The following is a 72,089-nucleotide window of genomic DNA, read 5'->3' as shown; positions in this document are numbered from 1 at the left end:
TTTTAACTGGTGTCAGTAAAGGAAATAGTGTTATAATACCTCGGATACCAACTGACCTTCCATTCAAATTTAAAAGTGTTCAGTTTCCCATCAAGCTTAGCTTTGCTGTTACTATTTACATATAAACAAAGCACAAGGACAAACATTACAGGTAGCAGGAGTGCATGCTTCTCTCATGGTTAACTTTATGTAGCTTGTTCCCGTGTATCTAATGTCCAGAATTTACACATATTTGCACCCGACGGGAAAATTTATAACATTGTCTACAAAAATATCCTACATCAATACTTTGTATTTTATTTTTTTAAATTGTTAGAATTCAGAATTATTTATTTTTGTTAAGGTGAAATATATTTTAACATTTGTTGTTGCATTTCAATACGCATATTTTAAGGTGTTGAAACTTCATTGTCTGTGGTAATTTTTAAAAATTGTTGATCTCAGCAAAACAATAAATTTTAGTTATCATTTTGACTCATTTCTATTATTATACCCCTACCCTTTATCTCTCATACTTATTTAATGGCTCCACTGCGGGCGAAGCCGCAGGTAAAAAGCTAGTATTTTAATAAAATTATATTATTTGCATTTATTTTTAATGCCATAGATTTTCGTTTCTTTTATCAATATTTGATTACATATATTTTAAATATACAGCTTGATTCAACCGTTTCACGAGCTTTACAATAATATTGCTGTAAATTTCTTTTTCAGTTAAAGGTATTTTAATAATATATAATAATGTTGTTGTATTGGTTAAAATATTTATATCGTCATATTCTAATGCCGCTTCCATGGTTACAAATGGCATACTTTCTTCTTGAAGCTTTTCCATAGCGATTTTAATTTCATTCTTATTTAATAACATAGATTTTAATATTTTAGTTTTGCCCATTGAATGGCATATTTAATGTTGATTAATTTTTCCTTTACAATTCTTATTCTATTTCTGATACTTAATGCTAATTCGTTTTCAATATGACCATAATTTTTAATATAATTAGATATTTCATTTTGTTTATTAAATGCTTCGTTTATGAACACTTACTAATTGTTATTGCTGTTTAATTCGTTTATATTTTTACTTATAATTTCAAAATCTTCATGATCCGGATTACCGGCAATATATTTCCATGCCGTTCCGATCAAGTTAATGACCCTTTTACTCCGGAAATATTGTGATGGTTTAATATCTTAAAGGATGTCTATAGCTTCAATTAATACATGGGTTAAATTGGATAAAAAATGTTGGTTTTCGGTATATTTCTGTCCACGTAGCTTCGTATAGCGTATAGAAAAGTGTCGTATTGGCGGATGTCTATTAAGTCAGCTTGGGAACGGAATTGATTATATGAAATTTTAGAGTTTAGGGTGTACAAGTATAACAGGTGGCGCAAAAAATTACTTTTCGATGTTTTTTGGAAAATGAAAAACTTTTGGAAAAACTTTGATTCTGCTTGTGGAATATTTAATTAGAGAATATGAATTGTATATAATTGCATATATGAAAATATGTTTTGCATATGCCCACAGAGCACAACGGTACTTACAAGTCCCCAAGAGAAAACTGATTGCTACTGCCAGACAAACAAGAGATAGATATTTCTAATTTTAATACTCTTTTAGTAAGGCACGGAACTAATATCTTCTTTCTAATTCGAAGTTGAAAATGTTGAAAACTTTTGGAAATAATTTCAAGAAAATGATACTCTTAATTCGCGACTGCACTATAGCAAACGTTAACTTGCAATGAGCACGCGGTGCGAAAATATAATTCATGTGCCAAAAGGTGAAGTGATATACATATATACATATATGATTTTGACAATTAGACTTGAGATCGTATAATTCATAGGCCACATTTGTACAAAGTTTTATAGCGATATAATAATTGGTATTTGATTTGTGTACTGGATGTGTAAGAATCATATGGAATTTAAAATTGTGCTGTATAGAAAGTAGAAGTAGTAGATACAGTCCGATTGGACCCATTTTCACAATGTATATTACGTATAGAATTTGAATGAAATTCATCAAGTCGTTCCGGAGATATGTGATTTCACCTAAATATGTTTCCACGCCCATTGTCCAATTTTGGTATTGGCTGTAATAAGGCCCTCTAGTACCATCTTGGATTAAAGTTTTGAAGCACTTTTAGTAGCTTATGACAATATTTTTATATAAGGAGTGGGCGTTGTTATCATCCGATTTCACCTATTTTCACGTTGTCGCAAGGGCTGTCGGAACGATTAGGTCATATTGAATAGTTTGGGAGATACGTACAGTGCCTCACAAAAGTATTTGGAACACTAATTTCAAGAAAGAAATTGCACGCATTTTAACAAAAGTTTTACTAAACTGTTTAATTACTGTAACGTTTATTTTAACTGGGAAGTTCAATTTTAATTTTAAATGAACTTAGGTAAAATAACCTACAACCTACACCGCACTGGTGGAATTCATATCACAAAAGTATTCATAAAAAATTGTATATATAAACTAAAATTATGTTTACTTTTAATGCAGTGTATCCATTAATTTTTGTAATTTCTTTTAATCTATATGGCATTCAAATACTAATTTGTTTAAAAATTTCTTCTTGCATGCCAGTTTTGGATGTTATGTAGTGTTTGCGGATAGCAACAAGTACTCAATCGCATTAAGACCCGCGGACTGAGGGGACATTTCTAAAACTTTTAGGGTGCTGTACAATATCCACAGCTTTGTGTTGTGATCTGTATGTTTCGACCAGAAACATTCCTGATCGCTGCCCCAACTTCAGCGGATTCTTTTGAAAATACTGTGAACTGTTGAAACGTGTCTATTAGTAAACTTTGATATCTCCTGCAATCTTTTTTCCTCTTTTCGAAGACTAAATATTATTTTTCTTTTTTCGAATGTGGTTTCTTTTGATTTATTTTCTTTTCATATTTTACACAATTTAATTTATTTTTCACAAACAAAGACAAAATAAACCTATTCTACAATAAAAATGGAACTTTTGCAAAGTCTGCTAGAAGCTATATTTCCGAATAACTTTTTAATGCTGGTTTGGTCAAGTTTATTCAGGATTTCCAATAAGAGTGATAAAAACACTATTTTTTAAGGAAATTCAAATGCTTTTTATTTAATGTGAAGTACAATGATACAATTATGCTCTGAATATAACACCAATCAAATGGCCTTCACGACGTCTTTTGTAGGAACGAGTTCGATAAACCCAACTTTCGGGTACTTTTCCTACTAAATCAATTTTCATGTCATGAATACAGATTTGTACAATATAGATTTCAAAAGCTTGAAGGGAGTCTGGTTTATTGCTAAATACCAATGACTTCTAATATGCATGCATGAAGAAGTCTAATGGTGTTATATCACAACTTCTTGGAGGCCATTCAATGTCACAATTTCTTGAAATAATCGTATCTCCAAACTTGTATCACAATAATCTCGGTGTTGCACGTTCTTCCAATTGCGGCCATAAAAAGGTGGTTGCCATCGAGCTGTACCTCTCTTCATTGAAAGTAATGGTGTCCCCAGCTTAATTTCGAAAGAAGTACGGACCGATGATTTCACCAAACCAAAAAACACACCAAACTGCCAATTTGGGTGAGTGGAATGGTTTTTAATGAATATTTAACTTGTGGATTTTCTTCACACCAAAATCGACAGTTTGCTTTATTTATTGCATCACTCAGATGAAAGTGAACATTATCGGAGAAGAAGATTTCCTTCAAAAATTTTTTATCGGTTTCAAGTTGTTCAATAGCTTCAGTTCTTGAGTGAGGACTTCTTTTTGAAAACGTCTGATAATCGACAAATAGTGAGCAAAGGTGGACGATAAAATGGCAAAAGCGCATGAAAAGTTGAAATTGGAGAACGATTAAGAACGATTATTTTGATAATACAATTGAATAATTTGTAAATGTTGGTCTTGCTTATATCTTTCTATGGTGAAATTAAATATAATGAAAAAATACCGATCATTAATGATACCAAACTTCTTATGGTCCTATGGAACATGTGTACCAAGTTTTATTAAAATATTTTTGATTTAATACGATTTTACGAACAGATTGAAAAAATTTCTGGCGAAAATTTTCAGCGAGATATCTGGATGCCGTTTGTCGCTTGAGGTTGTCGTTTTTCTCTTCTATTTAGCATCCTTGGCATCAAATTGACCATTTCCTAATAATCTATCTTTCTTTAAACACTCCCATAATCATACTTTTTTTTAATTTTCGGGTTGCAATTAATTTTAGCGCGCTGGTTCCTGCTCGGACGCCAAATAACAACTTTTGTTGCTTTAGATAATAAGAAACATTTTTTGGAAAGCAATGCTCCTTTATTCAAGTTAATTTAGAGCTGACTATTACAACTGTAATTACTTAACTGTAAACGTTCTACCCTGCCAGCCAAAAGTGGTTAAAAACTAGAGAAACAGTAGGTTTCCAAACCCTCAAAACTAGTGAAAAAAGTGGATTTGCCATAAGCCGCGTGAAGATTCTAACCACTTTCCCCTCACACGTACGTATACGTGTGATCATACATCTCTGTTGCGCTCATTCAGCGGTGTCATATAAAAAAGTATATCTGTCCTGCTCTAATATCCCCAATCCACAGCTGTAGCAGGCTTGCATTTTCTCTTTCCTAATTTAAAATATTTTTAAAGTTCTAAACATTTTAATTTTTTTTTATTTTTCTTTATTAATAAACATTTTATGCAGAATTACAATTATGTACATGTTCAATAAAAAAATTATTAATATCTGAAAATAATAATTATATAAAATGATAATAATATTTGAAAGAAAAGATGAATATTATCTGAAAAAACAACAAAATATATTAAATACAAATAAAATTGACTCTGAAAGAAAGATTATTTATATAATATAATAATATCTGAAAGAAAAGAATAAGATCTGATTATAAAACAAAATTTGTTTTCACATATTATATTGGATTGTGCAGGCCGCCTTAACGCATAAAATACATACTTATGTGCACATGTAATTATTTTTGCGTATTATATTGGACTGCGCAATCCGATTTCAAACAACACACACTCATTTTCACATACTTACATAACAATTTATATTTGCTGCTTCTGATGATTTGCTGCTGCTGCTATTTCTAATTCAATTCCGATTTTTCAATGCTATAAAAATAAATGAAGTAATTATTTGCAAAATATTGTTAAAAAATCAAATATAATTCATTCCCTTACCTTTTTCTTGAACAAGCACGAATGACATGCGACTTTCAATCGTTTTTTTATTACCCTTTTGGGGATTTCCTTTTGGCATTATTGACAATTATGTTTTCTCCTTCGCACTCCTTCAAATAAATGAAGAAATGAAATAAACTTTAAATAAAATAAAATTTAAAATCTGTAGTTGTATTGAAATATTTGAGAAAAGTGGTTAGCTGTAGCAGAGAACGTACAATATAGAGAAGGTTCAACTACGGACAAGCGTGTGAACTGTCAAGAGCCATGAATTTTCTATTAGTGGATTTCACCACTTTTGGCTCGGCAGGAGAAATTTTAACAGAAATGAGTGAACAGAGCTGAGCATTGAATGAAAATTATGCTCAGAAATATACATTGCTTTTACAGACGCATGTTGGCCTTTTGGCTTATATTTTTATATGTTTACATGTATCATATCAATTGATATGAATATGATTTTGCGAATTTTTGTAAATTCAAGCAAAATTGATAACATTTAACAATAACGTTATCAACGCTATGCTATTTTCAAGGTAATATTTAAAGTTAATGTCCAAATAAAAGCTACTTTTCAAATATTTCTTATCTTTGATAATATTATATAATTTCGTATGCATGTACATAAATATGCTATATACTTATGTATATGAAATACTATCGTAATATCCTAAAAACATAATATATTACAATAATAATATATGCATGTATGTAAATCACACCTCTTATCATTTAAAACTTTCATACGCATCTATCCTGCAGACATGAATGTTATTACAAATCAAATTCAAATCAAGATATCATTTATCAGTAATATAAAAAGCGCGCGCTTCTCTATATTTACGTGCACACATATGTTTGTATGTGCGTATGACATTCTCACACAAAAAATGTATTCGTACGCATGTAAATCAAAAAAATACAAACATTCTTCTGGAAAAACAACAATAGTTTCAAAAATCATCATACACACATACTTACAATATGAGTACACACGTAAATATGTGCGTATGACATTCCCACAATGCATACACAATATACATACTCACATGCGTTCACATATGAATATGTCCCCCGCAAAAATTACAAATATTGTTCTACAAAAACAAAATCGTTTGAAAAATCATCAGAAACCAATATGGCCGACGTCAAAATTTATAGTAAATTATACAACAACAAAATTTTCATTCATGAACGCAAACGTACTTTCAAAAATCATATTCGATTCATTCATAAAAGCAGATGCCATTACATCTCCCCGAACATGCCTTGCCTACAAGCGTCTTTTCGCGACGATTTCAAAAGCTAAAATTCATAAATTGAATATATTTCTGAAATTTTATGGAAAAAAGTGACAACCCCGCAAATATATATCTAGAATAAAATTGCCACCATAGTTTATTTGCCGACTTTTCAAGTCAAGAAATACATATTTCAAAGAAAATATTCAATATTCATCTGATTTATGTGTACAGTCAATCCCGGCTAAGTAGTACTCCGCTTAAATGAAAATCAAATCCCCCCCTCATCACTTTTAACAGCCTATATTATATTTTGCTGCATCTCACGGGCTTGTTTTTTTAAATACATAGAAATTATTGTTTTAAGTACCACTCGCTTAAGTATCCACACTCGCTTATGTGCCATATTATATTTTTATTTTTACAAACCACAAATATCTGCATCTTTGATTGTGGCACATAACCGGGATTGACTGTATTTGTCAAGGAATGTAAAAAATATTTTGTAATTCTGAAATATTTTTACGCAGCTGCGTCGATATGTATGGAAGCTCACGCACAAACATACATACATATTTATGCTGGTTTGTAGGCGGAGCTGTACAGCGGCAAGGAAAGCGGTGACAATCGGCGGCCATTCGTTTATTTTTTTCGGCATAGCTTGGACACACAATGTTTGACTTTTTTACAAAACGTGAAGTTCGGCAATTTGTTGTCCGTGGCAACGGAGTTTTTGTATGAAACAATGGGTGTGTATATTTACACACAAATTGGTGTGTAGACAAATTTACAAACATTATGCGAAAGATTCTTTCAAATTTGTTTACATGAACACACAATTACATACATACATATGTGAATATGTGAACTTTATGCGTACGGTTTTTGAAATCTGTTTGCATGTACACATAATTACATATATGTACATATGCATATGACTTTTAAGATTTTATCAAAAAAAAATTATCATTACGGGTATGGTTTTTAAAAATCTGTTTATATGTACATATGTACACATAATTACATCCATATGCGAATATGTGCGTCGGCTTGGTCTTCAAAATGTTATCAAAACCTCTAATGCTCAATATATACTCGTACATATGAATGTATATTTGTTTAGGTAATAATGGAAATATGACTTTATTATAAATTCCAACAGATTTAATGGAATTTATCATTAAATAGGTCAAATCGCACATACATACATACATAGCTTTGGTGAAATCCACTAATAGAAAACTCAACCCCTCCAAAAAGAGGAACATTTTGACAATCAGCACACCCTGAACCTTCTCTATATTGTACGTTCTCTGCCATGTGTGTCACCAACGTAGTAACAGAGAACGTACAATATAGAGAAGGTTCAGGGTGTGCCGATTGTCAAAATGTTCCTCTTTTTGGAGGGGTTGGATTTTCTATTAGTGGATTTCACCACAAAATGAGGGGTTGAGTTTTCTATTAGTGGATTTCACCAATATTCAACAGGAGCGTCGAAAATAGCAGAATTGAGCATTTTCAGTTTTAAATGAGAAAAATAATGCTAATTTTAATGTTTAGAAATGTACGCTTACAGATTTTCATATCTGCAAACGACTATGGATATAATTTATGGATATTCTCCATATATTTGATAACAAAGCTATGTATGTATGTATGTGCGATTTGACCTATTTAATGATAAATTCCATTAAATCTGTTGGAATTTATAATAAAGCCATATTTCCATTATTACCTAAACAAATATACATTCATATGTACGAGTATATATTGAGCATTAGAGGTTTTGATAACATTTTGAAGACCAAGCCGACGCACATATTCGCATATGGATGTAATTATGTGTACATATGTACATATAAACAGATTTTTAAAAACCATACCCGTAATGATAATTTTTTTTTGATAAAATCTTAAAAGTCATATGCATATGTACATATATGTAATTATGTGTACATGCAAACAGATTTCAAAAACCGTACGCATAAAGTTCACATATTCACATATGTATGTATGTAATTGTGTGTTCATGTAAACAAATTTGAAAGAATCTTTCGCATAATGTTTGTAAATTTGTCTACACACCAATTTGTGTGTAAATATACACACCCATTGTTTCATACAAAAACTCCGTTGCCACGGACAACAAATTGCCGAACTTCACGTTTTGTAAAAAAGTCAAACATTGTGTGTCCAAGCTATGCCGAAAAAAATAAACGAATGGCCGCCGATTGTCACCGCTTTCCTTGCCGCTGTACAGCTCCGCCTACAAACCAGCATAAATATGTATGTATGTTTGTGCGTGAGCTTCCATACATATCGACGCAGCTGCGTAAAAATATTTCAGAATTACAAAATATTTTTTACATTCCTTGACAAATACAGTCAATCCCGGTTATGTGCCACAATCAAAGATGCAGATATTTGTGGTTTGTAAAAATAAAAATATAATATGGCACATAAGAGATTGTGTGGATACTTAAGCGAGTGGTACTTAAAACAATAATTTCTATGTATTTAAAAAAAAAAGCCCGTGAGATGCAGCAAAATATAATATAGGCTGTTAAAAGTGATGAGGGGGGGATTTGATTTTCATTTAAGCGGAGTACTACTTAGCCGGGATTGACTGTACACATAAATCAGATGAATATTGAATATTTTCTTTGAAATATGTATTTCTTGACTTGAAAAGTCGGCAAATAAACTATGGTGGCAATTTTATTCTAGATATATATTTGCGGGGTTGTCACTTTTTTCCATAAAATTTCAGAAATATATTCAATTTATGAATTTTAGCTTTTGAAATCGTCGCGAAAAGACGCTTGTAGGCAAGGCATGCTCGGGGAGATGTAATGGCATCTGCTTTTATGAATGAATCGAATATGATTTTTGAAAGTACGTTTGCGTTCATGAATGAAAATTTTGTTGTTGTATAATTTACTATAAATTTTGACGTCGGCCATATTGGTTTCTGATGATTTTTCAAACGATTTTGTTTTTGTAGAACAATATTTGTAATTTTTGCGGGGGACATATTCATATGTGAACGCATGTGAGTATGTATATTGTGTATGCATTGTGGGAATGTCATACGCACATATTTACGTGTGTACTCATATTGTAAGTATGTGTGTATGATGATTTTTGAAACTATTGTTGTTTTTCCAGAAGAATGTTTGTATTTTTTTGATTTACATGCGTACGAATACATTTTTTGTGTGAGAATGTCATACGCACATACAAACATATGTGTGTACGTAAATATAGAGAAGCGCGCGCTTTTTATATTACTGATAAATGATATCTTGATTTGAAATTGATTTGTAATTACATTCATATCTGCAGGATAGATGCGTATGAAAGTTTTAAATGATAAGAGGTGTGATTTACATACATACATAAATTATTATTGTAATATATTATGTTTTAGGATATTACGATAGTATTTCATATACATAAGTATATAGCATATTTATGTACATGCATACGAAATTATAATATATTATCAAAGATAAGAAATATTAAAAGTGTAGCATTTATTTGGATATTAACTACAAATATTACCTTGAAAATAGCATAGCGTTGATAACGTTATTATTAAATGTAATCAATTTTGCTTGAATTTACAAAAATTCGCAAAAAGATATTCATATCAATTGATGTGATAGCATATAAACGTATAAAAATATAAGCCAAAAGGCCAACATGCGTCTGTAAAAGCAATGTATATTTCAGAGCATAATTTTCATTGAATTCTCAGCTCTGTTCACTCATTTCTGTTAAAATTTCTCCTGACGAGCCAAAAGTGGTGAAATCCACTAATAGAAAATTCATGGCTCTTGACAGTTCACACGCTTGTCCGTAGTTGAACCTTCTCTATATTGTACGTTCTCTGCAAATACCACAATGAAACATCATAGTATTATACCAGCAAAATACTAGATTGCTCATATGGTATTTTGCTAGTATTTGGTGACACACATATCGTATTTGTACCATTTATGGTATTGTTACTACATGTCTGTCTCAGGTATTAGCTATGTTGAATGAAACATCATAGTATTGTTACCAGCAAAATACAACATTGCTCAAATGGTATTTTGCTAGTATTTGGTGACACACATATGGTATTTGTATCATATATGGTATTGTTACTACATGTCTGTCTCGGGTATTACAGTCACGAATTGAGTTTTTTACTTCAACGTGAATTACTTGAATAAAAGCGGTGAGCGACGCGTTTTTAACCCCCCAGCATCGTCGTCGTCGAATTAGTTTATTAACATTATTTTCATACATTTGTAGAAGCATTAATCATCGCGCGTCAAGAAATTTTAAGAAAAAATTCAAATTTCTTTTTTTTCTGCAGCCTTTGCTTCATGATGCCCTGTCAAAATCGAATTTTTCCCTGCCAGCCACGGCTAACCACTTTTCTTAAATATTTCAATACAACTTACACATTTTTTTCTCTATGCACTAACACGAACGCACATGTTCGGGTTATTTTTTTTGTTTTTGTTTTTGTAGATGCGATGAAAAAAGTTTCTTTAATTTTTTGTTTTATTTGAATGAGTGCGAATGAGAAAACAAAATTGTCAATAGTGCCAAAAGAAAATCTCAAAAAGGGTAATAAAAAAACGATTGAAAGACACATGTCATTCGTGCTCGTACAACAAGAACGTAAGTGAATGAATTTTATGTGATTATTTTTTTAAATAATTGCAAATAATTACTTCATTTGTTTTTAAAGAATTGGAAATCAGAATGAATTGGAAATAGCAGCAGCAGCAATATCATCAGAAGCAGCAAATATAAATATTTAAGTAAATATGTGAAAATAAGTGTGTGTTGTTTGAAATTGGACTGCGCAGTCCAATATAAGAGGGTACTCTCCTGTGAACGCATACATTTTACCACTTTTTAGGAATTTTTTTTTATGCGACAACAAAATTCAACCATTTTAATTTTTTAATATATTTTTATTTGTATTTGGAAATGTACAAATTTTTTTTTTCGTTTTTTACATTTTTAATAATGTTTTTTTTTTTATCAATGTAGTCTCCAACAAAAAAAAGTAGTTCACTGGTCATGGTGATAGCGACTGTTCATGTTGTCTGAAATAAAAAAATCTAATGGATTATTATTCAGTAGTTCTGCGACTATCGTCCCAAATATAATCAATTTCATTTAAAAAAAATGTCCAACTTCAAAAAAAAGTCACGAAAATCTCTTTTTTCGTTAAAAAATCGTTTAAAAACATATGAAAATAGTTTCGAAAATAAACGATTCTGGTAGGGACGATAACTATAGATGAGTAGAAGAACATATGTAAATCGGTTGAATACTTTTTTTTAGGACCATGACAGTTTCAGAAAATGATGATTCGAGAAAAATGCGTTTAGAAACGTAGCAGCTGCAGACTTGTCATGGCGCCTGGTAGACAGTCGCTTACGACACATCGGCGACTATGAGCTGTAACTTATCAAATACTATGAATTTCGGTCTTTTCACATTTAGATATAGAATTAGAATTTTTCACAGCATGTTTTCAATAGGTCTTACTGTCAAAATATCTAAAAAAAAATAATTTTTCGAAGTGATTACATGAGAATACCCCCATAATAATACGCAAAAATATATGCATACATAAGTATGCATTTTATGCGTTTAATGCGGCCTGCACAATCCAATATAATATGTGAAAACAAATGTTTGTTTTCTATTTTAAATAATCAGATAATATTATTATTTTCTTTCAGATATTATTATGATTTTTATATAAATAATCTTTCATTCAGAGTCAATTCTATTTGTATTTAATATATTTTCTTGTTTTTTCAGATAATATTAATCTTTTCTTTCATATATTACTATCATCACCCCTATCACGCATTTCGACTTGGATTGAAATTTTCTCCGTTTGGCGACTTTGGTATCATGCGTTCCGTTCCCGTTCAGTTCTACTTCGAAATTTACAATTCTGCCTATCATGCATTTCGTTCGTAGCTCCGTTTTGCTAAGTTGCAATTTTGTTGGCGGAGAACTTTTTGTGTTTTTATTTTGCTGAGAAAATTTTATTATTTGCGTGATTTTTTTTTAATTTTCTAAAAATGTAAGTAAAACTTGTATTTAAGAGTTGTAAAACACACGATATTTCCAGTTTTAGTGATGTTTTTTGATATGCTTTCAGGTCAAAAACAACAACACCAGAGCAATATGGAAAATTGGCAGATATGATGGAGAGTAAGCTAGATATAGCCAACGGTTTCCACCAGCGTCCTAAGGAAGATGTGCAGGCTTTTTGGAAAGAGGTAGCATCAAATTTACTTGCCGTCGTTTCTTCCGCAAACGTATCTAGGACATTCGTCCTTATTCAGACGAAAGTTTTTCTGAATCTAAATAAGTAAAGAAATTGTAAGAAAAATGTCTACTTTCACGTGCAATTACTTACAGCCCATCATTCATCTGGAAGGGATCGCACATATCTCGTAATCTTCTCCTTTCAATTCTCACCCCAGCATTCTGAGATGCGCTGCTCTCCTCCTCAACCAGTAATATCGCCGCGGATAAAGATTCCATAGTTACGTTTAATAAAAATAATAACAATATAAAAATTTTACTTTTATCTATTTTCTTTGAACAGCAGTAATTTGTGTATTTTTGCTTTGTTATGTTCCAGTTTCACATATTTCAAAGCAAACAGCTGATTTCGAAAGAGTTATAGCTCTTCCTCTTCTTCTTTCAATCCAATCGTAACGCATGATACCTAATTTCGACTCCGGCGGAGCGTAGAGCGGGAACGTAATCGAAATGCATGATAGGGGTGCATATTTATATAATTAATCTATTTATCGGCTGTCGATTGGGGATATTAGAGCAGGTCAGATATACTTTTTTATATGACACTTCAAAATGATCGCAACAGAGATGTATGATCACACGTATAAGTACGTGTGAGGGGAAAAGTAGTGAGAATCTTCACGCGGCCTATGGCAAAATCTCTAGTTTTGATGGTTTGGAAACCTACTGTTTCTCGGTATGCGTAATAAAAAATCTGGAGGTAATTTGCCGTGCCATGTGCATTTGGCATTAAGGTCTAGTGCATTTTTGTGATATTATATCATACTAGAGGACCTGTCCAAGCTTCACTGTGGCTGATACATAGATAATACTACTACTACCATCTATGTGGTTTCTATAGTAGGATTATAACTATTAGTTAATGAGATATAGCATTTTTGAGAAACAAGTTGTGTTAGTTTGCAAAAAAATGGATCATAAAGCATTTCGTGTGTTAATAAAGCATTACTTTTTGGGGGAAAACACTGTTGAATTTGGGCTGAAGGAAATCCACCGTTGAAAAGATATTAGCTAAGCTGAAAATAGGCGAAATGAGCACCGAGGACAATGGTGCTTTAAAGAGGCCGAAGCTCCGTTCAAAGTGGGTGCCTCGCAATTTCATAATCCAACAAAAACAACTAGTAATAATTAGTTTACCAGACAGACAAAACAGCAGTGCCATTATTGCATTGATATTACAAAAACTTGCTTACTTTTATAGCGGGATTCTGTAACCAGTCTCTAGTCTCTATTTGAGACATTTTGAGGTAAAGTCTCAATTTGTGACTAGTTACTATTCACTAAACTGTTTCTAGCGCTAGTCTCTAAATATTGCCTCAAATTTGAGACCTGATAGTTAGCAGGTCACAAAACTAAAAAAAAACTCTTTTCTGCCATTATGAATATACTGAATAGAGATCATCATAGATATTAATGGGTTGCCGTTTTTTATATTTTGTAAGCAACTCAAACATGAAAAGGGTTAAAAATAAATCAATTTCGTAAATATTATTAAACAAAGTCAACATATATTTTTATTTTTATTGATAATTACGTTTTTTGATTATGTTATAGATAATTTAATATTTGTTATCGACATATTTATTTTCATTCAAGTGTAAAAACATCTCTGAATAATGAAATGTAATAGATTTTGTGACTGTCACTTACAGAATAGCAAAATCGTCGCAAGTCTCAAAAATTGTCTCTAACTTAAAATCTCAAATTTAGAGACTTGAGACTATATCACAGTACAGAATCGCACGGTTAGTTAGTATTTTGTTGCTTAACTCTTTTACTATAATACTGCTTCACATCTGTTCCAAATAGAATTTTCATTAAAAAAAACTTTTGTGTCAACTTAGACGCATGCTTTGAATTGTTATCTTCCTTATAACATGCAAATTTTCCTCAGACCATGGCAACTTAAAATTTTTTAGGATGTGGACGTATTTCTCCTTGTTTAAAAGTCCATATTCGATCAAACGCTGGGCAATTGTTCTCTTGGATGTTTGGACATTTTATTCGTCTTGAATTTCACGTAGAATGTCAGTGGAACTTTTTTTTTGGGTCACCTCGATAGACAGCGGTAGTTCTGCGGTATATTTCTGTTGAAGTTTTTCAAGTTTTTTCTTTGCGTGCAATATTAAGAAAACATTTTTGAAATTCTGAATATGCTTATGGACATTCAAAACAATTTTTTTTTTTGATATTTTGATTTTATTCAAAATTTCTTTGCACATCTCTCCAGACCGACGAAGGTTAAAAATGCAGCTGCGAAGGCTAGGTGTACAGCGGCAGCTTTTCCAGCTTTTTTTTCCTCATTAAAAAACCACAACTTTGAAATACATCTTTACCAGAAATCAATAATACTCGTATTGCTAATAAAAATTAGCACCAGAAGGAATTCTAATATTTTAAAAAACTGTTTCTCATTAGCTGTCGCACTTAATTCACCTTCTATATCGTAACGCATTTACTATTTAGTTAAAAATTAAAAGAACTTTAACTTCACAACTACAAAACAGAGTGAATTTAGTAACAAATATATTAACACGAACAATGCAAGACTTTGACGAATATATGTAAATAACCTACAAAAAAGGGAGCGTTTCTAATTAGCTGTCAACGGCTGTATGTATCTGTGTTTAATTCGAAAAAAAACAGTCCGAAAGGTATGCTGTTAAGTAATCTTAAAATGGTTTTGGTAAAAAAATGTCAATTTTGTTTGGCAGTGCGCCATGGCAAACTTTATCAAAAGCTTTAGGAACGTCGAGGAACGTAGTCCCGCAAACTTTTTTCTTCAAAAGCGTTTTCATTAACTGGAGTAGCTTTATGCTCTTAGTCTTAGTGAGAAGGAGCGAAGCTAAACTGATACTCTGGTAATAGCTTTTTTTTAATTTTGCTGTTTAGACGTATAGCAAGCTCAAGCACAAGCTTTGAAAGTATAGGCTGGAGAGATATGGGCCGATACGAAGTTATATATCCATGTTTCCAGTAAATATATAAATCCAAATTAATGGTATAGTTCATTAAAGCATAATTTAACATACATATAATGTTAAGAATGGAAATGTTCATTATAATCAGTACATTTTAAACACCAATAAAGTGAAAATATCCTGAGAAATGCTTCTTTTATCATATCGTTTCCATTTAAACATTTTTAATCACAAAGCATTAAAACAAGAGTGTCATCATCTTCCATATCTGATACAAAGGATTTATACTCTAATTTTCTTACATATTTATCTTTTGCTACATCATTAGATATCGACGTCTCGTCAATACAATGCACAATTGATATGTTTGAAATTCTCTAAAAATATTGGAAATTTAAAAAACCTTCTTTCCGTAACACATCTTTTATATCGTTTACCGTTTTTTCGTGATGTTTGGTGATATCTACATAATTTAATAGATTTATATATTCATGACCGTAAGTGCACATTAAATTATTGTGATTAGTTAAACAGTTTCAGAAAATTAAATTCAGTACAACTCTTATTACACAAGTAAAATCGGAATTATTTGCTTTTTAAATAATTTTAGCGATTTGACAGTTTTTGAGTTTTTCTAACTGTTATATTTGCATTATTAATTTACTCAAGGGCAAAAAAGAAAGAAAAAAGAAAGAAACCATGATCTGCTACCGATCCAATACCAGATACAAAAGAGGCAGCAGTGCATGGTTCCTTCGGAAATCATTAGGCTGAAATTATGTCGACCTGATCAGTGACATAAAAATGATATAAAATGTTTCTAATTTATTTAAATAAATTTATAATAGGGAAGCTTACATATTCGGAAGAGCGAGAAGAACGCTTTCATCAATATATAATAGAATTTGAGATACGTTCCCAAGGGCAGTATATTTGAAAATTAATGAGAGCATTAGTAGACCATGACATGAAAATTTAAACTGTTCACTTTTAAACATTTGAGGTATAATTCAAAATTTTTTTTGTAAGAATGAATCCCAAATATCTTTTAATATAATAAATTATTTAAATGTAAAATTGTTTAGTATTTTGATTGAGTTAAATTTTTTAATTTTATATAGCAAATCCAGAACTATTTTTTATTCTAATTCGATTTTGAAGTATAAATACAACAAAAATAAGGTATATTTAAGCCGTGCTCAAAAATACTGTAGACCGGTATTATAGACAACATGAAACGAAGCTCTTTTTAAATAAACTGCCACGCCCACAAAATAACATTAAACGAAACCCTATAAAGTTTCATAACTAAAGGCTAAATTAAGATACCGATGTGTCGTTTGGTACAGAGGATCCCGGCAACAAGGGACACTTTGACTGAAACCAATTATGTAAAGTCAGTCGGATGTTCGAAAATTTTGATATTAGTTATATAGGGACTATGCCAATTTTATCTATTTTAGGCACAAAGATACACTGTTATGAGCAAACCACGCTCGATATATGCGATTCAAAGTAACTCGGAGTTTCGAAAATCTTTACATTGAGTATATGGGGACTAAGGGAAGTATTGGTCCGATTCAACCCATTTTGGACATACAGACAAACCATAAAAAGAGAAGGAATCTCCCTTAATTTTAGTTATGTAAATCACACATTGGCCGACATTTTCGATCAAAAGTCAACTATAGGTACCGGGGTCTAAATATTCAGCACCTAGGGGCTTGAACAGTTTTATTGAATTTAAACAATTTTTGGTCACAAGGTGGCACATCCTACAGACATTATTCGTACAAAGTTTTATCCCGTTATTATAATTGCTTCTTGATTTGTGTACCTGAACTAGAATTTAAAATTGTGCTATATGGAAATTAGACGTGGAGTTGGTCCGATTTCGTCCATTTTCAGAATGTGACATAAGACTGTAAGAGGTATGCCACGTAATAAATTTTCACCAAAAGGTAGGCGTAAATATTCAGTTAAATTTAGATGTAATATCTATGTTCTGTGTATTGTTAAATATTTTTTACGGGCGACTTTAAAAATTGTTTTCTGTTATATCCTGTTTTTCTTTAATATCCATGGTTTCAATTATGAACTGCCGCTGTAGTAATGCCTTACATTAAAAATAATTATTTCCTTGTGTTAACTCAACCCAAATTTCGGTAAATTTATTTCAGATCCATGAAACATCATTGCTTAACTAAATGTAACTGTTTTTGTGCCGAAATCATCGCTACGCTACAAGATATAAATTTAGAAATACCAAACGGTATAAATTTAGAGATATTAAAAACAAGTAAGGAAGGGATAAAATCGTAAGTAAACGAACATTTTATACTCTTGCAACTTGCTAGAATCAAATCCAGGCGTATTCTTATGGTAGTGGTAAAACATTTGCAACTGTCTGTCTTGCACACTAAAACTAATCCGAACTTAACTTAAACTAAAATTTTCCATTTGGGTATGTAAATTTTCTTCACTCAAATGTTAGTTATTACCACTGTATTTATACTTTTCATTATTTGCTCTGACTATTCTGCTGTTCTTCTGTTACGAAGATCGGTGTCTTCTATTGGTTGAATAAGTGGTTTAAGTTAGGTATTGCACCAGTCGTCTGTTAAGGTTTCGGCTTGCCACAACGTACCTGTGGCTAGCTTTCGGTTTAAATCGCAATTCATTCGGACTTTTTAGTAGAGAAGTGTTTTCTGTTTATTTTTTTTATACAAAATATAGAGGTGAATACTCATGTATAAGTTTTCTTATACCCGTTTATTTGTACAAATGTATATACGCACATACATAAGTACACATGTTGACGAATTATAAAAAGTTTAATAGCTTTCGCGTGTGAGTAAAGTGTTTCTGTTGTTTAAATATAATATCTATTTTATTTGGATCCATTTGGCCTAAAAAGCTCTCAAAGTGATAATTACCCTGTTTTTGTGATCGGTTTATTAAAACATATGGGTGGAAATATATGCTATTCATGCTCTCATACACGAATACATAAGTATATACTTCGGAATTTAAAATAAATATTTACGAAGAGCACACACTCGGATTACTGCAGCGCTTCATCTACAGTACATATCGGTACATTAATCAATAAAACTTGAAACCAATTTACAGAATAAAAATTTTCATTAAACAAATTTCAATACACTTTTTGTTTTTAAATGTAAGACATTTATTCCGAAACCTGTTCTAAGCACCAACAATGCTTTCATTCATGTTTGTATGTTTATTTGACTCTCAATATTATGTGCCGGCCAAAGCTGTTGTTCGACTAGTATCTACAATAGACTGGTATTATTGAGCTTCTGGCCAAGCGCAGCAGAAGAAAAGTTTGTACGCAGTATATACATACATATGTATGTACATATACGAAATGATCGCTGTGCGCTGTGATAGTGTGGAATGTACAGCATTCCGCTGGGGTTTGGTGCTAACGCAACACATACCCATAAACTAAAGTAATAACGCTGTGCCCATTACGGACAATGCAACACGCGAGATTTTAAAGTTATTTTAATCATACTTACAAGTATGCCAACAATATTCTTATACCGTTAAGTATAATGCAAATACTATGGCTATTTTCTGATTAATAATTCTGTGTGCGCGGGTTTTAACTCCGCAAGCTAAATAAATTCAATAATATTATTCGCCAACAAATAAGGCGTTGGCGTAACCATTTACCAAATATATTTACAAGTCTGCTATTTAATGAAATAAGTGACGGAACTTGGATATTGGAAATTTTTTTCTTGCCAAAAAGACTATATCAAACATAATGAAGGCTTTTTAGCTTACTTGCAGGAAAGGCTTGTCCGTAAAGTAATTTTTATAGTATGTTTTTATTTTTGGTAATTTAATATATTTGAAGATTTGTTAAATATTAATATACCATAAATTACAGTATGATCATTTAGTTAAGCCTATTAGAAAAAGGTAGTTTCATAACCAAAAAAAATTTAAATGTCTAATAAATACTACACAGGTTTCTCAATATTAACAAAATAGGTAAGAGCTCACGAACGAGAGTGCTCTTATGCTAGTACAGTCTCAGTCACGGAGCATAGCAAGAAGAGGCGTCTTTTGACGTTGTCTTTTGTGGATTTTTCTGCCGAAAATAATAATATTAGGGCATCTCAATAGGCAATATATGTATATCTAAATAACTTTATTGGTAAATTTTCATTTACTCCACTTAACCTCACTTATGTAAATTTAAAACAAAATAAATACAACAGCAAACAAAAAATAGTACTTAAATTCGTGAATACATGTTTGAATTCGTAACGCTCTTTACTAAACAAATTGTCATTCGGACCATTTTGACATTTCATTAAATTGCTGTTTTTAGATATTTTATTCTTTTCCGTTTTGGAATACTCAGCTTATACAGTTGTATACCGCAATCTACTAGTGACGAAAGATGTTAGTTGATCACAATCATAGGAGAGAAGAAATCTATGCATGACTCTAAGTTTAACCACATTTTTCAAATGAATTTTATTGAGGTTACAATTACAATAACATCAAAAGAATAGCAATAACATTACTTGCAAGAAACCAAATGTGCATAGTTGTATTGCATGTAGATATGTATATGCGGTATACAAGTATTTATATGTATGTGTTTTACAAATGTACATACTACGTAGGTTGTCTTTTATATTTCGGGATTTGGCAACACAAGTGTTGCAACTTGAAACCCATAATTTTATAGTAGAGTTTGACATTTTTGATGGTGATAAAATATTCTTCTTGACGAAAAAAATGAATTAAATCATTTCCATTTTCGAGCAATTATTTTTTACAGCATTCGACGAGGATGAAGTCATCAAGCGTGCATAGATGAACTTAATTAAATTTTTTGACGATGAAGCTCCATCAAGGACCAGTGATCATCGACGGTCTTGTGAATTTAATCAAGTGATATTACAAGATCGTTATTTAACCTATCGTGATATTGAGACAACTAAGGGCATTAGGGAGACTAGCATACATTCAATATTGAATGAACATTTTATTGTAAAAAATTTGTTCTCGTTGGATCCCACACAATTTGTCGAGCACTCAAAAAAAGGCTCGTGTCCAATGGTGGGAGAAGCGGTGCTTCTATGACTGAAACATTTGCGTTTTTGAGCACTCAAAAGATCGATTTGATGAGTAAAGTACCGTAAAGTCCTGACTTGGAATCGAATGACTTCATTTTATTCCCGCTCGTTAAAAATAAACTAAGAGGTTAACGTTTTTCGACACCTAAACACGCGAAAGTGCTCCGACAACTTACTGAAATGCATAGTGTTAAAGTATTTAGATTTTAATGGAGAATATTTTGAAAAACAACAAAGCGATTTTCGATAATTAAAATTTGTTTTTGCTCTCGAATTTCGATATATAAAAGGCAACCTACCTAATGGTCAAAATTTACCCATTCCATAAAACTTAGCTCGATCCAAAAACAATCTGCGCAACCAATTGACTTTCTCCACTGTTGTTGTACTAAAAGCTGTCTTTAATATTTATTAATACTTTTACTATATATGTATGTATGTCTGTTCAAATTACAAGTGCTATTAGGTAGGTGCAGGCGTAGAAATCTAATATATGCATACAAGTAGCACATGTAAGTATGTATGTTTTCGAACACTTCAAATACATGTATGTATATATGATATAAGGTACAATTGCAGTTTGTTATACTACTTTTTAGCATTTAGTACACTTACATAAATGCATGGGGCGGTTTTATTTCCATTAGATGATTTCAATGAATTGTTAATTCAACCCACTTTAACAGTTTTGTGTGTGCTCCTTGAAATTTGAAGTAGGTAATCGATATGAGCATGCGCCAAAGAATGTGTGGTAGAGTGTGCGACTTGCTAATAGTCTGGTTTTCAATAGCAATAATTGCTTTATTTGAAAAGCTGAATTAAAAACCCCTAAGTTTATACCTCTTTTTAATTGTGTGATACAAATATGGAAATCAGAATTAAATTGCTTCAGAAAGTAAGTTGTCCACCATAATGTAGCACCTCTAGTATTAGTTTTCTTATCCCCGTATCTCGTCCAAAATAACTTTCTGAAATTAAAAATAAGCGCAATTAATGTCGACACCAGACCTAGTCAAAAATTATTTTTATTTCATTTGAAATCCTTTAATATATAGTATTTTCTTTACTACTGCGATTCTAGTGATTTTCCAGCTTTTCGATGCAATTTTTGTACATCAACAAATAGTCGACAATTTATTAGAATATTTTGTTTGTAGTTTTACAGGATTTTTTGCTAAGTTGATATGAATAGTTTTTATCTTTAAAAAGTTAATTCTTTTAACTCAGTTACTATTATGTATATTAAAGCAATAATTTTTTTTTCATTCGTGCTTTCTTCCACATTTTTGGAAATAATTGAGGTTAACCCAAAATATGTAGAATAAAAAAATAGTATAAAATATATGACACAAAATTATTTTTGGAAGTAAAATTAGCCTTTAGATCAACTAAATAGAAAGAGTATCTAAAAATAATGTCTTTTTTCCACTTTTGGTGTGTTTAGGTCAAAACGGTCAAATTTTAATAAAAATGATCTCTAGTGAGTTCGATCGATGATATTACAATATATATAAATTTTTTTAAAATTAGGCTGCCTTTACCATAAATAACTGAAAGATTTATTTAATCTGTTTTACAAGTATATAGTAATACTTGGCTTGCTTAGTATGTGCGGTGGAAATAATTGACCCGCTATAATCGGTTAAAAGGAACTTGTTTGCGGTGCATTGTAAATTGCAAAAGACATGTTGGAAGAATTAATTTGGGTCAGTTGGCTTCTAACATATTCCGGCTCGGCAAGAATGTCACAACAAGAACCGTTGCTGTGGTATTTTTTATCTCGTATAGAGATATTTTACATTTGTGTGTTATAAATTGCTTGCAAACTACTGTAGTAAAAACAATTTGCAAAAGTTGCGCATTTCACTCATTTTCAAACATTTCGCAAATAATTTTACAAAGAGACAACAATTACTCTGTGGCTTATGATACTGTGGTAACGCTTCCTATTATAAATAGCTTATATTCTTTGTGTGGTTTAGGAGTGCGTGCATTCAATACAATAAACAGCCCAAGGTATATTAAGTGTTCCCAAAAATTATACTTTGTTATTACCACTTCAAAGAATTTTCATTTCATTTCACTCCCGATACAATGTCCGCTCTAACAGATAGGAAACATTAATTTTAGAAGCTAGACGGCCAATAATAGATCCTAATATAAATACATCACAATGGATTTTAAAAATATTCTTTAAAACCTCAATAAAACCAAACATTTTAATACTTACACTTCTTCTTCTTTACTGGTGTAGAAATCGCTTACGTTTCTTCTTTTCGCAAAGTGGCGCCAATTGGAGATTCCAAGCGAAGCCAGGTTCTTTTTCACCTGGTCCTTTCAACGAAGTGGAGGTCTTCCTCTGCCTCTGTTTCCCCCGGCGAGTACTGCGTCGAATACTTTTAGAGCTTTAATGTTTTCGTCCACTCAGACGTAGCCACTGTCTTTTAATTCGCTGAACTATGTCAAAGTAGTCGTATATCTCATGCAGCTCATCGTTCTATCGAATGCGATATTCGCCGTGGCCAACGCTCAAAGGACCATAAATCTTTCGCAGAACTTTTCTCTCGAAAACTCGCAACGTCGACGCATTAGATGTTGTTATCGTCAATGCATCTGCACCATATAGCAGAACGGGAATAATGAGTGACTTATAGAGTTTTGTTTTTGTTCGTCGAGAGAGGACTTTACTTCTCAATTGTCTACTTAGTCCGAAGTAGCACCGGTTGGCAAGACATATCCTTCGTTGGATTTCGAGGCTAACGTTGTTATTGATGCTAGTTCCAAGATAGACGAAATTATCTACAACTTCGAAGTTATGACTGTCAACAGTGGCGTGGGTGCCTAGTTGCGAGTGCGACGACTGTTTGTTTGATGACAGGAGATATTTCGTCTTGCCCTCGTTCACTAGACCCATTTGTTTCACTTACAAGTTTTAGATTTAATAAATAAATTTGTTGGCAATTTAATCGAAAGTCAAATATTAAATATCATTTTCGGAGAATTCTATAGTTTTTAAATTATTCTCATTATCAGATATTAGAATTAAAATCTCGCTTATAACTACTTCAAAAAGTATATCGTTTCATAGCCCTATAGGAATGTAATGCTGTTCAAAAAGTTCAATAACAACAAATTCCTTATCCTAACTTTTTAAATTGTAAACGGTTAACGTTTTATTATTTTTGGGGGTTTTTTTTTCTTATGAATTTTATAACTCAGAAAAATTATAATAAAATGAAAAGCTTAAAGTTTTGTAAGAAATTTACTCGTGAATGCTCAATGCTCATGAACTCATGCTGTCAACTTAAAACGAGATTATGAGCTCTCACAACAAGCAAAGAGAAGAGTTTCGGATCATTCCTCTTAATGCCGCATTTAGTTATTGCTGTTTCAATGTAAAAGACAACTCAACAGGACTTTTACCGTTAAAAAAGCATGAATATATTTGAAATATTCTTAAACTAACTGAAAATTACAGTCGAATTATTTATAAATAGTTAGACTATTTTTATACTCTTCCAACATGTTGCTACCAAGTATAATAGTTTTGTTCACCTCACTGTTGTATGTATCACCAAAAACTAATCGAGATAGATATGTGGTATGTATATATATAGTATATGTATGTATATATAGTAAGTATATAAATGATAAGGATGGCGAGACGAGTTGAAACTCACCTGCTGTCTGTCTGTCGGCCGTCCGTCCGTCAGTGTAGCTGTAACTTGAGTAAAAATTAAGATATCTTGATGAAACTTGGTACACTGTTCCTTGGGAAAAAGTAAGGCGGAGATAGGCATAATCAGACCACTGCCACGTCCACAAATTTCCATTAATGGAAAACGTATAAAAGACCATAACTTAAACTAAATTAAGATAAAGAACTGTAATTTAGCACAGAGGGTCGCAGTCACAAGGGCCACATGTGGGATAAAAATTTTGCGGGGCCTCGCCCTCTAAATGGTTTAATGTGCATATCTCCTAAACCACTTAAGCAAATCCCTTTAGAGGTGCTACATTGTAAAAATATATGTAACTGGAAGATAACATCATCTACTTGCAATACGAGTACGTATAACGGTACTGTTAAAAACCACCAGAGTACTTAGCAGTACCTATTAGCCTTACCTTAGATCTACACGTAAGAACCATAATGGCGGGGAAGTTATCGAAGTCCCAACATGCGCACATAAAGGGCCGATCAACCGAAACCGCCCTTCACGAGGTGATAAGTGTGATTGAAAAATCACTACACCTCAAACAATACACCATGGCTGCTTTTCTAGACATAGAGGTCGCCTTCAATAACATAGAAGTAAATGCGATAATTAATTCTCTGGCGCATGGGGGCATAGATGACACTGTGTGTGGATACTATCGATGCTTGAGAATAGGAAGATTATAGCTTCAAACGGCGCTGCAACACAAACAAGTTATGTGAGTAGAGGGACGCCTCAAGGGGGGTCCTCCCTCCGCTTCTATGGGTTGTAGCGCTGAACGAAATACTCCTCCAACTAAACGGTGGAGGAGTGAAAGCAGTAGCGTATGCAGACGATTTAGTGTTGTTGGTATCAGGTTTGTTTCCTTCAACAGTCAGCGAGATTATGGAAAGAGCACTTTGTAGGTTAAACCTATGGGCTAAAATCAATGGTCTAGGAGTTAACCCGAACAAAACAGAACTAACTTCAACTTCCGGTACTAAACGGCACAACATTCACTCTATCCCCAACAGCTAAATACTTGGGGGTGGAGAGTGACACCAAATTGTCCTGGAAAATAAATATAGAAAAAAGAATAAACAAAGCATAAATGGCCTACTATACTTGTAAGAAAATCGTCAACAAGAATTGGGACCTCAAACCAAGTATAATCATGTGGATGTACACGGCGGTCATAAGACCCATACTTACATATGGAGCTCTGGTATGGTGACCAGCGCTAAACAAACAATACAACATTAGAAAATTAAATGGAATACAAAGAGCAGCATGTGCGGGTGTTACGGGCGCAATCAGGTCATGTCCGACTGATGCGCTCAATGTGATCCTGCATCAACTACCAATGGATATTTTTATTCAAAAAACAGCAGCTATTGCGGCGATAAGAATAAAAGAATTGGGAGGTTGGAATAAGCAGAACTACGGACATAGTGTAATCCTAAACAAGCTCACTATTAATAAATCAGACTACATTCTCCCAAAGCTGGATTTCAATAGACACTTCCAGGTGAGGATACCATCTAGACGAGAATGGAGAAGAGGTTCAATAGCAGAGGAGGATACCACCTCAGTCTATACCGACGGGTCCAAAATGGACTGCGGAGTGGGCACGAGGGTATTCTCCGCTGATCTGGGCATATCTCTCTCAGTATAGTTCACAACTGCAAGAGAGCACTAAGCTCAATAAAAGACAAGCTCCAACTAAACTTAATCTGGGTTCCGGGCCACAGGAACATTTTCGATAACGAAAAAGCAGATGAGTTGTCCGAGGCGGAGCTAATACCAAGCCCGCTAGGATCGATCAAAGAAGAGATCAATAGACAATTTCAACTAGTTGCAAATAACAGATGGAAAAACATTACAAAATGCGTCATAACTAAACAATTATGGCCAACATATGACAGGAAAAGAACCAACGACTTATTAAATAGGTCAAGAAAAAGTATTTACAGAATAACAGCTACCACAACGGGGCACTGGCCATTTGGGGAACATGCGTCCAAAATGGGTATGCCCTACAACGACATCTGCCGTGGCTGCGGAGTAGCAGGGAACAAGGAAACAATCTTCCACTTTCTCTGCGAATGCCCAGCTCTAGCACAGATCCGACACAAAGCACTCGGAATCCACCAAGCACCAAACCTTGAATGGATTTCCACCAAAAGCATATCGGACATAAGTAGTTTCATCGAAACCTCAAAATGGTTTGAGAGAGAAGGTGAAACGTAATAGCAGACACAGGAGGTTTCTACGAATAGTGTATCAAAATGGCACATCAGTGCTAATTGAGCCCAATAGGGCTGCATTCCTACCTACCTACCTATGTATGTATATTGAGCTTTAAAGTTAGGTTAGCAGTTAAGAAACAAACTTATAATAAGTGGGCTTGACCATAACTTTTAAATGTGAATCGAAATCATAACTATTTTGAAATTGGCAAAAAGTTTGTATTAAAAAATATGCAAATGTTACATGTTGTTAATGTTATTGATAAAAACTGGATTTTTGTATGCATGTGTATATACATAAGTACATATGTGTTTGTATGTATAAGTATTTGGATGGTTTTTTTGTATGCATATGCAAACCACATTTCTGATTACGATATAAAGACAAACAATGAGGCGAAGATGAAACCTGAAGAAGCTCAAGGCCACGCATGACATCATTCAAAGTCTATGAAAATTGCAAACGAAACGGAAACAGAGTTTTATATAATCAAGGGTATGCCAACATCTTATACATGTTGACAGAATGAACGTTATTTGGAGAACGTTTCAAGAATGAACCTTTATTTAACTTTCTCAATTTTATATAAAATTTTGGAAAAATAACGCACATATCAAGTTCAAGGTGGAATCCAATGCGTAGGACGTATGATTAATTACTCCTAATAAAAGAATTATGCCCTTAAAATTAATGCTTAAAAAACTGTGAAGAAGTAACGCTTAACTTTGGGCTGCTGAAAGAAATTTTATGTGTTTTCAAAAGCTAACTAATTAAATTATAAAAGAAGAATTAAATTTATTGCGTTTTTTAGAATTAGGGTTCATAAAAAACATAATACATTAATTTTAAAACAAAACAAAACTACGCTATTGGAAATTTAACACTCCTATTGTGTATCTATACTAGCGAGAGTATCAGCGTATACCTAGCGCTGATAACTGACGTTGCATTCGCTGAAATGTAAGTTATGAAATTTGAATGTTAAGGCAACAAAAGTAAGAACTATCTGAAGTTACTCATACGAAGTCTATAGAGAATCTCCTAAAGTTCAGGGAAGTAAGATCCTTCACAAAAAGTTGCGAATTTTTAGCTTTAGCATCTCTACAATTTATTTATTTTTTTTTTACTTTTTAGTAAATCTTTTTAGCCAATTAAAATATTTTTAATAATTGGATATTAAAATAAAGCGAATAAGATTACATTTTACATGTAAAGGGTAGTATCCAGCTTATAGGATTTGTAAAAACTTCATATAAAAAGCGTTTAAGAAATGGTCAAGAAAATTTTCTGTGGTAAAGTTTCTTGTGCTAGTATGCAGCTCTAAAGAAATCTAGTACTAATTTTTTTAATAAAGTGCGTATATGGTAATCCCGGTTTTGCGAAGAAAAATTAAATCAACAATTGTTTCTTGAAGGAAAATCAAAATAATTATTAAATTCACCACACAATTAGTTAAAATCATTATTATGAAATATAGTTCATTTTGAAATGTTGTATAAAACTTACCAATCATCAACCACATTCCTTAAATCACAATGAAAATATTTATATACTTACACACATAAGTATATTTTCTTTGCTTATTTTCTCTTGCTCCTCTCATGTGCATCATTCAGAATGCGTAACTTGCTATCAAAATTACTGCGTATGCCAAAGGTTTCAGAAATAAAATAAAACCATTGAATTTCGGTATTTTTTAAATAGATATTCATTTGCATGTCCGACAGAGACGGTTGACATAAAATTAATAAAATTTGTGAAATTGCATTTTCATATTTAGGTGTTTAACATTTATGTACGTCTATATTTAACTCATGGAAGGCCTTAAAATTCAAAATAAAAAACTGGTGATCAACTAACCCGAAGTTAGGCAAAAGAAGGCGTTATTATTATTACACTTAAATTCATAAAATAGTTGAAATATTTTCTGCATAAAACAAATAACTACCTAAGATTCAAAAGCGATATTGAGCGTCACCATACTTTTTTAATTTAAATTTAAAATTATAACTTTTGTTTAGGGTTATGATATAGTTCTTCTTCTTCTTTATTAACATAGACACCGCTTTCGCGAGTACGAAGACGATAATAACGGCTACAACTAGGAAACGACAATTAAAACGACAATGTGAATAGGGCCGATTGTATTACCAATTAGAAATTTTTTTTATTATTTATTATTACTTTGTTTTTGGATTTGTCAAACCGAATATTAACATATAAGCTTGTATGTACACATACATATATGTAGGATTTTAGCTTAAGTGGTCCGTGGCTGCCGGTGGTCTCGCGTGGTCTGTTCGTTTGTCTGTCCTTAATGCCGGAATTACATGTGCAGATATTCTGCATGCAGATCTGCACTATTTTTTCCAGCCAAAACACATGTGCAGTAAATTTTGACAATCAGCTGATTGCAATAAATAATTGAAATCGAAATTGAAATTTAAAAATTTTAAAATGGAAGTGGAAAGAAAAAAAAGATTGCAACAATTGCTTTTACTTCTAGTTGCCAAAAAGAAATTAATTAATATTTTAAGCTTGTGCGCGATAGGAACATATAGGAACCGGTTTTCGCTCACGAACTCAACCAATTTTTCTTCCATGTTTTATATCTTTTGTTTATTTTCACTGAACAGCTGAGCGCAATTTAAAATGTTGCCGGACTTTGCTCAAAAATTAATTATTTGAATGTTGTCAGCACTGCCTCTGCGCAGAGAAATTCAAATTTCACATGCCGTGCAGATCTGCATTGAGGTGCAGAATTTTAACTGTCAAATCAGTACAAATTTTTTTTCTGCACGCAGAATTCTGCACATGTAATTCCGGCATAAATCGTCTTCGTACCTACTGTTCCGTTGTCATTCCAGTCCGTTCGCTGCTGTCACATCTGTTCCTACACAGTGTTGCATTTCTGTTTTAGTTTTATTGTCCGTCTACACAGTCCTACATATATTTGCCTAAAACATTCAAGTAATAAAAATTCTTCAAATTCACATTTTCAAAATCTAAATTGCGCTTTGTTTTAAATTAATATATTAATAGCTCTTTTCTCTGTGCTGGTTTGGGGGATAATTGTTTTTACTATGATGCACACAAATTTTACATTTCGCTGTGTTAAATGAAAAGGAAAATTTTGACAATTGAAATTCAAACAAATTTTTTCTAGTTAATAGTAAATATTTATTTTCAATACATTTTATTCATATTAAAAATACATGTATTTAAGCCCCTATTGCGGTTTTCAACCCAACTGCATTTCAGTCGAAGTTTAAAAATTCAGTATTGCCAACTTCAACTCAACCCGTCAAATAAAATTGCGGTTGAAGTATGATCGAACTTCAACTTTTTTTGGTATTGCGGTTTTCAACACTGTACAAGTGGGGTTGACTAGTATATAACATTCGAGCAGTGAAAAACAAAAAAATATTAAAGAAAAATGGAGAACGGGTAAAATAACTATTTTAATTAATGTTAAATTAATTTTAATTAATATATTTTATACATTTATAGAAAAAATAAAGTTACAACAAAAAAGCAATTTGAAAAATTGGTGGAGTTAATGGAGAAGTTTCCAGAAGTAGGGAGAGGAAAGTCACAATTTGGAAACAGTAAATTCAAAATTAAAGAATTGTGGGAGAGTGTGGCACTGCAGTTAAATTGTTTAGGGCCACCAAGCACAACTGCCTACGAATGGGGACGAGTAAGTTATGGTTATGACATTAAAAATATTAACTAAATTTAAAATTTTTTTATTAGGTGTGGATTCACTATAAGGCAAGTCTGAAGAAAAAACTTGCCAACAGGAATAACTACATACCTTGCGACTGGTGGTGGACCGTTGTAACAGCAGTCGCTGAGCCCAATGGAGGAGAGCGTGGCCCAGCTTATTCAATTAAGGGAAGCAGTTGCACCAAGTGGGCCAGCATTTGGTGTGGAAAATATAGCTCTTACTGTCGCCGATGTGCCCGTTGAACGCTCCATTGTCCACTCCAGTTGTGCAGGAACGCCCGACTCCTTCCAGGAGAGTTCAGTTAAGGAGGGCGAACAATTGCATGGAGTCGGAAAGGCTGCAACTCCTTTCAACACAGGCTGAAACGCAACAGCAAATTTAAAAAAAAAATTGGACAGTTGGAGAAAACTGTGCATAAATCGTACTCTCCAAAAAGAAGCTTTGGATTTAAAAAAAAGGAAAATGGTGATATACGAAAGCGAAAAGCAAACGAGGCGCATGAACTCCATGCACTTAAAATTGAGGTGCAGCGCCTCAAAATTGCTAAATTAAAATCTTCGCAAAGATTTTAATTTTTTTTGGTTATTTAACACAAGTAATATTTTTTTATTTTATTTTTAATTATTCTGGAATGAAGTAATATTTTATATTTTTGTACCATAGTTTAAGTTTACATTAAAAAATGAAGTGACATTGTTATTTAATGAATTTATTTAAATAAAATTTAAATATATGCCTGAATAAATAGCACATTAGAAAGAATAAATGAAATTTAATATTTTAATTATTTAGAGGGAAGTCATAATATTATTGCGAATTATTCGAGCCGTATCCTCTTCTTCTCTTTCTATGTCCAAAACATCATTGGTCATTGTAGTATTTGAGGTAGATGGTATTTCTTCCGGAGATTCCACTTGAAAGTGTTGGCAAATATTGTGCAATGCGCAACAAGCATTCACAATTTGCGTAGCCTTTTCAGGAGTGTAATGTAAACCTCGTACAGATAAAAGACATCGAAATCTACTCTTGAGTACACCAATTGTCCGCTCTACAATATTCCGGGCCTTTGAGTGTACTGTATTGTAGCGTGTTTGGGGTGAAGAAGCTTCCGTCAAGCGATAAGGCGTCATTAAAAATTTGTGCAAAGGATAGCCAGCGTCGCCTAATAAATTACATTACTCCAATTATTTAGCAATAAATACGATAAAGTCTTACCCAAGATCCAAGTGTTATTCTGTATGTTGTTCTGTAAATGCACTTTCAAATCGCTAACATTGAAAAAAAGAGTCATGATTTGCACCTGCATGCCTAGCATCCACATACCGAATAGACATTTTATAACCACAAAGCTACAAATTTTAAGAAATTATACCATTTTGTTTCTAATATAATTCATTTTTTACAAACATTCATCACATTTAAACTGTAGTAGCCCTTTCTGTTAAGATAAAGATGTTGCACTTCTTTTCTTGGTGAAATTATGCGAACATGAGTTCCGTCGATGCAACCAACTACTCCCGGGAAACCACTTTTTGAATAAAATAAAACTTTTGAAGCGTTTTGCTCCTCCTCAGTCATTTGAATTTTAATCCATTGGGCACAAATATGTTGTTCAATTATATTTAGAACCTCTTTAATTACTAAAGATATCGTAGGTTGCGCCAACCCAATGTTGAAATCATTTCCACTGCATTTTTGATAACCACCGTCAGCAAGGAAACGCAGAGTTGCGCATAATTCTAATATAGGAGGTATGGCCGTTCATCGCACACGTTTGTGGAAATGTTCCTTCATCTCATTCAGCAAAAAACAAAATGCTTCTTTATTTAATCTAAAATAACTTATGAATCTGCAACAAATATTATTAAAAAACCACTCAATTGTGAAAAAACTATGGCTTACTTTGCATTTGGAAGCTCCAATGGATTTGAGTGATCACGAAGGCTTTTTCGTATACGTAGCACATCAATTTTGCCCCCAATCTTTTCGTCATTGTAATATAAATCAAAACTTATATCCATTTTTTATTTATTTTAATGTTTATTCTTTTTCGCGAGCGACAACTAAATTCAATTGCTTAAATATGTCGTTTCAGCTATTTCACATACTTCGACTGAACTTAGTTAAAGTTCGCAATACCGAAAGAGTTTGGTTGATCTGAAGTTGAGTTGCCTTAACTTCAATTCGACCAAGTCGGTTTGAAAACCGCAATAGGGGCCTTAATTTTTTTTTTTCAATATTTCTTTATTTATTGGTCTGCTTGGTAAAGCCTAACAATAAGTATTCAAATCTTAAATATATAGCTTTAGGATGTGGTTGAGCTTATTTGGTAGAACATTGCTTTCTATTACGCTATCACTTATTTTTAAACGTGTTTGATTGCAGGATTGGGTTTGGATGTTCGCGAAGTTTAGGAATATATCGCATTCTGTTGCCCTCTATATCCTTCTTTACCATAGGAATATCAAGATCTTTATGAATGTTTTCATTATGCATGTACGATACTATGGTGAACCCGTGATTGTTTTAAGCATTTTGGATTGGAACCTTTGTATTATATCAATATTGGTTGCACAGGTCGTACCCCACAGTTGAATGCCATACATCCAAATCGGTTTTATGATTGCATTATATAACAGAACTATGTTTTTTAAGCTAAGTTTAGAATTATTGTTTAAAAGCCAATTTAAGTTTGATGCGCTTCACTTCATGCAAGCTATTTTACTCGCTATATGTTTTCGCCACGTGAGCCTTTGATCCAGGTGAATTCCAAGATAAGTTACTTCATTCGCTTGGTGTACTAAGACATTGTTTATTTTAACTGCCCGCACGTTTCTGGTCTTAGGGAGAATGTAACATGCTCGCATTTTTCTCTTTAATATTGATACGCCAGTTGGCCAGCCATTCTTCGACAAAGTTAAGTGATTTGCTACGGCTTACTAGAGCTGCGTCATAGCGAAAGTGGATGTCAATACGTTAGTAGCTGTTGGAATGTCTGCTGTGTATATTATGTACAGAGTTGGGCCTATCATGCTACCCTGAGGCTACTTTAACTGTAATTTCCCGTTTCTTAAATATGTATGTCAAGAATGTCCAAGTTGTTTATTTCAAATTATATTTTAAACGAATACTAAGTTTATTTTACAATTATTACTAAACGAATTCACAATTTATTTCAAAGAAAATCAAATTAATTTTATACGCCTGCTTGCGACTGCTCTGTTTCCTTGTTCACTCACGAATGCCCCTCACTCGTTCAAACTGTCTGTGACAGCTCGGCCTTTCCTGACATTTCGTCCTGCAAGGACGATTCGTCGTCTTCATCGTCGCCATCTAATTCAGGGCTCAATGTACACCATGGTTTTATGTGATCTACACTACAAGTGTTACAATAACGTCTTTTTGTTTGCGTTGAATCTGGTAGATCTTCAATGATGTATCTATCGTAGTTGAGTACCTTCGTAATGATATATGGACCTTTGAATACTGGATCCAGCTTATGTGACTCGCCTGTCGCATTATGAGCATGATCGATAACCACTAAATCCCCGATATCATATTTCCGTGGTGACTGATGTCGTTTGTCGTAACGGTTTTTCCATTTAATCCTCTCCGCCATGATATTGTTCGCTGCTTCTTCTCGTTTAATGTCGATATCTACGTTACCACAATCGTCATCGTGTAATGCTTGTATCATCCTGTTATAAGTTACGTCTCTGGGATTAAAATGAAACACGAGTTCGTTTGGTGTAAATTTGGTGACCTCATTACGTTGAGAATTTATACACCATTGGATGTTTAAAAGGTCATTGTCCCATGTTCTGGACGTCTCACTAGTACATTTTAAAGCATTGAGAACAGTCCTATTTACCCGTTCCACCTGCCCGTTGGCCCTCGGTGTTCGTACAGCAATTTTATTATGTTGAATACCATGCTTATCGATGAACTCCTGAAATTGTTTAGAAGTGAATGCTGTCGATCGACGTTATTTTACGTGGTTGCCCAAAGATTGCCATCATGTCTTCAAGTGTTTTCAATACTGGTCCTGTTTTGGTATTACGAACAGCTTTTAATATTACATACTTACTAAAACCACATACAATTACAAATATGTACGAAAACCCTGACTTGCTGCGTTGAAATGGTCCCACATGGTCAATAAAAATGTGCCTAAATGGGATCGGCAAAATATCGCTTACGTGCATTTGGCTTTCAGCTTTTCCTCCTTTAACTTTGTTTAAACAACATTCGTCGCATGCTTGTATATATGACTTCACATACCGTCTCATTCTCGGAAACCAAAAATGTTTACTTAATCGTTGTAGTGTTTTCTCTACTGAAAAATGTCCTGCGTCGTCGTGGCATGACTTAACGACACGCCATCTTACTGCTTTTGGAACCGCTAGCCTTAATTGATCTCCTACCTTACGGAATAATCGGTTGTTGTGCATCGTATAATCAGTTTTCATTTGTTTAATCGTAGCTTCATCTGTAATTATTCTCCCGTTTATTATGTTGCTAATTTGCTGTAAACTCTCATCTTGGAGTTGCATTGAATAAACCCAATCGTTAACCTCTAGCGTGCTATTAAGTTGCAATACTTTCTCTGCTACGGTGTTTAAACTAGTCATGGTCTCAACTGGCGCTCGACTAAGAGTGTCGGCATGTTGCATTTTCGAACCCGATCGATGTTTACATTCAAAATCAAATTCTTGAAGTCGTAGCCACCATCTGGCAATGCGTGGTCTAAGTGGTGTAGTAGCTTTAGTCGTTGCCACCGCGTTACAATCCGTTCGTACAATAAATGGAGAACCCAATAAATATACACGTAATCGTTCAAGCGTCTCGACAATGGCTAATACTTCTAGTTCATGTGAAGGATAATTTGCTTCGGCTGCGTTACATCGTCTGCTGTAGTAATGAACTGGCTTCCAATCGTCACCTTCTAGTTGAAGCATAACACCTGATAACCCTATGGAACTGGCATCAGTATGAACTTCATGACTTTTCGTTGAATCGAATAAAACTAGTACTGGTTGACTAGAAAGCGCTCGTTTCAATTTCTCAAACGCCAATGCATGTTCGTTTGTCCATTTAAATATCTGCCCCTGCTTTAATAAAGTTGTAAGTGACTTTGCTGTGCACCCGTAGTCTGGGATGAATTTTCTGAAGAATCCTGTCAAGCCAAGGAATCGTCTCACATCACTAACTTTGGTCGGCTGTGGAAAAGCTTCAATAGATTTCGTTTTTTCTTGACCTGGACTTATACCGTCTTGGCTAACAACATGCCCTAAAAACTTCACCCTTCTCGCCATGAACGTACATTTGCTTGGCTTTAATGTAAGCCCCGTTTTCCGTACTGCATCCAAAAACTCGGCTAGTACCTCTACCCCTTCGCTAACCGTTTTAGTTGCAATAATTACTTCATCAACGTAGCTTATAATCTTGTTTCTATTCCGTAAACCTCGTATAAGTTGAATTATCATTTCTTGGAAAACCATTGGAGCATTTCGTAATCCAAATGGCATCACATTGAATTCAAACAGTCCCTCCGGAGTAATAAATGCTGTCAACTTTTTACTATCCTCATGCAATGGAATCTGGTAGTATGCCGCCGTCATATCAAGGGTCGTGAAAAATGTATTACCTCCAAGCTTTGATAATTGCTCCTCTACAATTGGCATTGGAAACTGCTTCTTGATTGTAACCGCGTTTAATGCTCGGAAATCGACACACATTCTGTCATCTCCATTCGCCTTCTTTACAATTACAACTGGAGCTGCATAAGGTGATGCACTTTGACGTATGATCTTATGTTTTAACAATTCGTCAATAATCGTTGCCAATACTGGTCTTTGTATAAAAGGTACTTGATATTGTCTACCTACAACTGGCTTCTCGGTGTTCACCTTGATTTCCATACATGTAGTCTTACATCGTCCAAGCTTTGCCATATCTTCTGCAAAACAATCATCGAAACTTTGCAATAACTTACATACATCATCTAGCTCGCCGACATTTAATGTTTTGTCAATGTTGTAATTTTCTACGGTTTTCTTCTGTACTTGCATGCTGCCCGATTGAATAACTAAAGTACAATCTTTCTGGCACAAAACATCCCGTCCAATAAACACATCGTATGGCATAAATTCATCAGGTACTACTTGCAACTTCGTATTTATTTTGCAACCATCTATTTGTAATTCCATATCGATATCTGCTGTGCTATAAACTGTTGAACCCCCAAAACCTTCTAATTTCTTAATACAAGTCTTTTTCAAAACATTGGCTGGAACTTTCGACTCCATTATGAGTGACGTGTCACTACCTGTATCAATAAAAGCTAAGTATTGCTGACCGTTTAATTCCACGTTTGACATTAGTGGTGGATATACATTCTCACTTGAAACTTTAGCAATTGTTGGCTTATCGGAACGACAGGATTTTGCGTCGTGACCCACCTTGTTGCATTTACTGCACCTAGCTTTACGTTGCGGCTTGGAACATTTTGCTGCGATATGCTCAAATTCATTACAATTGAAACATTTGATTAAATTCTCGCCTGCATTCGTATTTTGAGCAGAATAGTTGTTGAAACACATATGACTCTCCATATTCTTTGGCGACCATGGTAAATTTGACAAGCTCTCCAGTGAGCGCAACAAATCATTGCACGTTGGTAAACTCATTGCCATTAGAGTTCGAGTTAAATTACTATCGTTTAACCCTCTAATAATGTACGCATTAATTGACGCTTCGTCAATCTTACCTCGTCTACCAATATTTAGCATTGCAAAATAATATTGCGTTAACGTCTTATTTACATGTCGTTTGCGCTTCGACATTTCCGTGTGCACCTCTGCTGCGCTGAATGTAAATGGGAAATCATGTTGGAATGCTTCTACGAAAGCAGACCAACACTGGAACACATTTTGTGCGTCAAGCCAATCTTTGGCGACACCTTTTAGCTTAAACTGAGCTGTTAACAACACTTCTTGCTCACACCAACTATATGCTCGTTGTAGTTGCGTTATTTTCTCTATAAATCGCTCCGCAGTTAACGTTCCTCTCAATGGGTCAAAATCAGGTAACAATCCAATGATTTCGTGGACTGTACTTTGCTTCCATTCACGTTGTGTCGTAGTTCCCAACGGTGATAACCCTATTGTCGTCGCCGTATTATTAATTCCATGTTGCTGTGGAGTCGTACACATTGCCGCCTGACCAGAAATTGTGTTATCAGATGAAATACTTACATTAGCCGGAACAGTTGTTGAACTTGTCGCTAATGTTGTATGTCCCACCTGAACTGCCACAAGATCACTCACAGACTTGGCAAGGCCCGAAATCATATCTCGCATATCGTCAATTTGCTTCTGAATAGCAGACACTTCACTGCTTTCTTCAATTTCTTCAGCATCAATTTCTTCCGATCCGTACATTTCTATCAACTGCAAAACTTTCGCCGCTTTATTACCCATAACCGTTGCACCCTGGTTTTGCAACAATTTGTTCAGTTGATCAACCCTAAGCGCATTCAATTTGATCATTTTTCCCATATTTTTTTTAAGTTTTACTTTATTTTCCACAAACGTTGTCTGTTGAAATTTAATTGCCTCCGTTACGAATTGCCGTCGCTTCCGTGCTGTTTAAACTTTATTCGTCGACTTCCAAAAATTGAATAATTTTCTGCTGACAATTCTGTCTACAGTTTTTTTCAAATTTTTCAAACGTTGTTCCCATTAAAAAAAAAAAAAAACCTAGTTGCCTTTGATTTTTTTCCCAAAGCTTACTTTGATTATTCGTTGTATTCAATTTTTCCCCTTTATTTGTTGGGACTTTTTCCGTTGCCCTGGACAACGCTCTGCTGCCTCTCTTTGCGATATTCTCTTCACATATAGAATCGTTTGCACTAATTACCTTTACTCTTTGCCCGTTTAGAATTTACGTTTCCCGTTGGCGTTTAAACGTTTGCAGTACTCGTTGAATTTGATTTGATTCGTTCCTCTCTTCTTTGTTCGTTCGCTAGTTACGCCGGCGCTCTCATCGCTTGCAAAATTATTTTCCAAAACGTACTCTTTTACACAATTTCGTATAATCTAGGATTTTGGAATCCCACTTCTGAGATGTCAAGAATGTCCAAGTTGTTTATTTCAAATTATATTTTAAACGAATACTAAGTTTATTTTACAATTATTACTAAACGAATTCACAATTTATTTCAAAGAAAATCAAATTAATTTTATACGCCTGCTTGCGACTGCTCTGTTTCCTTGTTCACTCACGAATGCCCCTCACTCGTTCAAACTGTCTGTGACATGTATGATTAGTAAAGTTTTATGAAATTCGTAAAGTACAACGTTTTTGATTTGCCATAAAAGGCCTTCATGCCAGACCTTATTGAATGCCTGACCTACATCTAGAAAAATAGCTGAACAGTACTAGTACGTGCTCGAATGCTTTTCTGATTTCATTGGTAGTTCTTTTTACTTGCTCCACAGTGCAATGTATAGCAAGAAAATCGAATTTTTGAGTGGTATTATGTTATTTTCGTAGAGGGAAGAAGTCATCTTTGATAGTAACACTTTTTCAAATATTTTAGAAATGCAGGGTAAGATACTTATTGGTCTATAGGAAGGCGGCTGTGTTAAATCTTTCCCAGGTTTATCTATCATGATGATCGGCGACTTTTTCCGTGAAATTGAATAGTATCCGAAACAAAGAATTGCATTAAAGAGCAAGGAGAGCACCGTTATAACAATATTTGGTAACTGAATTAGCATTTTTGGAGTAATATTATCGTGTTCTGATGCCTTTTTCGGATTTAGCTCTTTTATGATTCTAGTAACTTCAGAAGTAGAAGTCTAATAGACACAAACGCCTCGTTAGCGGTATTGGCAAAATTGGCAGCTTAAAGTTGTTCTTTGGGCAATTAGGTTGAAATACATGTTTTAGGTGGTTTGCAAAGCAATTTGCCTTTTCCTCATCACTATGTGCCGAATTACCATTCAAATGTCTTAGAAGCATGTTGGTATCTACTGGTGGCTTAAGACTTTTGAAATTATTTTACTTTCACTTTTGGGTTTTCCAAAGGGAGTTGCTAGAATTTGGACACAGTTTCATTATAAAATTTTCAGTGTTGTGTTCTTCCTCGCGTTTAAGCGCTTTTTTAACTTACGTACAGCGGATTTCAGTTGAAGCAGAGTTGAAGGTGTTTAAATAACAAGACCAAAATTCAAACGATGCAATTGCGTTTCTTTTGTCTGTCAGAATTTTACTTTCGATTTTGCACAGAAAAATTTAAAATTTGTTTACATCATAGCAAAATTTTTGAACACAGAGAAAAAAACTTACCGTTTGGCACACAGCCTTAGCAAACACAATTTTAATTAAAAAACCATAAACGTGACCCAAACAAAAACACTGTTTAAAAATGTAATTTTGTTTATGTTGTAAGAATTCGGCTTAAAAACGATGCGTAACCCGATTAAAAGGTTGACATGTAACGAACCCAAGTGGTCGGAATTAATTTTAGTGTAAATTAAAAGAAATAAAATGTTATTATTTGTATTGTTTACAGTGGCTTAACATCGAAATTATTTATTTCACACTGTGACAAATTCAAATACATACATATATTTTTAATAAAAAGTATATCCTTATATAAGTGTGGTGTTCTCGGTAAAGGCGCCGCATAAACGTACTTCTTCGCCTGTTACAACAGCCCGTAAGAAATGTGGTCCTGTCGGTTCATTCGCTCGCACTCGCAAAACATATTCTTTCGTTACCAAATTGCTGTGCAATTCACCGCCATAGGATGTGATAATATGTTTACCAATGTCCTCTGCATTATTTATGCTGCAACTGTTTTGATTTTCAATCATTTCTTTAAATTTGCACTTAATTTCTTCGAAAGTTATATTGTCTGGATACCCTGTTAGTTGTTCAAAGCATTTATATTGGTAGAACTGAACTTCATATTCTTCAAGTCTCTTAATTAGACCTTCAATTTTTGATTTCGTTTGTTGAATATCAAAAACCTCTGTGTTATCAGCGCGTGATATGTGGCACAAATCATTAAGTAATGCTTCAATTTTATACTCGAAAAGGTCTAATATTTTCTCAGTTTCTAAAATACCCTTTTTAATTTAATAAAATTATAAGAATTATTAACTAAACAACTTCGTTATATGAATATACATGCCTTAAACTTTATTATCGCTGCATGCAGTGCCGTTATTATTACCATATCATATATTTCAGCTATATTTCTAGTTTCTAAATAGGATAAAACCTTTAGCGCTTCCGTTGTTTCATCAAATAAGCGTTTCTATGGGGTGAAGTTTATTTTTTCGTTATTAAGAAAAGTTACAAATCTGGTTGAAAATGTATACCTGTTTGTTAGCTGCAACCGGTTGGGCCTGTTTCCAGACTCTTTGCCAAGTATTGTCCGGAATTCGCATGCGCGCGCTCAATTGTCCCACTCCGAACTCATCTAAAAAATATAAAATAACAAGTAAGAAAGAGCTAAGTTCGGGTGCAAGCGTACTCTTGCAACTTGAAGAATCAAGCCCAGGGAAATATTTTAAGATGCAAAACGTCAAACAGAGACGTTATATGTATTATCTTTTCCAATACCGCATACTATAACCATGTCACATACTAAAAAACCAATCATCTAGAGTAAAGTTAGCCGGATGTTCGAAAATTCTGAGATTAATTATATTGGGGCTAGATCAAGTTTTTGCCCAATTTGTATAATTTTAGGCACGATGATACAATGTTATCAGTGAAACACGATCTCACATTTTCATTGAGATAACTCATATCACCCGGAAATTCGAAAATCTTTATATAAGGTTAATGGCTAATGGAAGTATTGGCTCGACTCAACCAATTGTTGAAATACAGACATACCGTTATAAGAGAAAGATTATCCTATAATTTTAATTATATATCTTAGACATTGACACATATTTTTGATCAAAAGTCAATTATAAATACCGTGGTCCAAATATTCGGTACCTGTGAGCTTCAACAATTTTTGGTCATAAGGTTGCATACACTAAAGGCATTCATTTAAATTTGAGTTACATGGGATGTAGGCGTGGTTGTAGTCCGATTTCGCACTGTGATATATACATATTATAGAAATGTTATGTACCAAATTTTGTCGAAATCGGTTCGTCAGGTCTTGAGATATGGGGTTTCACCAAAAAGTGGGCGGTGCCACGCTCATCGTCCAATTTTCACTTGGACTCCTATAAAGCCCTCTCATACCCTCTCTGAGGTAAAATTTAATGTCTCTAGTGTATTTATTGATTTATTAAGCGTTAGTAGTTTTTAACAGTACCGTTATATGGGGAGTTATATTCTATTTTCACTCTGTCGGTAGAAGTTCTTATAAGATTTGTACTCAGTAAATTTGGTTGATGTAGCTTAAGTGGGTTAGGAGATATATACTCTAAACTTATTAGAGGGCGGGCCACGCCCACGTTTTTTTCTAAAAATTTTGCCCACAGGTGTTCCTGGCTACTGCAATCCTCTCTACCAAATTACAGCTTTATATCTTAATTTAGTGCTTAGTAATGGCCCTTTATGTGTTATCGGTTAATAGCGATTTGTGGGCGTGGCAGTGGTCCAATGACGCCCATCTACGAACTCGATTTTTTTTTTGTACTAAGGAACCCACATACCAAATTTCATCGAGATATCTTAATTTTTACTCAAGTTACAGCTTGCACGGACGGACGTACGAGTATAGGCAGACAGTCAGCCGGATTTCAACTTTTCTCGTCATCCTAATTATTTATATATACATAACCCTATATCTATGTTGATTTAGGTGAACCGTTAGATGAACAAAACTACACAGAGTATTGCAACTGGTTGCAAGAATATAAAAGTATATTTTTAGTTTATAACGGCTGGTCTTCAAAATACAACTTTACCTTTTTCCCAATCCTTCGGACTATACCAACGTATGAAATCCTCCATTTTTCCCTTTGGATTCGCTGCTTTAAACGCTTCCATATCAGAGAGTAAGGAAAAGGACATCATTTGAATGTTGAAACCTATTTGATTCAGAGTAAAGTGTGAATGAGAAAAAATATGTTTCAACAATTCGTTCCGACCTGAACCCAGTTTCAGCATAGCCTCTGAATCGGCTTGCAATTCATCATCTGTTTTTGGTACAGGATCTTGCGTTATAGGAATGTACAATGGTTCGTCACTATCCAATATATTTTCATCCCCCAGTCTCATTGCGCGCCCTTCTGGAACATATTCTGTACAATCAAAGAACTCGTCTTCAGTTTCATTGCCTGTTTCATCAGAAACTTCTTTGAAGTTTGTACCCACTAGCCCTTCAAGATCAATATTACTGCCGATGTCGCTTAAATACTTTTTGCTTTCATACTTTCGACACTTGGAACGCTCAATGCAATAGTTAAGCATTTGAAGTTTTTGGTTTAACAGACAAGTACGCGTATCAGGAAACCCGCCAGAAATTCTAATACAAAAAAGAAGTTAATTTAGGATAATTTTATAATGGCCATTTGCTAAATTTATTATAACAGGAAAATATGTACACATGTACTCCTCTATTGCGGAAGGTTAGGGGATTATAGATGTGGGGATTGTACCCACGCACTTACAGAGTAGCTTTCTTTTGTTTAAATAAAATTCACGTTGTGCAATTTCGTATTGTTTCACACTTTAGAAGGTACAAGTTTCATTTTATAACGCAAATGAGTATTACAAAAAACGATTGACAATTAATTTTACATTTGTACAATTAAGATACATAGTTTTTATAAAAAGAGTTAGCAGTTGATTTTAAAAAAGGATACACTCCGGGTATAGATTGGTTCGTCACATGCGCACGGCTACGCGTTCTTTCAACAAGTGTTCGTCTAGCATTCGCATTTTCTGTTTTGGAGTTTTGTATTTCGAAACTTGCGAAAAAGGGTTTCAGTGTTGCTCAAACCCCACATAGTTGCCATTATGCTTTCGTTGGACATTATATATTATTTGCGGAAGGCAACTCAGAGTAAATTTTTGACTTTATATATTGCTTAGTCGAAAACGTCTTTTCGTATTTTGTCATAAGATGTCGATGCTGACGTATTACTCCAGTGATACCAATCTCATTGTATCATACTATATAGTGTTGGAATGGTGTGATTTTAAACTTCATTTAACCAAAAACAAATTAAATTCGGGGAAGTTGAAAAAAAGTTACAGCTGTTCAAAAATGAGTGAAAATAATGAAGAACTATATTTTGAAATTTTTGTATAAAAAAGGGAAGAATGACATGCAAGCCACCAATAAAATTTGTGAAGTTTGATCGAATAATGTATTTAGCGGAAAAATGGCCAACCAAAATGGTACATATCTGTTTATTTATTTATAATTAAAATATAAAAAAAAAATAAGTTGAAGTTCGATTAGAAATGAGGAAAGACTTTTTCGACTGCCCAGCAGCATTGCCCAAATTTATTTATAAGAATACAGTGTATGGATAATGTAAAATCAAAAAAATATTTCTCAACAAAAAGTGTGAAAGTAAATTTCAATTCAAAAATTCATAAAGTATTTAAAGAGCAACAATAATGATTCGAAGGTCAATTTAGATAAATAATTGATTTAGAGACGTTTGTAAATAAATAAATTATAAAGTAAACATATTTTTTAAATATATTTAATGCATTCAAAAATCATTTTATGCGTATTTAACTTCGGGTTTATTTCGCTGCTTTCATTTTTCTTCGGTTTATGATTTTAGTGATACATTTAAAAACATATTTACTTACTTTGAATATACATATTCATTGAAAGGGTGTGAAATCCAAAAATATTTAAAGCGACTGCAAACCAATTTAGATTTTGAATGCTGTCACAGAATATGATTTTATTTTCGTCATATCGAACATACGCAAGCCATTATTCGAAACAGTTGTTTACTAATGTGACAAATTTTCCAATGAATAAATTTTATATTAAAGTTTATAATGAGCTCTGCTATTTTAGCTTTTATTTGATTGGAAAAATGTAACAAAAAATTAAAAGGAAGATATATATTAAGAGATCACAGCAATCCACTTGGTGTACTTGTGGAGTCGAATATGAAATTTATCTTGCATTTACTTTCATGATTGTATCTAGATGCTTACTTGACAGATTTATATCACATTATCTACCGAATAAAGACGCATTTGTTATATTGTTACGTTTTGTAAATATTTGTATGGTAAAATATCTGAATTTTTTTATACATTTATTTATCTGTTTTATTTTTATACCTCAGCTATAAAAATAAAGCTAAATTAATTCGTAACAGCGGACTATTTCAAAGGAGAAAGCTTTAGTGCAATTCACGCAATTTCTTTCTACTACATCCTATAGAATTAAAAAAATATACAAATAAAATTAAAGAATAATATTGAAATTATATTTAAAAGAGCGTCTCAATGTGACCCTAAGAAAAATTACTGATTTTCGCGATTTTTTTTTAGTGTTGAAATTAACTAATTTAATATAGTAGTTAAATAAGCTGTTCTAATGACACCTAAAAAAATGTCCCCTACGATGTCCACGATTGCAGTCGCAATTGATCTAAAACGAAAATTTCAAAAAAATTATTAATTTGTACGAAAGTCACTATCGAGCTATGGAGAGTTTTTATTTTTTATTACAAAAAACTATTCCTTTGAGAGTGGAAATCGTTTTGAAAAACATCATTCTGAGAAAAACGCGTTTAAAGATGTTTCGAAAATTTCACACTTAGACGATCCCTAACATAAATAACTTATAATTATATTAGAGTTAGCACAGTTCGTTTTCGTTTAATTTTTTGTGCAACTATTTGTAAAATGATGCAAGTTTTGCGCAAGAGCTACGACTTTGATTCAATTTTGACACTGATGTCAGATATTCTCATTTGTATTTATATTGGCTCTATAGCGGAGATACACAATAGGGATATAAATTAATATGTTCATAATCTAATAAAATTTCTTTTTGTATATATTGATAATATATTTAATTTACTTCCAATTGTTTTCAGTGTACATTTTCGCAACTTCAGACTTTTGACTTCTTAAAGATTTTTCGACGAATGCAAAATGTTTGCGGATATATATATTTTATTCTTGTCGCTCTTACTGGCTTCCGCAATTTCGGGAACAATATCTCAATGTCCTTGGCAAAGAGATATCTTGGAACTACAGACATCTTGCATATGCGCATATAATTTAGGACGAGAGCTTTCTGTTCAATGTGATCAGGTTTGTTTTTAAGTGTATATAGAAATATATTATATAAATAAATCATAATCACAACGTTTTTTTTTTGGAAATAACGTTTTTGCTTTTCAAATAGGTGAACTTCTTTTTACTTATGGACACTTTAAGTATATATGCCACACAAAAACCGATAGATCTACTTTATATCAACAATTCAACAATCAATGAATTGCCAAGCAACATCTTCCAAAATCTTAGTGTGCATAATGTACAATTGTCCAGTTGCCAAATAAGAAAAATTCAAAACGGTGCTTTTAATGGCCAAGAAACAATGCTGAAAAATCTCAATTTACAAGACAATTTGTTGACAGAAGTACCAACTAAAGCCATAAATTCTCTAAACAAACTAAACTTGCTCGATCTTTCAAAAAATCGTATTACATTTGTATCCAACAGCTCATTCTCAAGTCTAAAAAAATTATCGACCCTGAAGTTAAATGATAATAACGTTACATTAGATGTTGCAGCCTTTAGTGGACTGGACGAAAGTCTTAAAAATCTTAATCTGAAAGGCACAAAACAACGTCATATACCCGAAAGTATACGGGGACTTAAAAGTCTGGCATTCCTTGATTTATCATTGAATGGTATTAAGGAATTACCTGGTGCTGGAGGTATACGTACGTTCGAGGGACTCGATTCATTAACTGCGTTGAATTTAGAACGTAATTTTATACAAAGTTTGGGAGAGACATCATTTGCTGGCATTCGCAAAACACTGAGTTCCCTCAGCTTATTAAATAATTTACTATCTGAATTCCCCATTGGAGCTATACATGCATTAAAGGAGTTGCGAGTTTTAGACATAGGTTTTAATTTGCTAACCTCATTACCTGAAGGCGCTTTCCGTGGCAACCCCGGTATTACATTACTGGCGTTAGATGGAAATCCGTTAAACACAGTACCTCAAATAGCTTTCGCACATTTAAATTCAACACTTCGTGGCCTATCACTAGGTGGCCGATTTCTACACTGCGATTGTAAATTACGTTGGGTTGCTGAATGGATCCGCAACGGCGACTTGCAAGTAACATCACGAGAGCGTAACCCTCAATTTTGTGGTTCGCCAACTAATTTTCGAGATAGAGGATTTTACTCTATACAACCGGAAGAATTAATCTGCTCTGACGTGCAGAATGTATCAAGTATCCTTCAAGATATAAAAACAGAAACATCACTAATAACGCAAACCAACACTACATCCAAACCAATTGCGCAAACATCTACCATTACATCAAATGACGATATTCATCATCCAGAGTTATTTGCAATAAATACATCTACTACTGCGAGCAGTTTACAAGCTTCTACAAAGACAGCTACTATGACATCTACACCACAGCCCACAATAGATCCAGTAAGTTTCAGTCTTACATGACAAATAAAGCTTACTTTTTATTTATATTTGTATTCAGCCAACCAAAACAAGTTCCACAATGCAGCCGGTGGCATCCTCTACATTATCAACTAATCCAACAATCTCTAGTGGCGGAAACAGTACTTTAACAATAAAGCCTTCTTTATCTAGGATAGGTATCAAAGCAGTAGCAACTAATGCGACAAATAACGGTGCCAGTAATTCGCTCAATAACAGCAAGCAATCGGGCTCTTGGCGACTTAATAGCTCAACAACATCGTCAGTGATAGCACACAGCAAAACGCAAAAGCAGCAGCGTCCTCCACTGATATTAAGTTTTCCTCCACAAAGAGACACACGTTTCGACGACACTAATGAAGTACAAGTAAAGAACGCATTTCGTCAAGAAAACTCTGTCATCATTCAATGGGATTCAGATACAGCTAATATACTTGGCTTCCGTGTGGTATACCGCCTGTTCGGCGAAAAGACATTCAAGCAAGGACCACCGCTAGAAGCAAGTGAGCGCGAGTTTAAAATAAAGAATGTACCAGCACAAGAATGCATTATTGTTTGTGTAATTTCATTGGAGGAATTGCATGTGACTCCCGAAACGGTGCCTTATCAGCAATGCCGTGAAGTACGTACAGTCGCTTCACAAACTTCTAACATGGACAAGATAACAATTGCAGCAAGTGCGGCAATATGTGGTACAATTATTGTAGCAGTAATTGTATTTATAGCCGCAAGTAGGTAAGGTCATTTGTAGTAAATGTATTTAAGAAAGTAAAGTAAATTTTTAGTTTTTAACAATATTTTCCACTATTGATCCATTAAATAAATACTCGTATCTAGACTTTCTGTTATTACGCAATAGCGCACACGTTTGATTCAGATTATTTTTATGCAAATTTATTAATTAAATATTTCTGAGCTAATTATTTATTAGAAACTAGCAGTAATCAACTAAGAAATATGCGTACACATCCACATATTAATTGCCACATCCTTGAATTTGAAATATAGACGCTCGCGTAAACTCCAGAACACGCAACAGAAGAACCCTTTACCAATTGGGGGATTGCCAGTAGCCTGTTGCGGACCAGCAGGATCTCCTGGGCCGCTGGGCTCCATCGCCACTTTATCGGCATTTAATAACCATAAGGTAACAATAGAATAATCATTTAATATAATGATTTGGTGCAATAGCAATAATAAACTCTATTCGCTTTAAAAAGTTTGTATAATAAACTGAAAACGTGAAATGTTAATGTCGCGAAATATAAATTTAAATTAAAAAAAGTAAAAGTGTATTATTATTTATTCGTTATACATATATGAATATTATTTGTTGAATATTTCGAAATATACAATTTCTTAACAATATAATAGCAAGGACCACGAAACATTCTTTTCGATAAATCAAAATTGTGACAATATTTAAAATATATGGAGGTATTTTCCTTTATTTTAAGCAAATTGCAGGTTATGCTATATGCGTCAATAATAATCATTTTGGTTTTGAGCACAAATTATATTTTTATGTAACTAAGTGCATTACTTTTATAGCGTGAATAAGTAGGAAAGTAATTTTACTAAATTTTTTGTAGTTTTAATAATAAAATTGTATCAGTACTATATACATATGTTTGTTTCTTACCAAAGGAATGGGATCAAATGTCTGCATATAGCGGTCGCTCTATACCACGGCCACGAATTTATTCCGTAGATAATCAAGAGGATATGCGAAGTCATTTTTCTGCTATGACTGGGAAAGTTGGTAAAGCGAGGTAAGTTCTTTTTTATAAACTTAAAAATTTTAATATCAACATCACATTTCCCGTGCATCGGATATTTAATTGAATGATGTTTGAACACATTTCTCCGACCTCTAAATTGATGTATTGACGTGTTATTGAAGCTGATTTGAGTATTTAAAACTAAACTGTTTTAATTAAAACGATAAGTTTATTAATGCAACCTGCTCCACACTTTGATATCAGGGTTCCTGAGGTCGTTGAATGATTGAAAATTTTTTTTACAAATTCACATCTTCCTAGAACTTTAATTTCCATGTTAATTAGGTAGTACATTGAAATGGCTATATTTGAAAGTGAAAGCTTTCAGTTCAGTTTTTTTTATAGTCCTAATAGTAGTAATATGATATTATATTCGCCTATCATACGACCAGCATCAATCTTTCTTGATCTATAGTGAATTCAGTGGTTAGTCCAGTATAGAGCTCTAAAGGCGCCTGATTTAAACATTTAACCTGGGAGTAAGGAAAGAAAGGACCAAATCGCTTTCTTTGAAGCTTCATTAATATTGTGTTTCTGTGTATAAAACATGTTATTATTAACATTTTGATACAAATGGTTACTCAATACATTTTTAAATGTGCAAGCAGACTGACTCAAAGATCTCGTTTTACCAATTTATTAATGGTTCTAAGTGTACTGAAATAATGATTGAAAAACAAATCTAGAATTGTATTTGATAACTTCAAAAGATTAGAATTTTTGAAAATCGTATTTAAAATCTCTTCTTATTCAATAGTACTTAGATTATCGAAGTATAATTCATTTAAAAACCATCATCTAAAAAGAAGCGTAATATAATAGCTCGATTTGTTTTAATTTTAATCATGTGGTGCAATCTTAGTAACTTCCTCAGAAATGCCAATGAATAATGAAATATGATTGGCAATATCTTTCAAAACATTTGGAAAACCACAATAATAAAAATTCTTTCTTGATTTTAGTATGATAAGAATATCATTGAAAGTGATATGACTAATAACTGTTTTTTAATTCTGCATTTCAATTCTTGTGATACATAATCCTCATCAATCACCTCCCTCTAAATACAAACTGGTGTTCAAACAGATCAATAGCTGATGGTCAATCCCACCACAGTTTCTCAAATAATTCACATCGCGGCTATTTAGGCGCAGCTTTTCCAACTAATTTGATTAACTCTCGACCAGAACTTCGACAATCCAGACAGTCTTTAACAGCCGCTTCGGAACGTTTATCGCGTGCTTCATACGCTGGTTCCACGCATGGTCCAACCAGCATAACTTCAAGTACCAGGCGTTCACGTCCACGCTCGAGATCACGCGAGCAACTCAATTCAACACATATACATAATCATAGACCCGGTAGCCGGTAAGTAGTAATGTTATAATATATGGGTACATACAGAAGTTTGATCAATGTTTTGTCAACCAAAAGATTTCAAATTATAAACATATTAACTTTTCAAACACATATTCCACAGAAACTATTCGATAAAAAATACTTTTTTAGCATATTAATATCTAAGCTTACTGTTAAATAAAATCAAGCATTAACAAGTAAGGAAGGGCTAAGTTCGGGTGTCACCGAACATTTTATACTCTCGCATGATAAAGTGATAATCGAGATTTCATTATCCGTCATTTACATATTGTTTTATTTTGCTGTAAAATTAATTAGAATTAAATTCTGAGAGATTTACCGGTATTTTCGGTGAAAAATTAGGTTAGGTTAGGTTAGGCGCTGAGTTCTTCGTGTTCGATATCAGGGACCTTGAAAAGTTATAGTCCGATCACGACAATTTTTCCACAAGGAATACCTCAGCTCAAATACCGTATTTGTGTAAAGTTTTATTCCGCTATCATAATTGGTTCCTAATGTATATACTATACAGAGAAGACATCAGATGGAATTCAAAATAGCGTTATATTGGAAGAAGGCGTGGTTGTGAACCAATTTCGCCCATATTTCGTACATGTCATCAGGGTGTTAAGAAAATATTATATACGGAATTTCATTGAAATCGGTCTAATAGTTCCTGAGATATGGTTTTTGGTCCATAAGTGGGCGACGCCACGCCCATTTTCAATTTTTAAAAAAAGCCTGGGTGCAGCCTCCTTCTGCCATTTCTTGCGTTAAATTTTGTGTTTCTGACGTTTTTTGTTAGTCGGTTAACGCGCTTTTAGTGATTTTCAACATAACCTTTGTATGGGAGGTGGGCGTGGTTATTATCCGATTTCTTCCATTTTTAAACTGTATATGGAGATGCCTGAAGGAAACGATTCTGTAGAGTTTGGTTGACATAGATATAGTAGTTTCCGAGATATGTACAAAAAACTTTTTAGGGGGCGGGGCCACGCCCACTTTTCCAAAAAAATTACGTCCAAATATGCCCCTCCCTAATGTGATCCTTTGTGCCAAATTTCATTTTAATATCTTTATTTATGAATTAGTTATGACACTTTGTAGGTTTTCGGTTTCCGCCATTTTGTGGGCGTGGCAGTGGGCCGATTTTGCCCATCTTCGAACTTAACCTTCTTATGGGGCCAAGAAATACGTGTTCCAAGTTTCATCATGATATCTCAATTTTTACTCAAGTTACAGCTTGCACGGACGGACGGACGGACGGACAGACAGACATCCGGATTTCAACTCTTCTCGTCACCCTGATCACTATGGTATATATAACCCTATATCTGACTCTTTTAGTTTTAGGACTTACAAACAACCGTTATGTGAACAAAACTATAATACTCTCTTTAGCAACTTTGTTGCGAGAGTATAAAAACAAACACAAAAATTCAACACCATTTTTGATTTGAGGTTTAAAGTTATTCTTTCCGAGTTAAGTTAAATCATTGTTGTCATTATTGTACGTATCACCTAAAGCTAATCGAGATAGATATAGGGTTATATACATACATATAAATTATCAGGATGACGAGAAAAGTTGAGATCCGGTTGACTGTCTGTCTGTCCGTCCGTCACTCCGTGCAAGCTGTAACTTGTGTAAAAATGAAGAAATCTTGATGAAACTTAGTATGTGGGTTCCTTAGTACAAAAAAAATGTCGAGTTCGTAGGTGGCCATAATCGGGCCACTGCCACGCCCACAAATCCCCATTAGACGAAAACATATAAAGTGCTATAGCTAAACATTAAATTCAGTCATCAGGTTGATGTTTTATACCATAAAGTATTTCGCTGGCTTTAATTCTTGTAAGTTGCAAGAGTAGTTGTAAAATGTTTGGTAGCACCCAAACTTAGATCTTTCTTACTTGTTCATTTTGAAATTAGATATATGATAATGAAATCACACTCATTTATAAACGCGTAATGTGATTGTGTGTGTGTCTTACCTCTTCACGGTTAAACGGCTGGAGCGATTTTAATAAAATTTGGTATGGACCCTTAATCACCACAAAAATTACGTTTTATCTCAAAAACATTTCTTATTCCCATAGGAAAATTGATCAAAATGAATTCGCGGATAATGTACGAAGAACTTTGTACATAACTTTTTCAATTAAAACACGATACTTAAAATGCCGCCCAGGTTAAGTAGGTACATACCCCACTCAAATAATTAATAATTTTGTTTCTTGTCTGTTATACCATAATTCAAAGAAAATTAGTTTTCGAGTTTACAAGAAAACCTGGGAAGTGGTTGTGCATACAAATTTCTATAAAAGTGGCGTTCTCTATCAATATACATAAATAAAAGTCAAGGATAAACTCTAAAAGTAGCCGTCATTCCCCTGGGCATCCTTTCCTTCTCCCACGATCAACAGTACGGGAGTTGTTCGCAGGTGTTGAGAGAATGAAACTTTTCTGCCTGTCATAAATTTTTTTTTTACTTTCCGATGATCAAAATTCAAATTATTTTGATTCTGAAAATGTGAATAGTCATAATTTTTACTGTTAAAACGCAGTTTATTTTCCTTAATAAACCCGGGGTGACACCGCGGGCAGAGCTAGTACTTTGTATATTTGGTCGTTCATTAAGTATTTTCCTTTATTTAGTGCAATTTAAATACGACTTTTTTATTGTGTAACGTGAACAGTTACTTTAGACAAATTTAATCTTTCCGCAATCTCACGATTTGTTATTCGACGAGTTGGCTCGACCAACGGCTTTGTTTTATCCACATCTGACTCAAGATGTCTTCCAAGCAGGGACCGTAACTCTTATGACTTTTATCGAAAAAATCAAAAAATAAGAGTTATTTCTGATTTTTATATATTTAGATCAAAAATAAAAATTATTTTTGATTTTTATATATTTAGATCAAAAATAAAAGTTATTTTTGATTTTTATTTTTTTAGATCAAAAAATAAGAATTATTTTTGATTTTTATATTTTTAAATCAATAATAAAAATCAATTCAAAATTTTTATTTATTTATTTTTTGCTGTTATTATAACCGTACACCTTAGTTTTACTTTAAAGCTTAACAGAAATTAAGAAACATATTATGCCACAAATTTTGAATTTATTTTTATTATTGATTTAAAAATATAAAAATCAAAAATAATTCTTATTTTTTGATCTAAAAAAATAAAAATCAAAAATAACTTTTATTTTTGATCTAAAAAAATAAAAATCAAAAATAACTTTTATTTTTGATCTAAAAAAATAGAAATCAAAAATAACTTTTATTTTTGATCTAAATATATAAAAATCTAAATTTAAAAATCATACAATATTTCGCATATAGTTCACCTAAAAATCATGATGGTGTAAACAAAACTTTTCTACGATGTTCCTTTACGTATTTTTTTTTTTATTAAAAATTGTAAAATAACTCTTATTTCCGGTCCCTGCTTCCAAGACGTGATTCATCTTATTGGTCAAAATCGCCGGAATGAAATTACGCAAACCAAGTTTGGCATTACCGTTCGGTCAACACATCTTCTCCGTACACGTTACATAATTTTCGCTTTTATTGAACTGAATTTTTACCATTTTGATAATAAAACAGTATAATATAAAATACTGTTCCTTCTTCCACCTTCGATAGGGGACCAAACAAAACCTATTCCAAAAAATTAAAAAAAAAAAAAAATTACAAGCAAGCCTCACTATATCAGCTGATCATATATATAACAGCAAAGTGGTTAAGTGTAAAGCTGGTTTCATAAAAATTCAATAACATCAGTTGTTGTCATCAAATGAAATTATTTAGTGAACACATATATAGTATATTTAATATGCATACAATCATTAAACATTTTCCAATTGATTTTATTGACTTTTTTTAACTTGTTTATTTTTTTAATCCGACTATTTTAGTTATTCTCAAGCTGGTTCAACGCACACGATAAACAACTATTGTGACACATCCGACAATTGGACTGACCATGATATGGACATTTACATGGCAAGGAACCCAACAACTCGCAATGGTCTAGTGCCATTATGAGGGCAGGTTTTATTCTCCTGATATTTCTATGATGTATTAACTAAAAACGAGATTTTCTGCTAAAACGTTACGAATTTGCCTAATGTTGTAATGAAGTGGCGTCATTTTTACAGCCATCACTCGAAATAACATTGTGTTGTTCATGATTACGAACATTATATACGGCCATATCGAAACGATATCGGAAATAACTAATAATAAGGATACCTATAATTCTCAAAATATGGCTTACATTTACTTATTTTATGTATTGTTGACATTTTAAAGCTGTGAGCACACTTCTAAATAAATAATCGGCGAAACTAGAATATGCATGTAATTTGAGTTACACCGAGGATCTTTCTTTCATTTTCGAAATCATACACATACTGACCGCAATGAAATGTACGCTCGTATAAGGAATTCGTAATAGCACTTAATTACACTTCTACGGAGAACAACAACATTTTTTTTGTAACGAAAGAAATTTGTACAAAATAAAATGTATTTCTAATATAATTACTAGGTAATATACGAGGTTTGACAATTAAGTAATGAGGCTGATTTTATTGCCGCGCTTGTGGTAAACCTGTGACCTTGACATTCCCCTTTTCCGGCATACCTCCCCTCTCCATTGACATATGTACCATCGCTCTAGCTTGTTTAGTTCGCCTGCTGCGTCAAGTTGAGTAGACGTGTGTTTGTAGTGCTCGTCACCAAAATGGATAAATGAAATCATGAGCAACGCGTCGCGATAAAATTTTGCGCCAGATTGGGATAAACAGCTTCGGAAACGTACGCTAAAATTGTAAGAGTGTATGGTGATAGTGCTCTTAGTCGTGCCCAGGTGTTTCGATGGCACAAAGAGTTTAAGGAGGGGCGTGAAAGCGTGGAAGACGAGGCGTGGAGTGGGAAAGCAAGTCGAAGGTGAAAACGATGATTATTGCCTTTTTTGATAGCCGTGGAATCGTTCACAAAGAATTCGTTCCACCGGAGAAAATTGTGAATCAAGTCTACTATTGCCAAGTAGATTGCGAAAACGAGTCAACAGGGTGCGCACAGACATCGCTCGTAACTGGATCCTTCATCACGACAATGCGCCGTGCCACACCGCCCTCAGCGGTGGTCAAAGGAACCCAGTTTGAGTCGATTACGGCCATCCAGGCGGCAGTGACGAGGGTACTCGCGGACATCCCATTCGAAGCGTTCCAGAAATGTTACGAAGCATGGAAAACGCGCTGGAATCGCTATATAGCTGCCCAAGTGGACTACTTTGAAGGTGATGGCAGAGTTGTAGAATAATTATCAAATATACGGTTTTTATGAAATCAGTCTCATTACTTAATTGTCATACCTCGTATTTAATTTATATAATACAGTCAGCATCAAAAGAAAGCGTGCAATACTTGTTTACTACATTTTATTTCAGCCTTATACAGGTATATAATGTCGCGTCGTTTACAAATCATAATTAGTGGGAATGAAAAGCTTACAAAATACTAAAAACATGTTTCCATCACATACACTGGTGGTCACATAATTAAGCACACTCTGTTTTCTTTTAAAACATTGGTTTATTTTATAATTTAAAAGCGACATATTTTTTTTAAACTTAAGTTACCATATTTATTATCTTCTAAGATATAGATTTATTGAAAGATTAACAAAAAAATGTTTTTAATTCAACGTGCGACAAAAAATTAATCATATATGTATATCTATTTTGACTTGGTCAAATAATTAAGGACACTTCAGAGTTTTGGTTAGTATTTTAAAAATAATACTAAAAAAATTAAAATTTGATTATAAATCAATGTTTTCAGTTATAATTTTGTCGGATAGCCTTTTAATCCTCTAGGCAGACTACCTACCAAACGCTGCCATCGCTCAGTTTATATGCTCATATTTCCTAGACATTTCGAAATAATTCGTCAGCATTTTTGCTTCCCTCTATCGGCTCGCGAAGGAATTAGAGCGAAATCTTTCATTAACTGTCGGTAAAGTCGATTTAGTGCTAAAAACATTGAACTGAAACGCGTGCTTTATTCAACTTTATTTTGTCCCTAATTATGTGCCCACCAGTGTATGATCTTTTAAACACTTTTTTTGAGTTTATTGTTTATAACTTGTTTTGTTGTAAGAATTTTGTTTTTGTTTTTCCATCAATTTGAAGAGTATTAAGTACGATTTATTTAAAACAAGCAATGTAAAAAATAAGTGTTGTACACATTCATTTGATGCTGACTGTATAAACATTTTAATAACAAGAATGCAATAAATGCGGAAAAATATGAATAAAAACCTACGATGATACATATATTTTTATATTAAAATTTAAATATTTTTAAGATATTTACTGGTTGTATATTTTTATATGCATATGCACGCTTGTAAGCCCACGCTGGCTGTTGTAATTACAATAATAATAAACTTGCAAACGCTTAAATTAATTTTTTTCGACAACTTTAGCTATACATATATTAATTGAAATATAGATTACTTATTTACTATAGAAACTTATTTCGACATTACCATTACGAAGTGAATCAATTTTGAAAACAGTAAAAAAGAATTTGCAATTCTTTTCTTACAATATTTTTATATAATATTTATATCTGCTTTTGCCATAGACCTGAAATTAGCTCATTCATAGCTTATATATTATATATTATAGTTTTATATAGTGTTGTATGTGGATTACTTTCCCTGAAATGATCCAATAGTTTATACTTAAGTGAGTACATCATTTTTGCTCAATTAGTTAAATAATAATTAGTAGTTCTGTATAATATATCGAGACAAAATTCTGACTTCTTTTGATATACAATATATAATTATTAGGGTGCTTCAAAATTTTTTATTTTTTTTTCAACTCTTACCCCCTCAAATGTTAGGGATTGACAAACAAAAAATCCTCCCTCAAGCCAGGCGCTGTAGCTTAACTCTAAGGGGTCGCTATTTTTTTTAGATTCCCATACATTTTACATAGGAATTTTCGTTTTTTCATTCAAACTAAAATTTCACCTACTAATTTTCGATTCTTAAAAATAACCATCACATATTCAGAAAGTTCACTTTTCAAACTTTAAAAATTTTATTATCTCAATCAGACAATTAAATATAGTTATTTGAAATTTGGAATTTTTTCAATAAAAATAAAAAAAAGTTTCTAAGAATAACAATTTTGTCGCAGAAATTTTTCAAAGTTTGAAAAGTGAACTTTCTGAATATGTGATGGCTAATTCTGAGAAACGAAAATTAGTTGGTAAAATTTTAGTTTGAATGAAACCCCTTAGAGTTAAGTTACAGCGCCTGTTTTGAGGGAGGATTTTTTGTTTGTCAATCACTAACATTTAAAGGGGTAAGAGTTGAAAAAAAATTAAATTTTTTTTGAAGCACCCTAATAATTATAATATTAGGTATCCGAAAAAGTATTATCGTATTTTGTCAATAGATAAGTATATAACTAATAAGTATTAAGGTAAGTGTTAGGTCAAGAAATATCTGCTACGTTTTATAATATATTTACATGAAGAAGTTGAAACAAAATTTCCAAGTCACTTAACGGCCGTATGGAGTAAGATAAATCTGCATCGCTAATTTCTGGGCTGTGGAGGAAGAATTTGTTGCTAGTCACATTTTACTAATTACATTATAGTTTCTATTTGTGGTCCTGAAATTTAATTCACACCAAGACGGGTCCGACACAATTTTCTAAATACATGCCTTCTATTTTACCTTAAGAACAAAATTTAAGAAAACTTACAATTTTAGAAAACTATTCTGATAATTAGCAATACTCCCGTTGTTGTTTATAATTTGCATTAGAATATTAAACTATGATACATAGAAATATAAATATTATGTTTACTTATAATTTATTCACTAATATTTATAAATATCTTGACTGTATTGACCATATACTTTCAAAAAGTGTTCTTGTTTTACAACAGTAAATTAGACAGGTAAAGAAGGACTAAATTCGGGTGTAACCGAACATTTTATCCTCTCGCAAAGGCGGGCAGCAACGCTATATATTAAAAAAAGTTGAGAATCAATTCAACCTAATTAACTCAAGTATTGAGTTTATCTCAATCATAGCTAAATTTAATATATGGAGTTAAATTGGTCAAATAGTTCTTGAGACATCTTCATTTAAAGATGTGCGGTGCCACACCCATTATCCAATTTTTAAACTTACTCCTGTAAAGTCCTTGCCTATCAATTTAGGTGAATTATAGCACTTGTAAGTATTCTTCAACATAGCCGTTATATGGAGAGTGGGCATAGTTATTTTCTGGTTTTACCCAAATTCACAGTGTATTAAGAAGTACTAAAAGACTTCTTCTCAGCAAGTTTAGTTGAGTTAGCTTCAGGGTTTGAAATATATGTACATTAAACCATTTAAAGGTCAGGTCTCCCCACCATTGGTGTCCCTCGCTACTGCGATTTTCTGCAGCAAATTTTGTATCTTAATTTATTGCTTAGTTATGACAGTTAATAGATTTTAGTTTAAGGGTATGTTGCGGGCGTGGCAGTTGCCCTATTGAAGTCTATTTTTATAGAGCTTAATGTAAGGACATTTTGTGAGCATGGCAATTAAGCCTATTTACAATACTGACTACCCTTAGGTGTCAAGGAACAATTGTAACGAATTTCATTAAGATATCTTCTTTTTTACTCAAGTTATCGCTTGCACGACTAGACAGGCGGTAAGACAGTTACCAGAATTTCACCTACATCATTTCACGATACATCATTTTTATCGAGTCACTTGACATCTTCAAAATCGGAAAACTTGTCATTTTGCAATAGGAGCATCAATTAATTTTTTTTTACGCGCAGCTACACCGATTGGTCGAATTATATTTTTGGATGATTTATTTAAGACTAAAGTTTCTAAATGTCGAGATCTGACTTATAATTTGAAATTATGTTATTATAAGTTGTTACAATTTAATTTATTAAGAGAATGAAAATTTAAATCGAAATTACAATGATGCGGAAAGACTTAGTTTTAAATTTTATTTACAAGGTTTTAACAGTAAGGGTCTAAACTGCATCGAGAAGCGACCCAGGATATTACATTGAAATTCAGAGAAGAGAAAATAACTGCAAACTGTTCCATTCAGGACTTTCATTAAGAATATTATGCCAAGCTATTCTCTACGACTAGTAATGATAGGTAGATTTATCAGTTTTAAACGACTAGTGTATGGAAGAAGACTTAACCTAGATTCCCGTCGGGAATATCTAAGGAAAATAGTAAAAAAGGTTTTGAACGGATTCTAACTTGTCAATATAGATTTGGTAACTAGAGTTCCATACCACAGAACCATAATGCAATATAAGTCTAACCAAAGTTGTAAAAAAGATTTTTAGTAACACACATATCTCTAAATTTTTTATATATACTAGCGTTTGACAAAACTAAAAACGCCTTTTGTTTTCAAAACCATAATAGAAATATGAAGAACAAAGTGAAAAACTTGCTCTATAGCCTATAGTTTTCTATTATATATATTAGGTTGTTCTCCTTTTATTCGTCGCATCGGGTCATGCTATACCTTTTTGGAAAGCTCATTTTACGCGCTAACACGTGTTTGATGATTGGTTTTTTTAAGTCGTTCGTGAGTTAAGAGCTGGGTATGAGTCATCGTCAAATTCATTTCAATTTAAATAAAAAAAAATCAATAAAAATACCGCAAGACTTTTTTGACAACCTAATGTATTGAAACAAGTAAGGAAAGGCTAAGTTCGGGTGCAACCGAACATTTTATACTCTTGCAACTTACAAGAATTAAAGCCAGCGAAATACTTTAAGTTGTAAAACCAATCAAATATGGTAACGTCAGCTGGATGTTCAAAAATCCTGATACCAGTTATATAGGGGCTAGGCCAAGTTTTCGCTCAAATGTATCTATTTTGGCCAAAAAGATACACTGGTATGAATAAAATACGCTCTCTTATTTTCATTGGGATAACTCTCAAATTGGCCGATATATACGGTACAAAGTCACTCCGAAGTTCGAAAACTTGTATATTATGTAATAGGAGCTAAGGGAAGTACTGGTCCGATTCAACCCATTTTTGACATTCAGAAATACCATTATAAGAGAAGGATTATTCCTTAATTTCTGTTATATATATCATATATTGATCGACATTTTCGATCAAAAATCAACTATAGGTACTGGGGTCGACATATCCGGAGCTTGAACAGTTTTTATTGGATTTATACAATTTTTGGTCACAAGGTGGCACACACTAACTACATTATTTCTGCAAAGTTTTATCCCGTTATATTAATATCTTCTTGATTTGTGTACAGAAAACTGAGCGAATCAACTGAAATTTAAAATTGTTGTCCGATTTCATCCACAACGTAACATAAGAATGTAAGAAGAATGTCATGTACTAAATTATGTCGAAATCGATTTGCGTGTCCCGAGATATGGGATTTCACCAAAAAGTGGGCGGTGTCACGCCCATCGTTAAATTTTCACACCGGCTCCCATAAAGTCTTGTCATACCATCTCGGTGGTAATATTTTATTTAGATACACGTTTAGTAGTTTTTAACAGTACCGGTATATGGGGAGTCAGCGGGGTTATCCTTCGATTTTATCTATTTTCACACTGTCGGTAGAAGTTCTTGTAATATGTGATTGGCGAATTTGGTGGTTGTAGCTTTAGTGTAGAAGATATTCACATTAAACATATTATAAGGGTGGGCCACGCCCATTTTTTCAAAATTTTTTATCCAAAGGTTTCCCTTGTTACTGCGATCCCCTGTGTCAAATTACATAATTTATTTATATATAACACTATATCTATCTCGCTTAGTTTTAGGTGATACGTACAACCGTTAAGTGAACAAAACTTTAATACTCTGTAGCGACTGGTTGCAAGAATATAAAAATATACCCAGTTTAAGAGAAGAAAAGGCAGGTAGATATACTATATTTGATACTAATTTTGAGGAAGCATTAGGGTGAAGTTAACGAAACCATAAAACAATTTTAAATTACGTACAATATTAATTTTACCTTAGGTCTGAATTCTGAGATCGCAATGCTGAATATTTAAAATAGTCGACAAGTAAACAAGTTTTTTAAAATATTAAATACCGAGTTTTTTAATTAACTTGCGACAACCACGGATTTGTACTTTTATTTTTATAAACAAATAGTTTTGGAATATATTTTTCAAATAAATGTATAATAGTTTAATTTAAATGTTAAAACACTAGTAATTTTAATTTTTCCATTATTGTCTAGTCAAGTTAAATTAGAAAATTTCATACTCAGCTTTTTAAATTTAGTTTTTACAAAATTAAACCAAGTACAGAAACTAGAAGGTTGATAACTATTATCCAATTTTCTTCATTTTTTTTTTAAATGTTCATAATGAAATTTTTCTGTGCTTGAACGATCGACTTTTTATGCACAAACTTTTTTTTCGCCGAAATGAATTTTTTAATGAAATTTCTAGTGACCAAAAAGTTCATTTTTTGCATAAAACCTTCCCATGTGCACAAAAAAAAATCATAAAAACGATCGTTCAAGCACAAGGAATTACACTAAACTAATGAAATTTGTTTACTTTCATGGTTTCAGTTGACTTGTTCGACCTGGGGAATTGTCACCACAAGGCTCTGCCAAACAAAGGCCTCTAAGGGAAACAGCCACTCCTTAAAAACTATTTGATACTTTTCCACGAAATTTCGCACAAACATTGTGTACTATCAAAAAAAAAAATTCGTGTAATGAAATAATTGCTACATACCTAAAAAATCCAAACTTTCCTTTTTTTCTTCGAAAAAGAAGGTATACATATACCAGAAACGAGGGAAATCATGACACACAGACAACATCTGTCAAATATTTAGAAACACGTTCGAATGGGCACAGTTAATTTGACAATGGCACACATTCACGGCAGCAGGCTAGCAGTTGTCAATATAAAATTATTCAAAGCTCCAACAAATAAAACGTTATTCCTCCTACAGAAGCATTCAATAGCTTTGAGATTTCATTTGTAATAACAATTAAAAATTTAAAACAAATGAATCGAGCTTTTACTTATATTTTTTTTTTACAAGAAATTTCAATTTGAACAAAATATTTAAATTTCAGTGAAAGGTAAAGTACGGCAGCACAGAAAAAGTGCACATCAATTGTTGCTGTCTTCAAAATGTTTTAAAAGCTGGCTCGAGATACCATTTGTTGACAAAGAAATTTCGCCGTCGTTAGAGCAGTTCTGTATGTTTTTAATGCTTAGATCGCAATCAGCGAATTCAGCAAAACCGTTGCCAGAATCAGCTGATACGACTTATCTTATGGGAGCGTAATGTAAATGCAGAGAACGTTCATCATAGAGAAGGTTCACGGCGCGGAGAACGTAAAAATATTTTTGGCTAACTAGGTCGAGATGGAGGAGTTTCACCACTGCCAGCTCGGCAGGAGAAATTTTAACATTTTTGCTTGAACAGAGCTGAGCGTTCAAAACTATATGTATATTTCTCTAACAGACGTATGTATGTTCGCTCTATTGCTTATATTTTTATACGTTTATAAGCAAGCATGTGTATTCGTATGAATTCTTTTTGTGCATATTAATGAATACATGTGCAATTGAATAAATTTGAATTAAATTACTTTTTGAAAGCAATATTCGTAGTTATTGTGAAAATAAAGCTAACTTTTTCAATTATTTCTTATATTTGATATATTCATGCTTGTGTGTATACTTCATTATATACATATGTATGTACTTATATAACAAACTATCATAATATATTAACAAAATTTAATATATTACAATAGTGATAAATGTACATTAATCGTACTTATTATTCAAAACTTATATTCACATGTATTATGACCATATGTGTTTATATGTTTGCTTTCGCGAATTCAAATCATATTATCACTTATCAATAATGGCATGTGCACGCTGCTCATATGTACTTATGTACATACCTAAATATGTGCGTATGGCATTCTCTCACAAATAACGCATACACAACATACATACTTATATGCGTTCACATGTAGATATGTCACCCACAAAAACTAACGGGTGATTTTTTTGAGGTTAGGATTTTCATGCATTAGTATTTGACAGATCACGTGGGATTTCAGACATGGTGTCAAAGAGAAAGATGCTCAGTATGCTTTGACATTTCATCATGAATAGACTTACTAACGAGCAACGCTTGCAAATCATTGAATTTTATTACCAAAATCAGTGTTCGGTTCGAAATGTGAAAATCCGCTTTTTTATCGACAAATTTTGTTCAGCGATGAGGCTCATTTCTGGTTGAATGGCTACGTAAATAAGCAAAATTGCCGCATTTGGGGTGAAGAGCAACCAGAAGCCGTTCAAGAACTGCCCATGCATCCCGAAAAATGCACTGTTTGGTGTGGTTTGTACGCTGGTGGAATCATTGGACCGTATTTTTTTAAAGATGCTGTTGGACGCAACGTTACGGTGAATGGCGATCGCTATCGTTCGATGCTAACAAACTTTTTGTTGCCAAAAATGGAAGAACTGAACTTGGTTGACATGTGGTTTCAACAAGATGGCGCTACATGCCACACAGCTCGCGATTCTATGGCCATTTTGAGGGAAAACTTCGGACAACAATTCATCTCAAGAAATGGACCCGTAAGTTGGCCACCAAGATCATGCGATTTAACGCCTTTAGACTATTTTTTGTGGGGCTACGTCAAGTCTAAAGTCTACAGAAATAAGCCAGCAACTATTCCAGCTTTGGAAGACAACATTTCCGAAGAAATTCGGGCTATTCCGGCCGAAATGCTCGAAAAAGTTGCCCAAAATTGGACTTTCCGAATGGACCACCTAAGACGCAGCCGCGGTCAACATTTAAATGAAATTATCTTCAAAAAGTAAATGTCATGAACCAATCTAACGTTTCAAATAAAGAACCGATGAGATTTTGCAAATTTTATGCGTTTTTTTTAAAAAAAAAGTTATCAAGCTCTTAAAAAATCACCCTATACAAACATTGTTCTACAAAAACAACAATCGTTTGACCAATCGTTAGCATCAGCAGCGTCACAAGCCAATTGGCATGGTAGCCAAATAGTCGATGCCTGTTCAAATATCATTGAACATGCTTACTTATCAGCAAAGCCGAAATTCTATTAAATATAAATATCTATTTATACATTAATATACTTACATACATACATATGTATATACATGATGCATTTACATGCAATGCATATCTATACGTAATAATAATAAAAATGCATGGGACACAAATCATAAATATACAGCAAAACAATAAACACACACACACATGCAATAAATTGTACACTTGAAATCAACCCCATGTCACCTACTGAACACAAAACGACGACAGTCGACAAACGACAAACGAGAGTACGAAAGTGAAATGAAAACAAAACAACACAGCTGTCCCTTTTGCGTGTACACAACGTTGTGGCCATACTAATACCTTGCACTTCAATGAAATTTTAATATTTTGTTCAAAGTTAAATTTTTTATGCAAAAAATAAGTAAGTAGGTATATATTTTTGTTTTAAATTATCAATTGTTATTACAAATGATATAATAGAGCTATTTTATGCTTTTATTTGTAAAATAACGTCAAGTTTGTAAGAGCTGTGAATAATTTTACATTTTACATATTAGTGGCATCACCACTCTTCCTCATCTCTCTTCTTCATTCTACTGTCGTTCTACTGTCGTTGGCAAATAGGAATTAGCGAGAATGACAACTGTCGGCCTACAGTCGTGTTTTCGTGTCGTCGTCAAAATAAGTGTCCATAAGAACGTGTGTAATATTTGATAGATGTCGTTTGTCGTCTGTCGTCCTTATGTGTTCAGAGCATTAAACTTAACTTCGTAAACCTTCAAAAACTGAAGAAAAACTTATACGAGTTCGACTACTCTCTCTATCTTCTGTTGAGGAAAAAACAACAGAAATAATAGAGAAAGATAAAAAGGAAAAACAAAATGAATTGGTACCTTCGCATTTATCTCTTCCGGCAGGCTCACATTTTGGAGAAATGTGGGAAAGTGAAGTCCAGACGAAATCGTTTGAAGACAATGACGAAGCTGAAGAAATCGACCACATTTTGGAAGATGATGCTGAAGCGTATGAGAAGGAAGAGGAAAAACAAGTTTTGAACAAACCAACACAATTGCCGAAAAAGCGCAAATATGTTTTAGTTGAGCCAAACCGAATCTTATCAAAAAAGGAAAAGATTTCGTAAATTATAGAAAGCAGCCAACAATTACAGTTCGCAAAACTGCTAAAATGCAGAACCATGCGGAAGATGAATGGAATGATTTTACAACCATAACCAAACGGAAAGGACTTCAACGTTGGATTGGTAACAGACGAAGTAGATGCACACCAACGACTGCAGCAATATTGGGCACAAAAGTGAAGAAATGGATGCATCGATATTACAAGCGCAAAAGGACTAAATTTAAGAAAGTTAAGTTTAAGTACCATACATAGAAATATTTATATACAGTCCAGTAGTTTCAAATAATCATTTCTTTCCCTCGGAAATATATTCAAATATCATTGAACATGCTTACTTATCAGCAAAGCCGAAATTCTATTAAATATAAATATCTATTTATACATTAATATACTTACATACATACATATGTATATACATGATGCATTTACATGCAATGCATATCTATACGTAATAATAATAAAAATGCATGGGACACAAATCATAAACACACACACACACACATGCAATAAATTGTACACTTGAAATCAACCCCATGTCAAGCAGCAATAAAAAATATGCTGCAATAGATACAAACATACACACATACACATATATTTACTTATTTAAGATAGTTTTAAAATTTGTATATAAGCAAGAAAAATACGGAATAAAATCAGAATGAATAAATTCTCACTCGATGAAGGTCTTTTCATTTCCCCACACCAGAGGTAAGGAATGATAAATCTTTATTGAGTTACAAACAATGCCCAAACTTGTAGGAAAACACACAACAACAACTTTTTCATTCATGAACGCAAGCGCTTTTTCAACAGGCAAACTCGCTTCATTCATAAAAACATACACCATTGCATCTCCCCGAGCATGCCTTTGCCGACAAGCGTCTTTTCGCGACGATGGCAAAAGCTAAAAATCATAAATTGAACAATTTCTGATATTTGTATGAGAAGGAAAAAATGACAACCCCGCAAATATATGTGTTCAAATATATTAGAATAAAATTGACAACATAGTTTATTTGTCGATTTTCAAGTCAAGAAATGTATCAAAGAAAATATTCAATATTCCTCTGATTTATGTGTACAGTAGAAATTATTGTTCCCTTAAGTATTCGCACTCGCTTATGTGCCATATTATATTTTTATTTTTAACAAACCACAAAAATCTGTATCTTTGATTGTGGCACATAACCGGGATTGACTGTATTTGTCAAGGAATGTAAAAAATAAGCGGCTTGCAAAAATCTGCGCCGATATGTAAGCAAGCTCATACAGAAACATACATATTTATGCTGGTTTGTTGGAGAAGCTGTTAGAACGGCAAGGGAAGCCATGACAATCGGCGCTCGTACACTTATTTTTCGGTATAGCTCGGATTTTCTACCAACAACACAACGTTGTGACGCTATGTCGCCGCGTCGGTCCGTCGACACATTGTCTCTTTGACAAAACGTGAGCTTCGCCATTGGTTGTCCGTTTCAACGGAAATTTCACATGAAGCATTGAGTGTACATATTTGCATACATACTACATATGTTGCATATTTGTTTACATGCACACATGTGCGATCGCTAGATCTTTTAAGATTATATCAAAACTATTAATGACCAAAGCAAATATATACATACACATTTATGTAAATAAATATATGCCTTATCAAACCTATATAAATGCATATTTAGGTAGTAATATAAATCTTGCTGTATTATATACTTATATGTAAAGATTTTATGGAATTCATCATAAAATAGGTCAATTTTAAGATACATATATGTATGTAGGTATATACTCATGTGCTTTGATATCAAATATACATATGTATACCGATCATCTATAAATTACATTCAAAGTCGTTTGCGCATAGTAAATATGCAAATCTGTAGGCGTAAATTTGTTTACATTGGAATTAGCATTAGTTTTCTCATAAACAAAAAATCCAAAGATATTTATATTTTTTTATAATTTATCTTCTAGTTAAATTAAAAAAATTTCAAAAAAAAAGTGTAAAATTTTAGAAATTTTTTAAGAATTTAAAAAAGTGGTTTTGACCAAAAAAATTTTACTTTATGTTGTTTAAAAATGTGTTCAAACTTAACTTTTCTTCGTTCTTTTTTTTAGTTTAACTAGAAGATAATTTAATGCCAAAAATAATAAACTATGCCCCAACTCCATACGACGTTTAGTTTTTTTCTATCCTGCCCGCCAATTAAGAAAAATCGTAAAAATGAAAAACCGACAAGACAAAGTTTTCGCTTTCTGCCCAATCGCTCATATATCTGCTAGACGCTCGGTCACTATTTTCCTTCTAGCTTCGAAAATATTTCAAATTCTCATCTAAAACTTTGACGACACATTCTTAGATTATTTTTTTAAAAGATTTAAGAAAAAATCGATTTTTTGAAGCTTCTAAATCAGGCTCCCCCCTTAATGGAACATAATTTAAAATATGTCTGGCACAACAATTATAACCTTGGTAACACCCTTAATGCGCCACATTATCTTAACATAACTTTCCCCTTTCGTGGATAACACTTGAAATAATAGTTAACGCAAAACAAACAAATACTAAAAACTCAAAAACCCAGCACATAGGTAAAGTTACTAAAGCAAAAGTGAATAAAAAAGCTTGGGACCCCGCACTATTACAAAAAAAAAAACCTAATTTGCTAATATACTATAAAAAGTGGGGAATATTGAATACATTATTCTTTATCTTTAGTCGATAAAAACGGGAAAATATTACAATAAAGTTTTGTGTCATATTCAGGGGTGTTGTGGAATCCAAGACAGAATTGCTTAGCTGTCAGAATTGCAAACCAATTCTGATTATCAATGGTGTCACAGAATCTGATTGGATTTTCATCTTTTCGAACATACGCAAAACCAATATTCGAACCAGCTGTTTACTAATGTGACAAAGCTTGCAAATGCATATATTTGGAAGCAATCCTATTAAAGTTTTTAATGAGTTCCGAATTAAAGAAAGATTTTAAGAGATGATATTTATCAAATGAATAAAAGGCATTTGGGTGTTAAGTTACGTTTTGTAAATCTTCTTTAAGGGGGAAGCCTGCTTTAGAAGCTTCAAAAAATTATTCAAAAGACAATTCATCTCTTTAAAAAATATATAAGAATATGTCCCTAAAGTTATAGATGGGAATTCAAAATATTCTCGAAGCGAGAAGGGAAATAGTGACCGAGCGTCTGACAGATACAAATATAAGCGCTTGGGCAGAAAGTGAAAACTTTGACTCGGTTTTCCATTTTTACGATTTTTTTTAATTGGCGGGCAGGATTGAAAAAAACTAAACGTATGGAACTGTGACAAAGTTTATTATCTTTGGCATTAAATTATCTTCTATTTTAACTTAAACAAACTAAGAAAAGTTAAGTTTGAACATATGTTTAAACAACATAAAGTAACATTTGTTTTGGTGATAACTATAAACCCTAGAAATAAAGATAAATCAATTCGTAACAATAAAATAACTTGATTTCTTAACTTACATTTCAAATCTGTGTGCGGCTATCTTCTTGTTTTGTTTCTGACAGCAGAACCGATAAAATTGGTTTCCGTGACACCCAAAACCGATACAAATTCTGTTTCGAATATCAAACCAATAATGTCTGAATTCATGACACCTTCTGCTTTTTTCGATCGGTTTCAATTCTGATTCCGACAACTATCAGATTCCACAACACCCCTAACTTCATTTCATGAGTACATTTTGCTTCCTGACCAAGATATTTATAATAAAATCAAAGTAATTAACTGATGTAAACTCAACCGAAAGGGCTAAATTAAATATAGTGATTATTTGAGAAAAAAAATCCACAGAATCGGATGACATTATATTTAGGATATGGTATTAAATAAATATTTAGACCGATTTAATATATAATTCATTTGGCAATGACTGGAAGACATCCTAAATTCAACTTGTCTCGACATCGTCATCATTTTGGTTGTTACAAATAACCGCCCAACTTAGATGCAATGAAGATTTCTTAAAAACTAATTGTTCTATAAATCAAAACATTTAAAAGTCAACATTATGATTTTATAAGGTTAATATCGGTATTCTGCTTGAGACGATTGTCTCATGTCTCTAATTGTCACAATCTTCATTTAGTGACTCTGTTAGTCAGGAGTCTCATTTTGGTATTCTGGCAGATACAGTATACTACTATACAGTATACTACTTTACTGTATCTGCCAGAATACCAAAATGAGACTCTTGACTAACAGAGTCACTAAATGAAGATAGTGACAATTAGAGACATGAGACAATCGTCTCAAGCAGAATACCGATATAAGAATTATACCAATAATAATTGGCGTGAGAAACTAAAACGAATTTTAATTCAGTAAGTCAACAAAAATACATATGTATGTTTCAATAGTCGAATGCTCACCCTTGAATAGAAAGTCTACAATTCCATATAAATCGGAGCTCCCTAATAAAAGCAATCCAAAGCTGTGCAAGTCCATTTTTCCCACCAAAGTGAGCATTACAAGTAACTAGTACGCAGCTAAGACGACTGGATAAAGAGTTGAATGGAGATGACTTTATCCGATGAGGATTTCCCTGAAATATATTTAATAATTTCAAAGTCATATTGTGTTACAAATTTATATAGTACCTCAATATTTCGTGCCGCTATATCATTTATATAAGAATAATTTTCGTTATCTGGATATAAATCTGGGAACATAAATGCTATAAACGACTTTAGTTCAGATTCATTTAATGGTCCAGCAATTTTCTTTAAACTCTGATAACCTTCCTTGATATTTAATTTATTGTTTGATCGAATTTGTCTAATTTGAGGGTTTGTCAAGTGATATCGTGCATCTACCATATTGACACCATCAGAAGAATCAGTAACATTACGGCCCACAAATGTTTCTAAGGCTTCTTTACTATTATCTAACTTTAAAAAATCTCGTAAACAACTCGTCAAATAGGAATCCACATTAGTGGTTTGGTACATATTACAAATATGCGCTTTTGATGGTACAAAGTCAGTATGCAGTGGCGAGTCTATTGCAAAAATTTCCGAAATTCCTACCCAACTGTAAACTAGGTATACATCTGTACCTGAATCGGGGAAATAACCACATGGTAGTGCTATATTTCCATCCCAACTTTTGTATTTATCGCCAATTCCTTTTTTACCATTTACATCAAAACGTTTAAGAAATAGGACATTCATTGGATAACGAAACCGTATAGTTTCCAGCGCATATATATTTCGCACTGATAATGAAATGGGTTGCACATTACTAAACGGAAGTTTTTCTTTAAATATTTGTAGTAATCCAGATAAGTAACGGCAGTCGACAGGAGACTGTTTAAGAACGACAATATCAAAATTAGTTCGTAGAGTGGCATTCATTCCAACTCCTAAAAAAATATTTAATTTTGGCTCATAAATTTGAACAAATATTGGCACTGTACAATATTCCGAAGCCACAACCGTCGCAGCACTGAGAAAAAAACAAAGTTCCGAAGGATTAGTTATATATTTTTGATTTGACTGATGTGGATGGATGACCACAAATCGTTGCAATCCAAATAAACTAGATATTACATGTAAACATTTACAATTGGAAGTTTTTAACGGTGGACCAAAAGTTCTACTAATATTCATAAGGTCGTAGTACATTGAGTTATACGTGTTGTCATCTTTGGAATTCCTCTCTCGTTGTTCAAGGATTGTGGAATAATAAAAACTTACACAAATTTTAGTTTTATGTACTAAAAAAGTTTCTGTGTGTACATTATAGTTAAGTTGGTAGGTATCACTTCCTCTGGTAGCATCAATTTCAACTGCATTTAATTTTTGAATAACATCTCCTAACTGAGCATTAAAAACCTCCCAGTCGGACACTGTACTAAAATCCTGTCTATAAAAGCCACTATCATCTATTTCCTCAGCCATTGCAGGATATTTTGTATCAAACAACTATAATAATGTTCCCTTTGCTTTTCTTCAACACAAGACACAAAGATATAAAGCCAATGAAAAGTTCGTAGAAAAATTACCTTTGATGATTGAAGTACAATGCTGGCGACAGACGACAAACGCCATCTGTCAAATATTAAAATACACACGTTCTTATGGACACTGTTTTGACAGCTGCACGACTACACGACTGCAGGCCGACGGTTGTCGTTCTCGCTAACTTCAATATACTCCTCTATTTGCCAACGACAGTAGGACCAGGAATAAAGGGATGCTCAACTTGTTCCAGTGTGAGAGCACCTCAAAATAAGCGTTTTTTATAACATTTTCCATTATGGCCAGATAGAACAAAATAAGAATTTTTGGCATTTTAAATTAAAACACCCAACATTAGGTACGAATAAAAATTACTATGTAGTGGTTATTTAATATATGGAGA

General features: G+C 33.1%; 3 protein-coding genes and 1 long non-coding RNA gene across 9 annotated transcripts; 1 reads left to right on the top strand and 3 right to left on the bottom strand.

The window, feature by feature from the left end:
- Window positions 1-12,667: 12,667 nt before the first annotated feature.
- LOC125777086 (uncharacterized) lies at window positions 12,668-14,048 on the bottom strand. Its single transcript, XR_007422094.1, has 2 exons — window positions 12,923-14,048; window positions 12,668-12,866 (listed from the first exon to the last, which is right to left on the bottom strand). It is a non-coding gene; the product is annotated as an uncharacterized LOC125777086 (long non-coding RNA).
- Window positions 14,049-18,333: 4,285 nt separating this feature from the next.
- LOC105224033 (leucine-rich repeat and fibronectin type-III domain-containing protein 2) lies at window positions 18,334-54,744 on the top strand. 5 transcript variants are annotated; one of them, XM_049450022.1, is made up of 8 exons: window positions 18,334-18,490; window positions 45,625-45,844; window positions 45,939-47,219; window positions 47,278-47,972; window positions 48,246-48,384; window positions 48,885-49,009; window positions 50,105-50,386; window positions 54,307-54,744. In XM_049450022.1, the coding sequence occupies exons 2-8, from the start codon at window positions 45,683-45,685 to the stop codon at window positions 54,434-54,436; spliced, it is 2,814 nt and encodes a 937-aa protein (XP_049305979.1). In that variant the 5' UTR covers window positions 18,334-18,490; window positions 45,625-45,682; the 3' UTR covers window positions 54,437-54,744. The 5 variants fall into 5 exon arrangements, with proteins under 5 accessions (XP_049305979.1, XP_049305988.1, XP_049305983.1 ...); XM_049450031.1 differs by having other exon boundaries at window positions 18,355-18,600; XM_049450026.1 differs by having other exon boundaries at window positions 18,355-18,838.
- LOC125777027 (putative nuclease HARBI1) lies at window positions 31,202-32,315 on the bottom strand. Its single transcript, XM_049450844.1, has 2 exons — window positions 31,772-32,315; window positions 31,202-31,718 (listed from the first exon to the last, which is right to left on the bottom strand). The coding sequence occupies exons 1-2, from the start codon at window positions 31,875-31,877 to the stop codon at window positions 31,345-31,347; spliced, it is 480 nt and encodes a 159-aa protein (XP_049306801.1). The 5' UTR covers window positions 31,878-32,315; the 3' UTR covers window positions 31,202-31,344.
- Window positions 40,098-71,726, bottom strand: LOC105224049 (rab3 GTPase-activating protein catalytic subunit). Of its 2 annotated transcripts, XM_049450062.1 has the most exons (7): window positions 70,325-71,725; window positions 70,097-70,269; window positions 42,691-43,067; window positions 42,508-42,630; window positions 40,951-41,051; window positions 40,761-40,886; window positions 40,098-40,695 (listed from the first exon to the last, which is right to left on the bottom strand). In XM_049450062.1, the coding sequence occupies exons 1-7, from the start codon at window positions 71,624-71,626 to the stop codon at window positions 40,216-40,218; spliced, it is 2,682 nt and encodes an 893-aa protein (XP_049306019.1). In that variant the 5' UTR covers window positions 71,627-71,725; the 3' UTR covers window positions 40,098-40,215. The 2 variants fall into 2 exon arrangements, with proteins under 2 accessions (XP_049306019.1, XP_049306013.1); XM_049450056.1 differs by having other exon boundaries at window positions 42,508-43,067; window positions 70,325-71,726.
- Window positions 71,727-72,089: the final 363 nt, after the last annotated feature.

The sequence above is a fragment of the Bactrocera dorsalis genome, chromosome 1, assembly GCF_023373825.1.
Source record: "Bactrocera dorsalis isolate Fly_Bdor chromosome 1, ASM2337382v1, whole genome shotgun sequence".
NCBI classification, from domain to species: domain Eukaryota; kingdom Metazoa; phylum Arthropoda; class Insecta; order Diptera; family Tephritidae; genus Bactrocera; species Bactrocera dorsalis.
The sequence above is the reverse complement of the archived record's forward strand: the minus strand, read 5'-3'. Positions and strand labels throughout refer to the sequence as shown.

Bases quoted from the DNA above. Each gene is read 5' to 3' on its own strand.
- LOC125777027 (XM_049450844.1), bottom strand. From the start codon at position 31,877: ATGTGGATGCTAGGCATGCAGGTGCAAATCATGACTCTTTTTTTCAAT. The intron at 31,719-31,771 runs GTAAGACTTTAT...GTAATTTATTAG, and splicing joins GAATAACACTTGGATCTTGG to GCGACGCTGGCTATCCTTTG.
- LOC105224033 (XM_049450022.1), top strand. From the start codon at position 45,683: ATGTTTGCGGATATATATATTTTATTCTTGTCGCTCTTACTGGCTTCC. The intron at 47,220-47,277 runs GTAAGTTTCAGT...ATTTGTATTCAG, and splicing joins CACAGCCCACAATAGATCCA to CCAACCAAAACAAGTTCCAC. The intron at 49,010-50,104 runs GTAAGTTCTTTT...GTGTTCAAACAG, and splicing joins GGGAAAGTTGGTAAAGCGAG to ATCAATAGCTGATGGTCAAT.
- LOC105224049 (XM_049450056.1), bottom strand. From the start codon at position 71,626: ATGGCTGAGGAAATAGATGATAGTGGCTTTTATAGACAGGATTTTAGT. The intron at 41,052-42,507 runs GTAAAGTTGTAT...TATATTTTTTAG, and splicing joins TCCGAAGGATTGGGAAAAAG to ATGAGTTCGGAGTGGGACAA. The intron at 40,696-40,760 runs GCATGTATATTC...TAAATTAAAAAG, and splicing joins CAGCGATAATAAAGTTTAAG to GGTATTTTAGAAACTGAGAA.